This window comes from Rhinolophus ferrumequinum, chromosome 10 (assembly GCF_004115265.2).
Source record: "Rhinolophus ferrumequinum isolate MPI-CBG mRhiFer1 chromosome 10, mRhiFer1_v1.p, whole genome shotgun sequence".
NCBI classification, from domain to species: domain Eukaryota; kingdom Metazoa; phylum Chordata; class Mammalia; order Chiroptera; family Rhinolophidae; genus Rhinolophus; species Rhinolophus ferrumequinum.
In genome coordinates, this window is record NC_046293.1 from 17,716,652 (window position 1) to 17,788,740 (window position 72,089).

Consider the following 72,089-nt stretch of genomic DNA (forward strand, 5'->3'; position numbering starts at 1 on the left):
TGACAGTAAGAAAGAGGGTTGGAGCTGACTGGGGGCTTTTGGGAGAACTGTCAAGATGAATCCCTCAAGCTAGCATCGGGGATATGAGGGACTGTGGGGAGACAATGCTGATGCAATTTTATTAAACCATTGGCTGATTGATTTGTGTTGTAAACCCTCTTCACCATTTCTTCTTTGCAATCTTTGGTAAAATTTATGTTCTTTATTAATGTTTTATAAAAGCATTTTTTTTTTTTGTGGGAGAATAAGTGTAATTGCTGAATCCTACTTTGATCTTAGCACTAATTTAAATCGTCTTAGTCTGTTCGGGTTGCTGTAACAGGATACCATAAACTGGGTGGCTTATAAATAGAAATTTATTTCTTACAGTTCAGGAGGCTGGGAAGTCCACGATCAAGTGCCAGAACAGTGTCTGATGAGGGCCCACTTCCTGGTTCATAGATGGCCATCTTGTATCTTCACATGGTGTAAGGGGAAAGGGAACTCTGTGGGGTCTCCCTTTTTTTTATAAGGACATTAATCCCACTCATGAGAGACCCACCCTCATGACCTAACCACCTCCCAAAGACCCCCACCTTCAAATACAATCACAATAGGGATAAATTTCAACATCCGAATTTTGTGGGGAAAATGTTCATTCCGTAACAGAAACCCAGACTACGTGTGGAGATGGCCGATATAGAGTTTTGTCTCCATTTAGTCACTCTGGGTCTGCCATATTTTCAAAAAATTTTTATTTATTGGGATAACATTGATTAGATTAATAACATTCTGTAAATTTCAGGTGTACATCATAATTCATCTGTATCCTCAATGTGTGCTCACCTCCTGAAACCTATTTTCCTTCTGTTACCACATATTTGACCCCGTTTACCCTTTTTGTCCTCTCCCCATTCCCTTTTGTAACCACCATTCTGTTTTTTTGTATCTGTGAATTTGTTTTGCTTGTTCCTGTTGCTTTTTGTTTATATCCCACACATGTTCTTTCTTAAGAGTCCCTGGGGAAGGAAGGGCACCAGGAGGGCAGTGGAACAAAGGAGAATGGGAATGCTAAAAATTGGATAGCGCAGGCGCCAGGGAGCTGTGGGCCTGGATAAGAATGGCCTACGTAGTCTAGGAAGCTAAGCTCTCCTGCTTCATGGTAATCCAGATGGCACTTGCATGAACCTGCCAAGCAGGAAGAAACAAATTTCTTCCCAGAGCTCCTTATGGAACATGGAGAATCAACCATAGCTTTCAAGCCAGACTGTCTAACTCCTAGTTTCTCTCTGGATTTATTATTTCCTAGTTTATCATTTATCAAAAATCTTTTTTTTTTTTTTTTTTCCCTTTTTCTTTCTTCAACTTATTCCAGTTTGGTCTCAGATGGACCTAGTTCAAGGGCAGGAAATCATGTTCCAAGGTTGGGCCAGAAAGATAACAGGGCAAGAGCACCTCCCTGTGGTTGAGTGGCAGGAGAGCAAGAACAGGCTGGCTTCTGGATCTACTCTAGGGAAGAGAGAAATGCCAGGAAATAATTGGTGGGAGGTATAAGCTTTGTTTGGAGTTTTATCATTAAAGTAGGTGGCACTTTCCTTAGATTATTGTTTCTTTAGCACCACAAGGTGACAGACCATGAGGTCTGAAATGCAGAGAGAATATAGGTTCAGGATAGCCAAGATTTTTAAAGCCATTAAATGTATTTTAGCATGAAATGAACACTATCGTATGCAATCAGTTTCTGTTTGCATAACCAGTTAAATCAGATATATGTTAGTGATTTTTTTTTGTCTGGTATGACGGGAAAATAATGTTTAAATGAATATATAAATTAAATAATCTCTACTGGCATTGTTAATCTAGAAGGAAGTATTGTATAGACAATAGTAAGAACAAGGACATTTAGTCTGTACTTTCAAATGGGACTTGGTCATTTTAACATTGTTCACTGGCAAAATTTCTTACCACGTTAGTATAGATTATATGCTATTTAATAAAAGATGGCAACAATGAAGTTAATTGTTTTTCTGGTCAACATTTACTTTAAGAGAAAAATCCCAAAATGTGTAGGGATTTCTGATGCCACGAAACCATGAAATGTAAGGGGATATTTAGCAGTCAGGGTGACTTAGCTCATGGTAATTGGCATATGTATAATTGCAATTTGCATTCCAGTTACTTAAACTTAGATATCCTTGATCAGGCTGAACATACTGTGAGTAGAAGATCTCTTTTTCCAATAAATAAGATGGAGAGAGTCTTTGGAGAATGGCCTCACTGAATTGGTAAGTTAGTTTTCTCCGGATTTTGGTGATTTCCCCTGTTCTTCCATAATTTCTCAGTGCTCTGGCCATTTTCTGGTAAGTCATAGTCTTCCGGTTGCCTTTTCTTTTTCCCCAAAGTTGGGCAAGTTTTTCTTTGTTTTTTGATACAAACTGAAAGATGCCTTTGGTTTTATCTACCCACTGAATACAAGATGCCATCTCGGGATTGCACAAGGATTCATGAAGGTATTCAAACAGTCGGAGCTTCTTCCTGCCTAAAATAAAGGAAAACAATGTCATGTTCCACCATGACTGTACACAAAGAACATCCTTGGGAAGAGTTTGTTGAGTGACTATAGAGTTAAAAGCTGCATTGGGGCTACTCACCCCCGTAGGAATGCATTTATGGCCATCAGTTTTTGGGACTTGAAAGTTAAGGGTATATTTGACTTACTGAAGTTTCAGCTGAACGTTTTTTGCTTGGGGAAGTTGTCAAAAATTTTGTAACATCCTTCACTGGAAAAGAAAAGGATGGAGCCTCTCTATCTAAGTTTCCTATTTGTCATATGGTCTTTATAGTTAAATCTTGACAGTTTTATGTCATGTTAAACTTTCTACAGAACAACAACAAAAAAAACTGAGCAAACTGGACTGTAAAGTTTAGTGGTTTTAAAGAGAAACCTCAAAAGCCATTTCCAGAAAGCACGTCATTTGAAGGGCTTTATTCAAATAAGTTAAGTCAAATGAGATAAGGAATATGAAGTTATTTTATAAAATACAAAACAGTATGCAAATATAAGTGAAATTAACAACAAAGGTAAAAATGCAAAGTCTGGGTCTGCATAATGTCTTGAAAAGTTAAGAACAGAAAACTGGAGTAGAAAATGTCAAAATATCTTCATGACAGTTTGACATTGTTTATGAGCAGGGACAATAAAAAGGCACAGAGTAGCAGATTGGATCAAAAAATTAAACCCAACCATATGCTGCCTCCAAGAGACACATCTCAGCTACAGACTCAAAGTGAAAGGGTAGAAATTGACACTCCAAGCAAATGGTATCCAGAGAAAATCAGGTGTAGTCATACTGATATCAGATGAAACAGACTTCAGGATAAAAAAGGTAACAAGAGACAAAGATGGACATTTCATAATGATAAAGGGGACTATACAACAGGAAAATATAACAGTCATTAATATTTATGCCCCCAATCAGAGAGCACCGAAATATACCAAGAAACTACTAATAGAACTAAAGGGAGAAATTGACCAAAACACAATTATAGTAGGGGTCCTAAATACATCATTGACAGCTATGAATAGATCATCCAAACAGAAAATAAATAAGGAGATATCAGCCCTAAATGACACATTAGACAAAATGAACATAATTGACATTTATAGAGCACTTCATCCTAGAACATCAGACTACATTATTTTCTTGTGCACATGGAACATTCTCAAGGATAGACCGTATATTGGAACATAAAACTAACCTCATCAAATTTAAGAAGATTGAAACCATACCAAACATATTCTCTGATCACAAAGCTATGCGATTTTTTTATTGCTGTGAAATAAAATGGTACTGAGAGTTTTTAATCTCTTTAGGAACACAGCCCTTTATATTTCAGAAAAACTAGGCAGGATACTTTGGGAAGATTTATTGTGGTTTTTGTTTGATCAGTGGTTGAATTTCTTTGGTCTAATAGAGAATGAAGGTGACTGCCCATTTTTTTGACTTTGAATTGGCCTGTAAATGCCATGCCCCTCCAGATCTGTCAATAACAACAAAAAAAAAATCCATGGCCAAATTTCATTTTCCCCTTGAGAAAGTGGAATAGTGGATTCCCAAACTGCTTTAAGCAGTCTCTGGGGAGAAATACTCTTGCATCAGTCATCATTTAGCCAAAAACCTCAAAAGTTTTTACAAAGATTATCTTTTGCATTATATTATCTTGAGTTTATGAATTGAGAAATGCAAGGGACTTACCAAAAATCATATCACGAATTAAAGTCACAACCTTAAACAAACTCTGTGCCTCTTATTCCGTGGTCAAATCAATTACAATGGATCCTCATCTTTCAAAATTTGTTTTCAGTTAAAAAAAAGTTTAAATCTTTATTTTTTTAAAGTAAAAGTATTATATGCTCCTGGTAAACAATTAAAGCAGAAGCACAAAATGAAAGTACAAGTTCTAGTCTATCTAGAACTACATTATTTTTAGAAAGTGTTTTTCTTTTTTTTTTGTATACATAATCTGCATATCCTTTAAAAAGTACAAATAATATCATACTATTTTTAATTCCTTTTAGTGAATAATGTATTGTAAATCATAGAACAATACAAAGATTAGCTATAGATAGATGAAATGCCAAACTGTTGACAGTGGTTGCTTCTGGGACATAGCATGGGAAGAGAGAAAGAACACTTTCACTTTTTCTTTACATGCTTCTGAATCATTTGAATTTTTAAAAAGTGAGCATTATGACTTCTGAATTATGGAATTAAAAAGGATTAAAACAAAAAAATGAATGTACTTTGGAGTTCATTCTGTATCAATACCAGTATATAAGGTAGGCCTTCATTCCTTTTAACAGCTGTATTCATACTCTTATATGAATATGTTCTACTTGATGCATGTACTTTTCTCCCAATAATGAATGCCTAAATTGTTATTTCATTCTGTTTCAAATGTATCCCTATTTCAGGTTGAAGATGAAGCTCTAAAAACAGAAAATGGTGAATGATATGTCCCCTAATGGCAAAGCTCCACAACAGAAAACATCAATGAAAAGATACAGGCTTCACACCGTGGAGTGAGGGAGGCAGGGAGGGAGTTATGGGGGAAAAAAAGAAAATCGATGAGAAGCTAAATAGCTGGACAGAAGTAGAAGTGTTATTCTCCTTGGGTTAAATTACTGCCACAGTTCAGTGTTTAACACCAGTGTTCATGATACAAATTCATTTTTTTCAGTGCAATTTTATACATGATTTCTCACTGAATTAGAATATTACTGCATATTTAGAATTTTATAATTCTAGGATACAGTGTACTCTTTTCTAGGAACAAAACTACCTTTCCCAAAAAATACTCACTTAAAATAATTTTAAGTGTCAAGTATCATTTTACAAATTGCATTGTAAAATTGAGATGCATCTGATATATCTCTGTACCGTATATACCAACAAATATGGTAGGTGAGTTCCCATTTTTCTACTCTCACAAACAACATTGCAAGGAACGTCCTAATATATATGGTATTTTGAGAAATTATACACAGTGCCAGGATATGAGCATAATGCTTTACATGGTTTTTCTCATTTGACTTTTACAGCAATCTTACAATGTCCATTCAATTATTATTGTGTTTTTTGAATAAGGAAACTATGGTACAGAAGGTTAAGTGAATTGCCCAGGCTCACACAATTAACTCAGAGCTCACACTCAACCAGTGAGTTATATAGTCCTTATGAGTCAATTAAAATTTTGAAAGGTATCGCCAAATTGTCTTACAAAACTTTGTAACAATTTACCCTTCCCCCAATAGTGTGTGTGAATGTGTGTGGCTCACATCTTAGCCATCAGGGATTACTATCCTCCTTAACCCTTTTGCCCATCTGTGAAGGGAGATTATCTTCATCTTAATTTGTGAAATCAAGATTTCAAATTTATGAAATATCCAAATATCATGGAACTCTTTTTTGCAGAAAACTTAATAGAGAAGGTGATTCCTAGTCTGAGAGCTTCCCAATAGAGTAAGATAGCTAAAATAAATTGTGGAAAAGTTCTTGTTTCAATACCTAAAATATATATACATTATTTAAATACAGATATATCTGAGTTAAACGGACACTTTGCAGCTTTGTAACATCTCCATGAGGCAATAGGAAGGCTCATCCAAGATAATGGCTTGGAGTGGTTCGGTCTGTTTGAGTTAAATTACTCTCAATCGTGATTAGAGAATATTTTGCAAATTAATTCCAAAGTCAGCTATGAAACCTCCTTAAAACTGCTTTGAGGAAGACCTGGTTCTTTTACCTACACACGGAATGATGATCCACATACCTTTTCCTCCCTTTTGCTGGAGAACAGCAGGTTGTACCAGTTGGTTTTCAGGGATGTTCTGCAGAGATTGGTGAATATTCCCTTCAAAATAGAGGTCTGCAGCACTGTTCTAAATAAATAATGCAGCAGAATGTTAACTGGGACATTCCATTTGGTCCCCAGCTTGGTGGCTAAAGTCAAAAGCTGAGGTCAAAAAGAGCTAAACATCCCTCAACTTGTAAAAAGCATGACTGCAGCCGGAACTAGCATATATGGAGAGGCTCTTGGGATGAAGGGTAATCTTTGGCTTTGAGTGGAGTTCCATATTCTCCCCCCACCACCATGAGAAAGTGGAGGGAGTTACTTCCCTCTTTTCTCTAAAAATGCCCAGTGAGAAAGAAAGATCCAAAAGAATCATTAATAGAAATTGGGGTTGCAGCAAAAAGGCAAAAATGGGCTTCCATTCCTGCCCATCCAGGCAAGAGGAGATAAGAGAAGAAAGATGGCAGCCAAGGGAAGGCAGGACTGAGAGAGGGGGCAGGAGGGAAAAGCCTGAGCTACTACCATTACATGTGACAAGGACATGTGGGTCTCCATGGGTTAAGTACACATAGTGGAAGGGGCTAGATTTGAGCCACCTTATATCCCATAGAAGAGGGCTGCCAAGCAGGCGAGGAGTTCCCAACCACAAGCGGTGGTGGCGTAGATGGTAAGGAGTGGGAGTTGAAGTGGAATTAGGGTTGCCAGATTTAGCAAATAAAAATGCTGGGCATCCTATATTTTACCTGGCAACCCAAAGTGGAAGCAGAGGAGCTTAAGCTGGAACCCAAGCTTCCTCTTCAAAGAAATGTCTTGTGGAGAGGCCCTGACAGAACAATTTACAGGGTCAGCAAAGCATGGTTGTATGTAACGATTGGAAAAAAAGAAAAATCATTTCATATCTACATCCCACGACATTAAGACTACTTTAATAAAATGGGTATATTAAGAAAACAATGTAAAAGAACACGTGAATGGAGAGATAGCTGGTGGGGACATTTCCTTTTGCAGGAGGCTACTAAAATATAAATAAAATGATTCAATACATGCAGCTACATGTATTCAATACATGATTCAATACAAATAGCTCTGAGGTTGGGGGAGGAAAACAGAGCAGGTTAACACAAAATTGTAGGTAGAGCCAGTGCAGGGGAACTTTGGGCCTTTGCCCCGTGGCTTTTAGGGAACAATCATAACTTTTTTGCAATTTTCCGGATGGACTAAGGAGAAGCAGTGATGTGAGAACCCTAAAAACACCTCCTCTTTTATAGAAGTCATTCAAACCAGTCTGCAGTTAAGTGAAGAGAAATGACAAAGGGCAGTTCCCTTCTTGATAGCATTGCTAATTATCATCCACACCGACTGTCAAATTCACACCCCTGATGGCTGTAAGCATTTTTTCAGTCCGTGCTGTCTTTAAACTGGGGTGCAGCTAGTGTACATCAAGTGGAAGGCTGGTGTGAATAGCAAATTTGCCTGTAACCGAAGGACCGTATCCCAGTACGTGTACTCACTATTACTGTTCTCCAGTTGTACACAGGTTCCTCTGCAGGCAACACACCATAGCAGTTGGGATTTCCTCTGACATGAGAACAGTGGTTGATGAAAGTCAGGTAGTTTTTGTAATCTAATTTAAAAACAGAGAAAGAAACTGAGAAAAGTTAAAGTTTATGTGTGTATGTGTGTGTGTGTGCACGCGCGTGCGCTTATATGCTTATGTGGTTATATCTGCATTGCTCCTTTCCACGTTCTTTTATCACTTTGCATTCCCCTATGGTGTCCATTGCCTTTTGCCAGTATTACAGATATTCTTTGACATAGCCCATTTCTCTTAGTAGAGTACATGCTCCTTGAAGGTCAGGATCCCACGGTTTCTTGTATCGTGGAACCGCCTGAAATACCCTGTGTACACTCAGTAGGCAAAATAACTGCATCTCATCTAGACTATGTTTCTATTGTCTAAGGATAATGGGAATACTTATTCTTCCAGGTAGAATATATCTTTGATGGCTGAGAGGTCTTTAAGATAAATTAGAATAATTGAAAGCCCTTTCTGAACAATTACAATTATCTGTCTATTAAATAAACCAGATATGCTTAATAGCAAATAATTATGTCTTAGTATTACTGTGTGTAATTCTCTATCGTCTCTGCATTTTTGTATGTGAAACTTTAGATTTATTTAGACTAGCTAACCCTGGATGCATTTTTCCTTTTTTAGAATTAATCCTAGATGCATTGGGTAAAAATGGTCATCTCTGTTCTGGTCATTATTCTTACATGTGTATGTTACCAACAAGCCAATTGATGTACCAGCAGAAGAAGGGACTGACGTTTTACCTGGGGAGTACTGAAGATCTCCAGCTGAATGTTGCCTCAGTACCTCAAAAGCATCTTCAAATGCTTCACCCAGCTTGTCTTGTTCAACACAAGCCTGTTAGAGCAATGACAGAATTCTGAAGTTATGAAATTACCAATTGAACTGAAATTTTCTGATATAAAGGAGGGTTTCTCAACCACGTTACTATTGACATTTTAAGTTGGCTAAATGTCTGTTGTTGTTGGGATCTGTCCTGTACATTGTAACGTGTTTAGCAGCATCGTGGCCTCTACCCACTAGATGCCAGTAATACTTCAACAGTTGTGACAATCAAAAATGTCTCAGATAGTCAAATACACCCTGGGGGACAAAAACCAACCCCGGTTGAGATCCATTGCTCTATAATATACTATTTAAGCACCAGAAATTTATTCTATAGTATAGTATTTAATGTTCTTGCTAAATTTTAGCAAGGAGCTGTGTAGCAGGAGATTGATATGGAAAAATGGATCAAAGAAATACCTTTAATAAAACAGAATCTGAATCATTATTTAAAAATGAAATGCTCTTAATTTCAAAAGCATGTTCCCAAGACTTAAAATTAACCTGTTTTAATTTAAAAAAAAATTAACCTGTTTTGCAAACCGTTTCATACTTATTAATCTGATTCATATATTTTATTTTCAAAATGGAGGATGAGTAAAGAAGATTTTAAAATGACAACTTACCATGCTTCATTAATAAATTGACAATTCTGAAAAAGATTTAAAATCAAAATTAAATAGTGTCTCTATTTAATTTGCCTCTGAATTAAAAGATCTTACTCAATATATTTTCTGAAAATATCTTTGTAAACCAAAAGTACCATCTGAATTCTCTTTGATGAGTATAAATTTTCTTTCTACAAAATTTCCTACATTTTTTTGCTTTTCTATCATTACAAAACTTCTTAAATGTTAAAACAGCTAAATCGTTAATTACCTATACTGCTTAACTTGATAAGAGAATACGGAAATAACTAAAGAATACATTTAAGTATTTCAAAAAATTTTAAAGTATTTCAATAGTCTGAAAATCAAAATCCTTTTTACCTTAGCATAGCTCTCCATTTAAAAGTAATTTCTTTTTTTTTTTTTTAACCTTTCTGATGTCACATACGTAGCCTATGGAGAATCTGGTGAAAGACATGCTTTGTCCTCTCAAGAAATACGGATTTACATTACAAATAAAAAATACCCCATGATACCCATCTGTGGACTTTCTAAAACCCTAGATTAAGAATGTTTGTCTATAATTTTATGTTATCTACTTCTTATCCCTGTGAGTAACTTAGATTTTGTTTTAAATAATTATCACATGGACTCATATTAAACAGCTTTTTAACGCTATGTTCTATAGAACAACACAAAAAGCAAAGAAATCCACATAAGAAAGAGCATGTGGTGGATCCAACATGGCTTATCATTTCATTTAGCACACCAAACAACCGTTTAGACAAGTTCTTAACATTTGTCCTGCAAACACAATGAGCTTACTTTAATATTTAATACTGCATAATACAATGAGATGATACAATCTAATGCTGTTATTATACATATCCACAATACATTAACATGTCAAACATCTAAATTGTATTCAGCTCTTTGAAATCACTATATCCTGTCAGTCAAAAGGGAATAGGAAAAGAAAAGCCATATAAAATGTAACTAGGTAAGGTGATGGATGTGTTAACTAATCTTATTATGGTAATCATTTTGCAATATACTTATGTGAAATCGTCATGTTGTGTACCTTAGACTTACACATTATATGTCAATTAGATCGCAATAAAGCTGGGAAAATGTATTTTTAATCAATGACTTTCAATTAAATATGCCTCAACTCATAAACGCCAAAGCAAATACATGAGTGTTGTCCTTTGAATTAAAAACTTAAATGAATCTACTCTCTTGACTAAAATACCCCACACAAAATTATCACAACTCTTAAAATAACAAACTCAAAGGGAAGAAAAAAATGTTTGAAAGCATATCGATCACTTCAACTGCTTAATGTTTCTTGTATCGAAACAGGCAGTTAAGAGAAAACACTCATTAGGCCAAAGAAGAAAATTAGTAACAGTTTTTACAAGGTATTTTGAAAAACATAAGCTAAATACTTACCAGGAAGACACTTCAACCCTTTACAAAGATGTTTCATTAATACCAGAATCGGTAAGACAGAACTGTCAAGAACTCACTGGCAGAGTTGCATAAAATAGCTGTTTTTAAGGAAGTGCTACAAAAAGGGGATTTTTTTTAAAAGATACAGTGCCTTCGTAATTTCTATTTCATGATATGGCCAGTAGACACCAGGGGCTATTATTTTGAAGAGGCACAGAATACTTTGTATCCTATGGGCCAAAAGCATTAGAACAAACCCCAAGAAACCCCATCCAGCATAAGTTGCAGCTCTGCTGGTCCTCACAGCTCCACTGGAAACCTCTGACCCGTACAACGCTTGCCCAGCCTCTTTTACTCCAATTACTTCTCTCCTGATTTTGGACTCCATATTGCCTTTCTTGCCTGGACTATTAACAGCCTTCACTCTGGCCTCCCGAAATCAGTCTCTTAAAGTCATACATAGGCTCTTGCCCTGGCATTCACGGCTCTCCATTACAATCTTAGTCTTATTGACCATCATTCATTTAAGAGGAAGAAATGGAAGCATGCTATGGTCTTCATTCCACACTTGGATCTACCAGAGACTCCAAAACGTTAGAAGAGGCTTATGGGTGGTGAACCAGTTGTACACGTTTGAAGCTGCTGCATTTGCAGAGCAAGTCCCCTTCTCTTCTTTAGTTTGAAGGTTCATTTGAGACTATTTTTGGTGGCTCTGATAGAAACTATGGGGTGCTCCCTTCACCTAGAATGCTTCCTAGCCAGTCCAACCATCTGCCCATTTAACCATCCCATCTTACCCGTTCATCAGAGTCCGAACTAGCATCCACAAGTACCAGGTGGAAATAACCTTCCCCTCTGAAACGCGTGTCTGCATCACCCTTAACTAACTGTAACCGTTTGCCATTTTAATAGATATCACATTTAGCCAGGGGGAAAACCACCTAAGAGTTTTTTGTAAACCTTGTGGGTGTGGGAGAGATTTTCTGTTTTGCATTGTTGGAATCTGAGATCACCATTGATATGGGGCTATTGTTCTAGACCAACTACTTTATTGACCCTATTTGTTATGCAAATGTTAACACACATTCCCCTCTTCTGAAATGTAGATGTTATAGTAACAAGTGTATAATCACTAATGTTGATGAGTTTTTAATCTGTGCTGTCTCCAAATCTATGCCCTTTTCATGTCACTTTATTTGGTTAATTTATTCAACAAATATATATTACTGAGCTCTTTCCTCTGCTGGACACTGTCCTGTGTCCAGGCACTATAGCACTGAAAAAATTCTAATCAGGAGAAATGATTACAAAACAAACAAACAAATAAACTAGATAAATGTGAGACAATGATAAGTGCTGAGAAAACGATAGAGAAAGGTGATGTGGTCCTGGTGAATGGTCACACAAACTCTCTGAGGTGGGAACATGTGTGAACTGAAATCAAAGGACAAAAAAGAGTGAGCGAAAGAAAAGCAGAGATGCAAAGATCCAGGGAAGCACCTCCTGGCAGAGGAAATAACTGGTACAAAGAGCTTTAGATGGAAATGGTTTATTCAAGGCACAGAAAGAAAGCCAGGGCGGGCTGGAGCAAAATGAGCCCAGGGGCCAAGAGGCAAAGTCAGAGAGGAAGGAGGGAGTCCAGATCAACCTACATATCCAGCCAAAAAGAATCTAAAAATCACTTGTGATAGTAGTTACCAGCTTAGCCCCACTTCACAGAGGAGGAATCTAAACCAAGGCTCGAAGACGTTTCGTGATTTATCCTAAGGCCAATTGTTAGTGAGAGATAGGCTGGTCTGCATCCAGATTTGGACCCAACTGACTTCATGCTCTCAACTCCATGCTGGATGGAGCCCGGGATCTGAAGACTAAATTCCTTTAGGCCAGGGTTCTCAGTCTTGATGACAGTCTCTATAGCGCCCAGCTACAAGCTTGGTACATATTTGAAATTAATGGAAAAACAAGTACACTTTCTAAGCCAGCATTTTGCCAGCTGATGTCTCCAGAGTTTTGTTCTGTAAGATGTTAATAAATGGATCCTGAAAAACAGTTGAGTGAACACGTTTTGCTGCTTGAACTTCTTTAGTGAAGGCAGTGAGTATGTTGATGAGTATGACAGTCCTATATCACAGATGAGAAAATAGAAATGAAGTTTTGGGTTCCGTAGGGCTAAGGGTTGAAGTTGCTTTCAGCAACCCGGAAGTTGACGCATTGTCCTTTTAGCACTTTAGAAGTCAAGGTTTCTTCTATTACTTGACAATCTGATGAAAGTTATGAGTTCTCTCCCTGGGAAAATGCCATCAGCACACATTTTTCAGGCAAACCCTCCCAGTCAAGCCAAGGGACCACACTGTGGGAGCTCCTGTTATAGTGTATTTTCAAAGTCTTCTTAATTAAGGTCTTAAGGATTGACTCTTAAGACAGTTGTACCCAATACAGACACCCACACAAAGCATCTTTTTGGGAGTGGACACCAGTATTCACTTCAGGAGTAAACTGAGTAACAAGGGCTCTAAAGGAAGGATCCCTGATTGACAGGTTTCTTTTTACAAGAGTTCATTGTCCTCAGTGGCAATTGAGATTATTTTAGAAAATCTTAAGCAGCAGATGTCCTGGTGTCTAAATCCTAGGGTGCCAAGCTTCAGGAGGAAGATGGCATTTTCTGAGAATAGAGAAGTTCAGAACCCAGGAAAAAAGGAGACTAAATTCAAGCTCTTACCACTTTGCAATTTCTATTTAAATAATTAAATTGTTTAGGGGATTACAGAATCCCCTAATCTTAGTAAGATCTCTGAAAACCTAATAAGCAAATAATATTGCTAGACCATAAAGAAGGTGCTAAAAAATTTCTGTCTGAGTAGGAAAATTCCTAGAACCATAGATTATAAGGCAAATAGCTAACCTTCACCCTCATTTTAATAATTATTTGCACTGGATTACTCTTTAAAATTTATTGAGACTTATTTTGTGGCCCAACATAGGACCTCTCTTTATAAATGTTTCACTTGCAGTTGAAAGGTATGGTTTGCAGTAATTGCACGTAGTGCCGAATAAATAGATCTAGTTGGTTGATAATGTTGTTCAAATCTTTCATATCCTTATTGATTTTTTTGTTTGCATGTTCTGTCAATTACGAAGATTACAGAACATTACAAAGATTACAAAGAGTAATGTCCAACTGTAATTGTGGATTTGCCTATTTGTCCCTTTAGTTCTGTCAGTTTGTGCTTCAAGTATTTTGAAGCTTTATTATTAAACACATATACATTTAGAATTATACGCTCCTGATGAACGGAGCCTTTTATCCTTATAAAATTTCTGTCTTTCTTTCTGGCAATCCTTTTCTGGTAGTCCCTGAAGTCCACTTTGATATTAACCTCACCAGGATTCTTATTCTTTTTTTACTTTCAACATGTCTATATTGTGGCTTTATATTTAGAGTATGACTCTTTAAGCAGCATATAATTTGGTATTGCTTTTTAAAATCTAGTTTGACTATCTCTGTCTTTTTAGTGCTTCGTCTAATTTAGTATTTATTGATATGGTCATGTATAAGTCTACCATCTTGCTATTTGCTTTCTACTCTATTTTTTGTTGCTTTGTTCTTCATTTCCTGCTTCCTTTTGGATTAAATAATTATCGTATTATTTCATTTTATTTCCTCCATTAGCTTTTTATAAAGTGATATGTTATGATATACCATTTCATGTACAATGTAAGAACCTTATCATTATATTCAGTATAATTCCATTTACATCCCTTCTTATCCTTTGTGCTACTCGTCACATATTTACTTCTACGTACGAGTATGTTATTACACTAGATTATTTAACCCTCACAACTATGCTGTGAGGCAGTATTATTATCCCTGAGTTCCATTTGTGGCTCCATATCTTCTGTGTAAACTTGGATAAATTACTTAACCACTGTTTCCTAGCAGTAAAATGTGGATAATGATTTTACTTACCGCATCAAGCTATTGTGAATATCTGAGTGAATCCATGTATTGTATGTTGAATAGTCCTGGTATTTAATAAATGCTCAGCAAACGTTAGGTATTATTATCCATTTTATAGATGAAGAAACAGAAGTTCAGGAAGGTCAAGTGACTCCGTCAAGGTCACAGATAGTGAGTGGGAGAGGTGAAAGTTTTCAAACCAGTTCTACCTGACTCCAACCAAAGGCTTATAACCACTCAGCTGACTGTGCTTCTTATCTATAGGGTGAGCCTGGGAGTGAGAATGAGAATGAGAATAAGAATTCGATAATTGCTCTCGTCAAAGAACTCTTGAGAGGTTTTATTGAGATAGTGCAGGAGAAAGAGTTGAACATATGCACTGCGGTAAATGTTTATCACCAAAACAGCTCCTATTTTACCACATCTCGGAAGAGCAGCCTAGCTGGCAAGTGGCAGAGCCAGGACTCAAACCCAGGTCTTCCCTTGCCATGACTGGTGCCTCTTCCCAATAACCAGGTTAACAAGCGTTCTTCATAGGCTGTGTGTATTTACTGCAATTACTTTAATAGTTCCTTGAACCCGTGTTCATACCAATGGAGAAAACTCCTCTGACACAGGACTAGCAAAAAAAACACCTGTGCAGACACACATAAAGATAGAAAAATATCTACATATGTATACCTATATGCACCCTGACAAGAGAATGAATAAATACATGGTGTTATGTCCACATAACGGAATAATACAGAAGAGTGAAATGAATAAACCATAGCTAAATGCAATGACATAGAAGAATAATGTTCAGTGAAAAAAGTAAAACAAAGGAAACCATTTAAATATAACAGAATTTTTAAAGAGTTTGAAAACAAACAACCAAGTGTATTTTTAACCATCTTTTCTTTTTCTTCCTCCCTTCTTCCCTCCCTTCCTTCCTCTGCTCTCTCTCTTCTTCTTCTTCTCCTCCTCTTCCTCCTCCTCCCCCTTCTCATTCTTCTTCTCTATCTCTGTATCTATCTAATTTCTCTTTCTATGGTTGATGGATGTGTGTATGTGTGTGTGTATAAACCAAAGGAATAATAAGCAGAAAGTTTAGGGTGGTAGATGCTCCTGGGGGTGGAAAAGCAGGGAGATGGTCTAAGGCATAGCACATAATATATTAAAATTTTTTCAGTTTTTAGACCAGGAGATAGGTTCCTGGGTATTCATTTCATTAAAATGAAAGCATACGTATGCTTTTATGTGTTTCAAATAGCATAGTAAAATAATCAACAACAGATAAAGGGAACAGGAATATAAGAAGGTCATCTAATAAAGCAGGTAAAGTTCCAAAAAAGAAAACTCTAAGGAAACAATTTTTGCTTGAACAGTGGAAAAAAGTCATCAGTGTTGTAAAACTATATATTTTCATTCTATATAAAATTCCAGCATGATTTAAATACAATCCGTGTAAATGTATGACATTAATAGAGAAGTATGACAATAATAAATGTGACAGTAATAAAAAGTGCAAAAGTTTAGAAAACTTGTTTTGTCCCCCTCATCATAGCTTCCAAATCCATTCCAAGTATTATTTCTTGTTTGAAACCCTATACTCTTAACAGGAATAATTTTGCCATCGGATAACACTATACCACACATATGGACTTTCTAATTTGTGTTTCTTGGCATGTCACTTGGAAAAATATAAAAGCAGACCCAGCTGGTTTAAAATCTATTGGGTTAGGCATCGATACTCTCTTCTTTTGTTTAATGAGAAACCAAAGAGCTCAGTTATTTTTCTTTTGCATTCATGGTATGAATTCCCACGGTTTCTGTGGAAAAGAGGAAGTTAAAGAGTCAATTTTCAGATTTGAGGTATTAGATGCTAATGTGCTTGAATGTTCGCGTGTTTGAAAGGATGGCCATCAGCTAAAGTCCAGAGTGAGAGTCCTTTGGGAACCTGGAATGGGGAAAGATAATACCGTGTTTCCCTGAAAATAAGACCTAGTCAGACGATCAGCTCTTATGTGTCTTTTGGAGCAAAAAATAATATAAGACACATATTATGTTATGTTATGTAATTTTATGTTATATGTTATGTTATATTAAAGACCTGACCTTATAGTAAAATAAGACCGGGTCTTATATTAATTTTTGCTCCAAAAGACGTATTAGAGCTGATGGTCCAACTAGTTCTTATTTTGGGGGAAACAGGGTATTATTCCCATTAGATTAAACAGCAAGGAGAACAAAACCAAGCTCAGAGTCTCCTGAAAAAGATGGGCAAAAAGGAATATTCAAAAAGACAATGAGTCTTTCAGAAGGGAGAGCTGCTACTCAAGGAATCCCAGAAAGAAGCCTATTCTAGAACTATCCAAGAAGTATCCAGAAGGAGAGCTAATCTGCTTCTGGGCAAAATCATTGTTATTGTGGAGATGGATGCAGGGTGTGGTAGCCATGAATTTTAGAAAACTTCAGGCATCTCTGGAAAGACCATCCTCCTTATAAGATGCTGAACTAGAGGGTGGGTCAGGCAGGCAGGTTCCAGAAACTACAATATTTAAATCTAAAATATCACCACAAATATACAGAGGCAGGGGAAATATAGTATTTACCCAAGTTACTTTCAACGACAGGGCTATAAGTAGTTGGAACAACAACAACAACAAAAAGATTGCTAAGGTGTGGGGCAGCAGTGGGAAGTGAGACCTCTGAGAGATTCCCTGTTAGACCTACGAGGTCTCTGAATGGCCTCCATTTATTCATTTACCAAACATCTGCTGAAGACCAAATAGAATCTTAGATCTAGGTGCAAGAATGTCAGTAGCCAAAGCAGACAAAAATCCCTCTCTTTGTAGCATTTCTGCAAGGGGAGACAGATGGTAAGCATGGGCTTGATGAATAAGTAAATAGCATAGCATAATGGAAGATAAGTGGCTTAGGAAACAAATAGAAAGTTGAGCAGGTGAGGAGAAGCAGGAATGGGCGAGATTCCTTTTTTAAAGAGGGTCACCAGGTCATGGCATATTACGATGGTAGCACTTATGTGAAGACTTAAAGGAGGCAAGGAAATGAACCACGCGGACATCTGCGGGAAGACAATCCAGGCAGAGGCAAGAAGAGGTGAAAGGCAGCATTTGAGCCAAGGCCTTCTTAAGAGGGAGAATCCCTATTAATTACAGGATTATATTGGTTCCTTGGGGGCCTTGAGGAAAGTGGTCTTTACCCCACCTTTCCTGAAGTCAGAACTCACTTCTAAATGCTTTAAATGTCAAATTGATATTTTAAGGATATCAATTTGAGTGTGCACCACTTTAGCAGTCTACTCAGGATGCCTATTTGTTTCCATCTCTTCTGATGCCATTAAACATTCTGTGTGGTTTGCTTGGGATAGGGGAGGTGTCTAAGTCCCCCCTTTAGCTTTGGGTCGACAGCTTCCAGTCCTTTACAGTAAGATTAAGGCAAAACTGTAAGTAGACCTGCCCCTGTAGGAATTTTAGCCCAGGTTTTTTAATCTATCATTTCAATCTCTGAAATTGGATTAAGGTAATCCCTGTTTGCTAATGCTCTTAGGCACTTTTAGGTAGAAGATAACATCCAGTTATTTCTATAATGTTTCAAATATAATACCCACGAGACAGTAAAGAATCATCAGACATGGAGATTAGGCAATTTGAAGGAGAACCAGTAGTAACAAAAGACAATAGAAATAGCCTCAGAGCTTCTGACATTGGGGTTGTCAGCCACAGACTTTGAAGTGTTTGAGGAGATAAAAAAAAAAAAAAAAAAAAAAAGAGTGAAAATCTCAGCAGGGAACTGGAAATTATTATTTCACTTTAATGGACAACCAAATAAAAATGTTAGAACTGAAAAATGAGGTGCCAAGAATAAGAACCCAATATATCCATTCATGCCTTTTCTATTTTTATAATACAAAACAATTTGTTGATCTTCTAAAAAAAAATTTGGCTTAGTTTGTTTCTTTTGTTTGCTTTTTTTTTCCTGTTCATTTTCACCTTTGTTATCTCCTTTTTATTCTCTTTGTATTCTTTTCTTAATCTCTCATTTGGGATACACGGCATTAATTTTGGTTTGTGTTTGTTTTGTTTTGTTTTTTAACTAATATGAGCAGATAAGGCTAAAAGCATCACTTCTGCTCTATCCCACAAGTTTTGATATAGAGCGCTTTCACTATTATTCCGTACTAATTATTTATTAACTTTTCATTACGATTTTTTTCTTTCGCCCAGCAGTTATTTATATGTTTATAAGTTCTAAATACAGTATCTCAGGGGTTTTTAATGTTTTTTTTGTGACACTATTAAGTTAAAAATTAAACACAAAAACAGAACTCAGCAAACTTTTTTTTGTAAAGGACCAAGTAGCAAATATTTTAGGTTTTGCGAACAATATATGGTTTCTGTTGCATATTCTTCAGTGAAATACTATGTAGCCATTACAATGAGGCATTATTTTTATATCAATATGGAACTCTAAGACATATTATAAAATAAAAATACAAGATGCTAGCCTATATAGGATAATTTGACTGATATTTAAAGGGATATATTAAATAGTATATGTGCTTATATATGCATGAAATAGTTTGGAAGGATACATAAGAAACTGATAAAAATGAGTGTCCCTGGGGAAAAACTAAGGATTGAGTACCAGAGATGGGAGACTCACTTTTCACTGGTATGTTTTACTTCTTGAATTTTCCTTTTAATCATATGCATTACCTAGTTAAAAATACATACAAGTTTTTTAAAATTGTAGGCTGGCATTTTAGTATATAACATAGGTTTAAATATACTTTCTTCCTTTGTCCTGAAGAAGTTTTCACAATTAGGAATAAAAGGTACCGTGAAACCAGGTAAGAATATTCCATTAACACATAGTCTTGACAGAATAAAGAAACCCTGACAGATGTTAACAAAATAAACAACAGACAAAAAAACCAAAAACCTTCAGTCTGCATTTAAAATCTGGCTGGGTGTAGCCTTTGAAAGTTACATTTTTAATAGAATCACCTCTTGTTCAGATTCCAGAAGAGTTTTACCTCTTTTTAAAAGGCAAGTTACCTTTTTAAAAGGCAAGTTAAGCTGACACAAGTTAAAATTTAGCAGAAAAAGTCTGAGGCTCATAGAACTGAAAATGAGTTAGAAAACTTAAACTTTAAAAGCGTGAGGGAAGCTGAAGAGTGCAAGTCAAGAGCATAAACTTTGGAAATCCCTCGTCTACTTTGTAATATGGGAATTTGGGTAGTGGTTTACCCATTGGTTAATTTTCTCATTTGTGCTGTATTTAATATTATATTGGAGGTCATAAACAGTATAATAAGACAAAAAAAAGAATAAAAAGCATATGGGCTGGAAAGGAAGAAGTAAAATTGTGTTTATTTGAAGATGATGTGATAAGCTATGTATATAATTCCTAGAAATCCACAAAAATGCTGCTATTACTAACAAGTGAACTTAGCAAGGTTGCAGAATATAAGGTTAATATACAAAAAAATTACATTTCTATATACTGGCAACAAAAAATTGGACATTGAAATTTAAAACATTATCATTTATATTATCATTTAAAGACATAGTATACTTAGAGATAAAATATATGTGAAACCTGAACATTAAAAACATTGTTGAGGGGTGGCTGGTTAGCTCAGCTGGTTAGAGCATGGTGCTAATAACACCAAAGTTGCCGGTTTGATCCCCACATGGGCCAGAGTGAGCTGCGCCCTCCTTAAAAGAAATAATAATAATAAAAAATAAAACTATTGTTGAGAGAAATTAAGAAGACCTAAATAAGTGGAGAGTTACACAATGTCCATGCATTAGAGACTAAATATTGTTAAGATGTCAAGTCCTTTCAAATTTAGTTATAGATTCTAGATAATGTCAACCAAAATGTCAGCACATGACTTGTAGAAATTGACAAGCTGATTATAAAATTCATATGAAAATCCAAAGAATCTAAAATAGCCAGACAATTTTTCAAAAGAAGAACAGTGTTGAAAACATATCATAAAGCTACAGTAATCAATATCATAGTATGATATTGGCATAAGGATAGACAAATAGATTAATGGAACTGAATAGAGTCCAAAACTAGACTTATACATGTATGGTTGATTGACTTTTTTAATAAAATGAAGCTGGAATAATTTGATATCCAGATGGAAAAAATGATCCACCTCATAACACATATAAAAATTAACTCTAAATAATTCAAAGATTTAAAGTAAAGGGTTAAAACTGTAACACTTTAATATGAAAGCGTAAAAGAAAATGTTTATGCCCTTGTGTTAGGCAAAGATTTGAAAATAGGACACAAAACCTAAAAGAATAAGAACTGATAAATTGAACTTCATGAAAATATAAACCTTGGCTCTTCAAAAGATCCTGTGAAGAAAATTAAAAGCCAAGCTATATTTATTTATGCAAACCTTATTTCTGTTTAAAAGACTTATATCCACAACATAAAAAAAAGTCTGAAACTCAATAAAAAGACTAAAGCTCAAGTTTATGTTTTTATTGTTTGTTCATCAATTATTTATTTATTTTAACTTTTAAGTTTTTTAAATTATAGTTGACATTCAATATTATATTAGTTTCAGGTGTAAGCATAGTGGTTAGACATTTATATAACTTATGCAGTGATCCCTCTGGTAAATCTATTACCCACCTGGCACCAAATATAGTTATTAAAATATTACTGACTATGTTCTCTATGCTATACTTTACACCCCCATGACTATTTTGTAACTGCCAATTTGTATTTTTTAATTTCTTCACCATTTTCATCCAGCTCCCCAATCCCTATCCATATAGTAATCGTCAGTTTGTCCTCTGTATCCATGAGTTTGTTTCTATAAAACTCAACTTTAAAAAGGGGACAAATATTTGAACAGACCCTGTATTAAAAAAAATATATATATACATAGTAAACACATGAAAAGATGCTCAGCATCATTTGTCATTGGGGAAATGCAAATTAAACACCACAATGAGCTACATCCACACACATACTAGAATGGCTATAATTTAAAAGATCAGGAATTACCAAGTATTAGCAAGGATATGAAGCAGTTAGAACTCTCATATATTGCTCTTGGGAATGTAAAATGGTATATAGCCATTTGGAAAATAGTTTGAACATGTACCTACGATATGACTCATCCATTTTGCTCTGAGATGTTTGCCCAAGAGAAATGAAAACACGTCCACACAAAGGCTTGTATGAAAATGATCATAGCAGCTTTATTCACAATAGCCCCAAATTGGAAATAACCCAAATTTCCATCAACTTATGAATGTATAAACAAATTTTGATGTAGCCATACAATGGAATTTTACTCAGGAGAAAAAGGAACAAACTATTGACACACCCCCATTCAACCTGGATGAATCTCAAAAACTTTATGCTAAGTGAAAAAATCCAAATACAAAAGACTACATACTGTATGATTCAATTTATATGAAATTCTAGTATATGTGCTGCCGAAGCGAGCATATATATGAAATTCTAGAACAGGCAAAACTGTAGTGTCAGAGGTCAGAACTATAGTTGTCTAGCGTTAGAGACCAGAAGGGACTGGCTGCAAAAAGCGACAAGGAAACATTTTTGGGGTGATGGAATGTTCTATATCATGGTTGTGGTGATGATTACATAACTATACATTTGTTAAAATCATCGTGTACTTAAAATTGTCAAATTTTACTCTATGTAAATTATACATCAATAAAGAGGATTTTAAAAACCAATAATATAGAATATAATTAACAACTTTATGTCCATAATTAAAAATGTAGATATAATGGACAAATTCTTTGAAAAACACAGTTACTGAGGTGACAGTAATAGGAAGGCTTTTCTAAACTACGTACACTTGTGAAAAAGAAGCTGATACTGGCAAACAAACCAGTGTTCTACCTGCCAGAAGAGTGTAGATAGTGTAATTAGGACGGGGTTTTCATTGCTGTTTTGTTTGTTTTGTTTTTGTTTTTAACTAATGTGTTGAAACCATTTTTATCCCTCCATTTTTTTTCAGAAACTGTGTTAGTAAATATTATACTTTGTTGCTCTCAGTAAAAGATTCAACTATATTTGTTTACTTGGAGACACATATTGTTCAAATTAGTTCTAAAAGCCACAAAAGGAAAACAAATGATTAATTTTATTAAAGACATATATAACTCAGTGTGAAAATAAGTATATACCTAGGATATTAATATTAGAATAGAAAAAAGTCTCAAAGACATTTTTATTCTTCTGTCCTGTCTTGCAATTCCTAATTTGGTTTTGGTAGAAAGTCAAATCTTACTCAATATATCTTTATGAACATTTGCTAGTGGGTAGGAGATGAAGGCAAGTCTCTGGATTGAATTTTTGCTTCCCTTAAACATAAAACTATTTAAAAAATTATACCTCCTCCTATTTTTCCTTACATTTAATAAAGGTGAAGATTTTCAGAAAATGAGTGTAATAAAATCTAGAGCTAAAATTGAATCTTTAAATTATTGACCTTGCATTTGTGTATCTGTACTCATTTTGAAGTAAACTCATTTACATGTTATATTTCCACCTGTATTTCCTCTCGATATCTTTGTTCTTTTTTCCCCTCAATTTAAGAAATCAAGAAAAATGTTTAAGATCTCAGACTGTTAAGGCTGGAGACAGACTCTTTGGGTTGAAATCTGAGCTCTACCGTTTTCCAAATTCAATTTTTCCTATGCCTAATATTAATAAAAACACAATGACATTGCTGACATTATTATATGGCACAGAAGGGTTAAGTAACTTGCCCAAGGTCACATTGCACTATCTACCTGAGGAAAAGCCTCACCTTTATGGAAATGCTATACAAAGGCAAATTAATCCTGACCCTCCCATTCAAGACCAAGAAAGCAAAATTCGGTTCAACCCACAAGCATTGATTGAGAGCACGTGCAAAATCAGGGCAAGACTCTGCCCTTTCCGCCCTGATAACCTACCTGTAGGTGAGGTGAATGAAGAAACATCCCGAGTAGTTGTATGAGTAGTCATACATGACAATAAACATGGGAAAAGAGTTTGGGGAGCTTAGTTATGCATAGATGCATGGTGAGGGCCAGAATGAATCAGGAAAAGCCACAAAGAGGAGGGACACTGGAAAGGCAGCTTTGAAACATGACGTTCAGCATTGTCTCAAACCAACGACTCTGCTAACATAGAACACAATGTTTGTCATAGTCTTTCCAAAGTGAACTGGTAAAGCTAGTCTGATGTACGCAGAGTGACCAAAGGGGTTCACTGGATGTGGAAATTTCAGTTGTAAAACTAAAAATTTAAACCAGTCCTGGGCAAACCAGAGAAATTGGTCACCACAGAGGTAAGTAACATAGCTATTAACAGTGGTAACTAGCATTTGTTGATTACAGTAGTCTCCCCCTTATCCATTGGAGAGATGTTCCAAAACCCCCAGTGGATGCTTGAAACCACGGAAAATACTGAACCCTATACTGTCATGCTCTGCTTAATCACAGAGGATACGTTCTGAGAAATGCATCATTAGGTAATTTTGTGTACTATGTCACTAGGCAATAGGAATTTTCTAGCTCCATTATAATCTTATGGGACCACCGTATATATGGGGTTTATCATTGACCGAAACGTCGTATTGTACTGCACTCAACTTTTCACTTAAAGGAAGCACTTCACGGTTTTTCATGGGCATATCCAAACTACTCTTGTGCTTCGGGGCCATTAAGTAAAATAAGGGTCACCTGAACACAAATACTGTGGTACCACTACGGTCAATCTGATAACTGAGACAGCTATTAAGTGACTGACAGGTGGGGAGCATATCCGTGGATACATTGGACAAAATATTGACTCACATCTCGTGAGGGACTAAGTGGGACACCTCAAGATTTCACCACACAACTCAGAATATCACGCAACTTAAAACTTGTGAATTGTTTATTTCTGGAATTTTCTATTTACTATGTTTGGACCACGGTTGCCCGAGGGTAACCGAAACTTCGGAAAGTGAAACCACAGATAAGGGGGGACTACTGTAACTACAACATACTGGATGGATGCTGTTCTAAATGATTTCCATTTCTTAGCTCATTAATTCCACCCAGCAACCCCACCCCAGTTTAATACTATCATTAGTTCTATTATGCAATGAAAGAAGTCAAGACACCGAGATTCTCAAGGTCATGCATCCAGGAAGTGGTGGGACCAAACCCAGATGTTGTCCTTCTGGAACTGGCGTTTTTCACCATTATTCTATCATGGGCAAACATCAAAATAACCAGCTATTTTGTTTGGTATCTGAGGATCTTGGACCCCTATAAACATTGGAACGGTAAGACTTGAGAAGCAAAACATTCCACATGTTTTTAGTTAGGTTTATTTGAGTCCAGAACTGCCAGATGCCCAAGTCCGTGCCTCTCCAAGACAAAATTTCTCCTGCTTTCGAGAAGTTACAGGTTCCTAGGACACTTTGCAATGAGTCCTTACTTGTTCCCAGACAACTATGATTTAAGTGGGAGTCAATCTCAACTCTGCTCATCTAATATTTTTTTTATCTCTTTAAAAAATAACCTATTATTAATACAATACTATGTGCCTGGTATTGTTCTGAGCACCTTGCTCATATTAAATCATTTATTCTATATTTTTTGTATTAATCATAAGCATGCCTATAGAAGAGAAATTTGAAAGTTAGCTTTTAACATTCTTTCGAAAACGGCGATGGCTGGTTGGATAAAACAAATCCATGGGGAGTGGAAAATACCGAGGGTGCCAAAAAAATGTATGCACATTTTAAGAAAGGAAAAAACCGTATTAAAATTACGCTGATGGTAACCACTTTGAGCACCTCTTGTAATTGCAGAAGTCAAATGTAACTTGTATTCATCTTTTGTTATCGGTATATTGAGTATTATAAATTTAATGCAGTTTTTTCCTTTCTTAAAATATATATACATTTTTTGGCACCCTCTGTATGTTTATGTTTCAATTAGTATTTCTCTTGGAGTGTAAGTGATTTTGTTTTCTCATAGCTAATCTCCACTCTTGCAATAGTCTGATTTATAATCTATTGTGTCTTTTTTAAACACAATTTCTCTTTTTCAATCTAAGGTCTTCTATGGAACTGCTCTTGGTGATTCAGAAACTCTTGTGACCTTGTCGAAAGGAGCTTTGGAAACATCGATGTTTGTTTGCTTGTTTTTATAGATTTTTATCAGGCAGTTTACCTGCCCTCACGCCTTAGGGAAGGAGAATGGGATGCCACCAGCATCTGTGGTCATTGTTGAGTGATCATCTTAGTGTGCTAATGATTTGAGGAAGAATGAATTTGAAAGGGAGGAGCAGTGTTTCCAATTCCCAATCACTGTCAGAATGCCTTTGCTTTCCAAGTGGATTTCCATTTCATCTCAATTTTTTTAATACCGTTGGACTAATTAATGGCCGTAAAACATTTGTAGTCCCGTTCTAATCAACTCTGTTAGAAATATTTTTTTCCCCTCCTTCAAAACCTTCAAAGAAGGAGAAACCATAATTTTCCTTTGAAAACTAAGCCTAGCAAATCATAAACCTTTAGGGGTAAAGAAAGGCAATCGTGGCTTGGATTCTTCCAGTCAGTCTCATTAACAGTGAATTATCTTTATATCATTCTGGACTCATTTTCCCCCAAAACTTATTTTCTTCTGTCCAGAGCACTTCCTAGCACCAATTAAGTCACCAATAAATGCTACTTTTTAGAATTTTCTATTTTGAAATAATTTCAAAATTTAAAGAGTTGCTAGAAGAGTACAGATTCAGCAATTGCTATAGATTCGCTACATTTGCTTGTCTCTCTCTTGTTCAAATTTATGAACGAAACCTTAACTTAGACAGGAATTGGGAGGCCTTGTGGGAGGAGCTCTCTCATCCCATGTCATCGCAAGAGCCCTACAGGTTACAACAGAGCTCTATGGTTGTAACAGCCCCTGCCCTTAACTTTCTTTTCCCCTCTATACATACTTCCTCAATCAATGTGCCAGCAGAACTTGCACATGGCTCGCCATGAGTAAATGTTCCAGGTTGCAATCTTCTCTTTTTCCCAAATAAATCCTTTTTGGTGACAGAATACCTAGTCAACATTTGTTTTGCAGTCGACATTCTCTATTTTTTATTGATACATACCATTTTTAATGAACCACTCGAAAGCAAGTTTCAGACATCTTGCCTTTTTATGTCTAAATAGCTCAGCATGTATATCCTAAAAATAAGGACATTCTCTTATGCAACTGAGAGATAACAGAAAATATACATTTGTTTCTGCCCCCAGTTCCTGACATAGAGCTCCTGAAACCCTTATAGATTCCTAAGTGATAAGAGCAGTAAGAGGATCTTTTGTTCTATTGAGGTGACTCTGGGCGGGCTCCTCATGGCTCCTGAATGGGGGCTGGTCACCAAAATAACCAAGCCATGAATTCAGGCTTTGAATTTTCAGCCCCTCCCCACTTTCTCCAGAGAAGGGAGAGAGATTAGAAATAGAATTAGTATTTGACCATGCCTACATGAGGAAGCCTCCATAAAATCCTAATACTATGGGGTTTTGAGAGCTTCCAGGTTGGTGGACACATCCACTTTAGTAGGGTGATGTAGCCCAACTCCATGAGGTCTGAATCGCCTATGCTTGGGACCTTCCCGACCTCATCCTATGTATCTCTTTATCTGGCTGTTTATCTATATCCTTTACCACATCTTTTAATAAACTAGTAAACATGTTTCCCTCCAAAGTGAATTGCACCCAAGGAAGGGGTGATTAGAACCTCTGATCTCCAGCTGGTTGGTCAGAAGCACAGATGATGACTTGAGCTTACAAATGAAGTCTGAGGTGTGTGCATGGCGGGGGGGGGGGGGCAGTCCTGTGGAACTGAGCCCTGAACCTGTGGGATGTGATGCTATCTCCAGATAGAAAGTGTCAGAATTTAGTCAAATGGCTGGACACTCAGCTGGTGTGATGGAGAATTGCTTGGGGTGGGGAAAATAAATCACAATTTTGGTGACCAGAAGTGAAATGTTTTGTGGAAAGTAGTTAAATTGAGGTTATTTATAATCCCACAGATAGACTTTATCACTCTTTATTATCCTCTATTTGTATTATTAAAAACCAATCTGGAGTCCTTCAAAATTTTATTCTGATGGTATTAAGTCAGAGTGCCAAAGAAAATAGGCTTTAAGGCCTGACAGTAGTTCGTATCCCTGATCTCACTTAGCAGTTGTGACTTTGAGCAATTAACTCATCCCTTAATTTTCTCATTTGGAAACTGAACATAATGAGAGTCTCTGCAGTTCATTTGTCTATAATGAAGATTAAATGGAGCAGTGAATAAAATAAAGCACTTAGCTCTTGGCCTGGTGCAAAGTAAGTGTTCAATAAAACTGAGTGGTTGCTATTGTTGTAATTAACCCATTCAATGGCAAGCAAAGGCAGCTAGTTCTCCCTAAAACTTTCTCAGCCTCTTTCGCTGTTGGGATGGGGCCACAGGATTAATTCTAAGTCAAAGGACTAGAGGTGGACATATCATGTGCCAGTTCCATGGCACTTAAAAGCCAATGTGCTACCTCCATCTTACTGTCCCCCTGCCATAGCGACTTTGGAGGCTACATGTTCCAGATGGAGTAGTGACAAGGTGGAGATAGATTGCCCATCACATATATAATTTAAATGAATAAAAAATAAACCGTTTTATCTTAAGCCACTGAGATTTCAAAGTTTATATTTTATTATAGTAGAATCCAACATTTACTTGATGAATTCAAATGGCATGTCCACATAATGTATGCATGATGAATTGACAATTATTCAAAAGGCTAAATAGACTGTTGATTCTATGTTTGCTTACAGTTGACCCTATGTTTACTGATACTCATTCAACAACTATTTCCTGAACACTAAGAACATGCCTGACTATTCTGGCAAGTGGCAAGCAAAACCAGACAGAGTAGCTTCAATCATAAAGGTGATGATCTAGTGGGGGAGGCAGGTGTTAATCAAATAATGACATAAGCAGATGCAGAAGCACAACTGGTGTTGTGTTAGGAAGAAGGGAGAAGACCCTGGGGCTATGAGAGGCTGTGACTGAGAAATGAGGTTTACCAGTAGCTGGGTGATCTTGGGTAACTTGGCTTCTTAGCATTAGTTTCTTGTAAAATGAGTCCATCCCATCCTAGCTGATCTTCCATTCCAGCCCTACTCGTCTATATGTCTTTGTGAATTCTTCTTTTTCCCTTGTTTGTGTGAGCGCTTTTTAAATCAAAAAACTGTTTTAGCAGAAACTTTGGCTACCAGATGAGGCAATGTGACTTTTTCTCATACAGCTAATTTAAATCCAATAGTGTTAGTCAGCCTCCCTCAATGTTTTTGCTGAAACACCAGAATAATGCTTACTAATCATCTCCAGGGGAACTTTGTGAGCTATGAATAAGCAAATTTTATTGAGTAAGAAAGGCAGGAGGTGTACAACCATTTAGCAGAGATGAACCTCTCTGGGGTGGAATTTGAAAAGCACCTGAAGAAGGCTGGGGATGGGGGAAATCTTTCCCCTTCTAGCTATCTGAAATCCCGTATGATTCATAACTCTTCAGAAAACCTTTAAATGACAAAAGTGTTTACTTGGGAACAACACCATTCTTTTTTTCTAATACTGGGGTGTGACTGTCGTATGGTAGCTGGAAGTCACTGAGGGATAAGCGAGGGAAAGAGCTCAGAAAGACCTGGAGCTTGAGGGGCTTGGCCAGAGAATGTAGAGTTGGGTCGGGGTGTAGAGGTAAGCACTCTCTAGGGAGGCCCTGGCTGCCAAGTGGAAGAGACCACCCAAAATGAAGGATCAAGGAACAATAACTTTACTTCACAATGTTGACAAGGGCCAACAATGAGTATCTGGCATATTTACTACCAACGAAGTTCACTACCTCATACCAAGCACCATACCAACATGGGGTGGTCTTACATAATCAAACAAAAAAAAAAAAGAAAGAAGTTAAGTAAAAGAAAGAAAGAAAGAAACGAGAGAGAGAGAGAGAGAGAGAGAGAGAGAGAGAGAGAGAGAGAGAGAGAGAGAGAAAGAAAGAAAGAAAGAAAGAAAGAAAGAAAGAAAGAAAGAAAGAAAGAAAGAAAGAAAGGAAGGAAGAGAGAAAGAAAGAGAGAAAGAGAGAAAGAAAGTCAAAGTTCTTTAAGCAAAAGTGGAAAAGGGTATGATTTCCCACCCCGGCCAATGACTGGAGGTCTTTGCTATGAGTTTCATAACATCTGTATACCCTAAATAGGTGTCAAAGAGGAAAAGGACAGAAAAAAATTAGCACAAACTTCAATTCATGTGACTTTGATTCCCACGTTGATGCCAGCGGAAAAAACAATACATAACTGCAAAATAACTTTTAAAAAAATTACATGACTAAGCAAAACTGACATTAACAACCAGTTCTTCTTTTTTGTAAAGGACTCGAAACTTGCTAACATAATAGCAGCACTTTTCTCATGCCCATAGTACCATTTTCACATCCCACATTTTGCCAGTTTGGTATTTTCTTCCTTATTGCTTAAAAGATTATCAGATATTTTGAAAGGAGAAAAGTCCATTAAAATGCATGTAGACTATGCTTTTAAAATTCTGATAGTTTTCCATAATAATATACATGCCTAGTATTACAGAAGGGACTTTGGGGACCCAGTGATTTTCAAATCTTTTTCTTTTTTAATCAGTGAATCTAGTTTCTATAATCAACTCTCACATGGCATGTCAACCTATAAAACACATGACAGCCACCCTGGTGGGAGAGGGGACTGAGGATCCCAATACAATCTCGATCTAATATTCATTTCAAAGAAACTTTTTTGCTTCACTACTTTATCATCAGAGTCTAGCAGAAGACCTGACACATAATAGGGACTTGATAAATATTTGTTGAAAGACTATATTTAGGCTGCCTCAGTCAGTATCAAATAGAGATCATCCCTTATAATACATATTAAAAATTATAAAAATAAATAAATTATGTAATAATAGTAACTCTTATATAGTACATTATTTTTAATAATAGTAATTGGCCAGGTAATAGTTGGTCTTAAAATATGTTTGAGTACTTGGCAAAGCAATGTGAATTCGTTTTCATTTGAGAAGTATATTTTGAGTTCAACCGTGTGCCATGCCAAAATGAACTGAAAAGATCAAGTGGCTGCTGTCCACTTTGCCTGGACATTCTTCTCTGGTCTTCATGTAACTGGCTCCTTCTCATCTTTCATTCCTCAGGCTTCAGCTAAAATGTCAGCTTCTTCGAGGCCTTTCCTGACCCTTCTATCTAAAATAGCCCCTTCTCCCCTGTTGGTTACATTTCATCATATGACCCTTCCTCCTTTCTCCACATACTCTATTGCAATCTACAGGTGTCTTGTTTATTGATTTGTTTGCATGTTGAATGTGACATATTCTTCCTCCTTTGGGGCAAGACCCCAAGGCCCAGCACAGTACAGTGGCTGGCCTATAACAGGATTCAATGGATGTTTGTTCAATGAATGGATGAATAAATAAATGTGCGTAGTGCCCAAGACCACACAGCTGCCCATGATGAGCTTACAATTTAATAGGAACTTAAATATAGGTTGTGCTTGAAATGGCTGTGGATGGACTTGTTCTCCAGCCAGGGGAGGCAGTCAGTAGGAACACAAGACTTTAATATCAGTTACTATCAGTTACTCCCCTGCTTGAAGTACCCCCACCCACTTCTTTCCCTCTATGGTACTTATCCTTACTTTCTCGTCAGCTGTAAATGACAACACTAACATTAATTTTATACCCATTAATAAAAGTCAATTTTGATGTCCATCAGTAAAACTCCTTTATCTCCATGAGAAGGGCTCACATGAGGCAAAGGGACGCTATAGTATGAAGTGACTCATAGTGTGTGTTTGGGGAATGGGAGATTAAGGGGTGAGATGACTCATCTTGAGCCAATGAATGTAGCTTTATTAAATGGATTGAAACCCAGCTGGGAATATTTGGACTTTAGTTGGAGAGGGTCCAGCAGATGTCTGTCTGAATGAAAGACCCAGGAGCTGGCATATAATAGGGACTTATTTCAAAGGAATGACTTAGTTACTGGAGAAAGCCGGTTTTGAGTGTTGCATGTTATTTATCACTCAGATTTGAAGAGCTTGTGCATCATGCCACAATCAAGAACTGAACAAGTTAATTGCTCTGTTAGAAAAGTTTTAGAGGGACCTGGTGGGAAAGGGATGCCCTGCTGTCCTATATAATACGGGGATAGCACGATGGGAAGTTCCCTGTGAGATGGCACTGGAGGGTCCACTCACATCTTTCCACATTACTTGGAGGCTGAGAGGATATAGCTGTGGGATTTTCAGGGGGGCTAAGATTCTTCCAGTCTCGTGTAAAAGATAGAATCTAAAAACACTGTCTGCTACTGTTAATGCCACTTTTTCATTTTACTTTCATTTTACCCCATGCCTCAGTCATAGAATATTTTGCCACGTTAAAAAGAATGAGGTAAGCCTGCACGCATTGATATAGAATATTTCCCGAGATATATTAAGTGTAAAAAGATACAGAATACTGTAAATATTATGCTACCATCTATATTAAAGGAAATACTATACATATATGTACGTACATATGCATAGAATATGTTTAGAAAGATACACAAGACCATTTATAGTGAATAATTCTGAGAAGGTCACTCAGAGTTGAAGTCAATGTGGGTGAGAGGCTTTTCATTCTTTGATCTTTTGTACGGTTTGAATTTCTTTTCTGGATGTATATACACATATATATACATAAGCATATACGTATTTACATGCATGTATGTATATATGCATTTATAGTTATAAACATTTAGAGTACATTATTATAAATATATTCTTTACAATATATTTATTATACATAACTTTTTAAAAACTATACATTGCAAGAAATAAAATTTAAACTCAAAATGACTAGTAAGTTAGTCCGAACTTTCTCATATTGGCTATTACTATCTATCCCAAATAAAAGGAAAAGAAGAACACATCATTTAGAATATGATATGTAAATATTTGCGGTTTTCATATATAGTATATATTTTTTTTTTCATAAGAAATTTTCTTATTGGATAGACCAGTTTCTTTCTCAGAAACAGAACATGACATTAGTGCTTAAGAGGTCTGGTTCTGATGTCAACAGCTTGGATCCAATCTTAGCTTTGTCACTTAGTAGTTACGTACCTTGGTAAATTACTTAACCTATCTAAGCTTCAATTTCATTGTCTTTAAAATGTGGGAGAATAATAGCATCATGAAAATTGAATGAAGTAAAGCAGTTGAAGCCATTAGCGCACTGACTCAAACTAAGTGCTTGATAAATGTTATTAGAAAGCGCATATGGTGACAAGAACACGCAACAGTGAAGACTCATGGAATAAAGTCAACATTTGTTTTCCTTTTTGAAAAATGTGAACACCCAGTGACAGATAATAAAAAAACATTTAGGGCCGGCCCGGTGGCTCAGGCGGTTAGAGCTCCATGCTCCTAACTCCAAAGGCTGCCTGTTCGATTCCCACATGGGCCAGTGGGCTCTCAACCACAAGGTTGCCAGTTCAACTCCTCGGAGTCCCGCAAGGGATGGTGGGCTCCACCCCCTGCAACTAAGATTGAACACGACACCTTGAGCTGAGCTGCCGCTGAGCTCCCATTGGTTAGAGCGTGTCCTCTTAATCACAAGGTTGCTGGTTTGATTCCCGCAGGGGATGGTGGGTTGCGCCCCCTGCAACTAGAAAACGGCAACTGGACCTGGAGCTGAGCTGCGCCCTCCACAACTAAGACTGAAAGGACAACAACTTGACTTGGAAAAAAGGCCTGGAAGTACACACTGTTCCCCTATAAAGTCCTGTTCCCCTTCCCCAATAAAATCTTAAAAAAAAAAACAAAAACATTTAGAGGAGCTCCATTGTGTAATTAGCAATCTAGTAACATCTGGTTGAAGTTTAAATCTCCCAAGGATGGCAGATCATTGAGAGTTGAGTGGGGTGTGAATAAAATGGCAGGGCTTCCTGGCCAGTCTAGGAAAGGCTGTGTTACCTCCTTCTGGATTACTTTTCCTGGGTGTCACTTAACAAGGATGAAAGACCCATGTAGTGAAGAGAAAGAGAACAAAGAGTTCAAGCTTGACTCTAATGAGCTGGGGGACCTTAGGGCCACAGTATCCTCACTAGTAAAATAATGACTCTGGCCTAGATGATCTCCGAGATTCCTCTGGATCTAATGATTCTGCAAAAATGCCAGGCCTGCTTAGCCCTTCTGGTCTCTACCAATTCTGTATCTTGCATTGTTTCATTCTGATGAACTCAGATTAGAAGGTGACAGAGAGCTTTACAAAGTCTGAACTAAAAATAACCTCTTCCCATAAATATTTTATCAGAAGCTAGAGAACTACTGTGTTTCCCTGAAATTAAGACCGGGTTTTATATTAATGTTTGCTGCAAAAGATACATTAGGGATTATTTTCAGTGGATGTCTTATTTTTTCATGTACAACAATCTACATTTATTTAAATGGAGTCATGTCACCTTCTGGAACATCGTCATAACGTACTAAATGCATCCGTCTGGCTGACGATCTTAACTGGGGCTTATTTTTGGGGTAGGTCTTATTTTCGGGCAAACACGGTAAGTAAAATAAAATAAAGATACTTAAAAATCAGCACTGACATCTGTTTTCTGAGAATTTTCATTTTATTATTTATTTTCTGAAGAGAGGTTTCCATCTGAGGTGGGTAAACTCAATTAAGAATGGAAATCTTTAGAGTTTATATAAAACAAACTGATTTTAATTACTAAAATATACTAAGAATAAGAATCATTGTGCTTTATATCATATTGAAGTGATACAGTACTTTTACTAGGTGTACTTATGTAGCTCATGTTTTCCAGCATTTTGTAGAAATATTATACCTTATGCATAATAATGATAAAAATGCTTTACATTTGTGGAGCTGGCACTTCACTGTTTATCTAGAGATTTTACAGTTTAATAACTTAAAACCAAAATTTATATCTGGTTAAGAATTCGATAATATACAATATAGCTCTTTTCTCTTGTCAAAAGTGATAAATAGATATTTAGGTTAAAGTTTACTTTATAAAACAAATATTGCAAGTTGGTAAAAAAAAAAAGTTAAATAGAAATGAGAAAGAGGGTGGCATGTTCTGAAATGCTTCTAACTTTTCTCATAATAGTGAGTTAGGCAATATTCAAAGAACTTCCTTATTTTAACTTTAAAATTTAAAACAACTTCTCTATATCAATAATAAAGATTCTTTGTTTTTCACCAAGCAAGGAGTTCACTTCATTATTTGATATGCAACATGGTATTTGACATAAAGCAAGTTGTTTAATCAGGCTACTGAAATCATGATATAATACCAAGTCATATTCTATAGAACTAATCTTTTATTATGTATAATGTCAGGTTCTCATGCATAACATAATATGTCTATTTGGTTTAGGAAAGTGGAACAGAAAACAGCAGTAACAAATTTCATTGCTTCCAAAACTGAAGAGACAAATTTGAATTTTAACACAAACTCATTTTAGATATTTTAATATCATTATTTTTTTATTAGATCAAATTGTTGTTTAAATTGAACTGTCTCATTTGAGTAGACTGGGAAAATTCCATTTTGGTTCTTTTCCTCCATTCCGGAAAATGACAATATAGAACAGTAAAGCATTTGATTTTTTTCTGGAGTAGAAAGCTGAAATGAATCATTCATTCATTCATTCATTCATTCATTTATTCAACAACAATTTGTTGAGTACTTACTACATGTGAGACATTGTGCTAAGCTTCATAGGAAAGAAAAAAAAGTATATAATTGAATACTTGCATACACACAATGATAACCAGTAATTGTTTGTAAACAATGGACCGGTCAAACTCCAAGCACAAAACAATGGATTCTTTAATAGAATTTTTAAAAAGATTGAGGAGTAGGGGCATTAGAGTTCTCAGGAAAGACTTTGCCCAGGAGAAAGAGCCTGACAAGATGGGTTGGATACATATAGGGGCAAATAAATGGAGAAAGCAGCCCAGAGAGGAGAAGCAATATATAAACATGAAAATGTCAGTCATGCATATGCCCAGTAGATGATAAATACATCATAGAGCATAGAACTTTGCAATTACTCAAAGGGTGGTCTGTGGACCAGTAACACTAGTATTCTATGGGAGCTTGTAGAAATGCAGAATCAGAATCTGATTCTACGTGTTCAAGGTCTTTGGGTGCTTTGTATATACAATGAAGTCTGAGAAGCTTTAACTAAGTCAATCCTTCATTTTTCAAGAGGAATCTGAACCAGACAGAGAGTGGTTGGATGGCTTCCCTGATGATAATGCAAACCTCACTATCTAGAACTAAATAAAATCTAGGTAGTCCTGGAAATAGTGAGTTTCCCGCCCCCCAATTCCACAATGTTTCCCTGAACAGGAGAGAAGTCGTAAGTTGGATCTGATTGTGGAAGCATTTGAATGTCAAGTTGAGAAGCTCAGGCCTCACTCATTCGTGAATTCAACAAACATTTGTTGAACCCCAATGTGGTAGCATTAGGGATACAGAGAAGAATAAAAAAGGTCCTACCCTTAAGGAGCTCACAGTCTTCTGGGAAAGTAAATAACCAACAATTATGAATATCTTTGTGCAGTGAGTTTTAAAAGTTTATAATAGAGAAATTAACATGATATATTCAGTTAAAATTTATTGAGCACCTACTACATGCAAAATGGTGGTGTTCATGGGTATTGGGGATTGGGGAGAAACAGAGAGATGGATCAAGTAAGTCCGAGAGTAGGCAGTCAAGTAGGAATGAATAGGCTTTGGTCACTCTGAGGTCGATGGAGGGTCAGAGAAAGAAACAACTCTGCATTAACACAAAGGTGGTAAGGAAAGGTAGAAATTGTATCACTGAGCAGAGAAATGCGGATGTTGGGAGAGTGAACCAGATTTTGGGGGTTTTGTTTGTTTTACTTTTTAGGTAAGGGGAGAGACATCTTTGGTTTTAGACGTTTAGATCTTGAGTGAATATCTATAAAGAATTCTCTATTAAGGAGTTGGAGATTCAGAACTGGAGCTTAAGAGAAAAGCAAGGCTGGAGAAATCATTGATAAGATGTTTTGTCTTCCTAACAACCCATTTTAATCACTGGGAAGTGAATAGGATTGATTGTGCAGCTCCAAGTCGCCTGTTAGTGCTTAGTTACATTTTGTTTGTCTTTAAATAAAGCTCCAAAGCCTTTGGTTTCTCAGCTGTAAGCAACACAAGCTGGTTTAGTGATCTCAATCGCAACCACATGTTCACTAATGTCACTTTATTTCCTTTTCCCGTTAGGGCAAAAAATGCCAATAACCAAATTGTGTTTTTTCAAACTGCAGTTTCAAAGTCTTACCCTAGTACATTTTGTCTGTGGTGTACACTTTTTAAAAGTGTTGGCTAACTTCAGAAATCACAGCGATCCTATATCCTAAAAAAATTTGATCAACTGTAAAAGTGTTTACTCTATTCAATGCATAGCTGGGTGGTTTAAATTTCTCTAAAGTTAATTGTGTGATTTAATTTTAACATGCAGGTTTAGGAGCTGCTATATATTATTATGCTCTTGCTCTTTTTCTTTTCCTCCTCAATATTGACTATTCAATCTGCCAGCTTCTGTAAGTTTCTCTCTCTGGTACTTATACCTGTGGCGTCAACCTATAATCTAGTAGGGACTGAATGAATCTTGCTGGGGCAGACCTGGTGGATGGACTCAGCAGTAGATCTCTCCTACCTATCTGCCATGTTGGCTCAGTTCATATAACAAACTTTCCATGTTGGTCTCCAAAGGGACCCTTGTGATGCAGGCAAATACATTCAGTTTATAGGGGAGACAACAGAGAATGTACAGGAGAAAATTTAGAGTTATTAGAGTTATGGTTGATGGTATGGGCTTTGGAATTAGATAGAATAGGACTAAAATCCAAGCTCTGTCACTTGTTAACCAAATAATCTTCGGCAACAACTTCTAAAAAAAAAAAAACCCAACTAATTTACTTTTATTTAAAGTAATCTATGCACATGGTATAAAATTCAAACAGTTCAAAAGTTACAATAAAATGTAAGTCTCCCTACACTTCAGATCTGCAGACTATGGCAGAGCAACCTCTCTTTTAAGAGTTTCTTGTATAAACTTTCAGAATTTCCTTGTATAAGCAAGCATGGTGTAATACAAATGTAGCTGTGTAAAAGTATCACATCTATATCAATTCCTAGAAGTGGAATTTTTGTCAGGGGTATGTGGATTTAACATTTTGTATGTAAATACTGCTTCATGGCAAGTAAAAAGATAGCACAGTGGATGAGAGTGACAATTTCCCCACCCGCCACTTCTTAAAAATTTTACCAATTGGGTAGATGAAAATGACATCGTAATGTGACTTATTTAAATGTTTTTGAAATATAGCACAAAAACATAAATATGTAGTTCAATGAATTATCAAAGAAGCAAACAAGAAATAAAATATCAGAACATTGCAAGAGCTTTCCTCATGCTTCCTCTTAATCACTACCCCCTTCCTTCTTTCTAAAAATTAAAATCGTGTTCAGTTTTGCCTACTTTTGAACTTATATACATGGATTCATACATAGTATGCATTCTTTGGTGTCTGGCTTCTTTTGTTCAATAATATGTTTGTGAGATTTCTCCAGGTTGTTGTGTACAACTAGTTCTTTCATTTGCATTGTCATATAGATTTCCATTATGTAGATACATTGCAATTTATGTGTCCATTCTACTATTGACAGACATTTGGGTTTTTTATAGTTTGTTATTTTTATGAATAATGTTACATAAATATTCTTGTACACGCCTCTTAGTGTATATAGGCATGCATTTCTTTTAGGTCGATACCCAGGAGTACGGCACTGCCATAGCCATGTCAAATCAGTGTAGCCTCTTTGAGGATGAAAAACCACGTGGAAAGAGAGGCCAGCCAACTTAGTCAACGTGCTAGCTGAATATAGCTGTAAGAGTAACCCCAAGCAAGATCAGAAAAAGAATTGCCCAGCCAATCCAAATGATTGTGATAAACAATAATTATTGTGGGCTTTAGTCCCTACACTTTGAAGCAGTTTCTTACACAGCAATCAATAACTGACATAGAAATTGGTATCAGATGTGGGGTACATAGAAACTTAAACTGATGTGCCATTGACTTTGAGACCAGTTAGTGAGTAGAGGCTGGAAAAATGAAGAGCCTGTAAGTGAGAGCTGGAGGAATGGAAGAAAAAAAAAGTTAGGGAAGGCTAGAAAGGCAGTGAGGAAATATTGGAGGCTAGAAGAAGAATGAACTGTGGTAAATAGTGGAACAGTGGGCAAAAATGTTGCTTGTGGTAACTTGAAATATAGATAACCTATCTAATGAACTTGCAGAGCTGACTGAGATATTTCCAGACAGAATATTGAAAGGGGTGTTTGGCTTCTTAAAGCTGAGTATGATAAAATATAGAAAGAGAGAAAGGCACTAAAGAGAGAACTATTCAGTTTTTAAGAAGAATTTGGAGGAAATATAGAGAGCCCAGCCTTTCTGGGTTAGAAAATAAAACTGTTTCTTATCTCGAGCTTCTCTAGCTGGCAAGAATCTCAAACTAAGAAATGGCTTCAGTGTAAAGGTAAAATCAATGGTATGGCTGTAAGACCCTTTGTTAAAATCTCAGAAAAACTTAAAGTAGCGGCTATTAGACTCTCTCAGGTAGCTAAAACCGGTTCTAAGACTCTTTCCCCCTCCTTTCCATCTCCCCCCCCACACTCTGGTTCAGGCCATTGTTTCTCAGTCTAGTTGTGTAGGACACAGCTCCCTGGCCCATGCTGGTATTATGAGCCTTGCACTCTCCCCCACCCCAGCCAGTCGTCAGTCCAGCTCACAGCAGCTCGTCATGGCAGCCCAGCTCCAGGGAGAGCTGTGTTCACAATCTTAGCTGTAGCGGGCACAGCTCACTGGCCCACGTGGCAATCGAACCAGCAACCTCATCGTTAGGAGCGCGGCACACCAACCATCTGAGCCACTGGGTCCACCTGGTTCTAAAGAATCTTAAAGGAATTGTTTCACATCAGTCTGACATTTCCAGAGAGGTCTGTTCCTAAAAGAATTATGAATGTGGCTTTTGAGGCATGGAATAAACCTCAGTAAGATTCTTTGGAAACTGACAAAGTTTTTAAGAGATTTATATTGGTGAAGGCACTGCCAGTTTAGACCAAAAGAGACAGAGACAATGAATTACAAATGAAAAGAGACTTGTGAGTTCCCAACATATTAGAGGCAGAAAGCAGGTGAAAATCCACTGATTTGCAAACAGAGCCATTTCTTTTGGAAAAGGAAGAAGAGTTTAAGGGATGGCTAAAAGCCACAGAAAACAATGGAGAGAGAACAACCACTCCCAGGGAGCAGAACTGGTCATAATCAAGGAGCATCTCCTATTCCCAGAGTAGGGAACCTTGGTAACATGTGCCTAGCAGAATTTCACAACTTCTATACCTTAGTCCCTGCTGGATCCTTCCATTCTTCCTTTAATTGAGTGGGAGTATCTACTGTAGTTTTTCTATTCCTGTTGCACCATTGTAGATTGAATATATGAAAACCATCATATTGTACCCAGACTTGATGCAAATTGCAAGAAATACTGATTTCAAAATTAATGCCATGGTTAGATGAAACTTTTGGGATGGAGGGAGTCTATTTTATATGTTGGAGATATGTGAATTATTGAGACCAGAGGATAGACTGAGTAACACAGTTGTTACAAATGATAGCTCCCTGTCAATCAATCATTCTTCCAAGTATTCATGGTCTGTGTACTCTCCTCCTACATTGACTCTGGGCTTGACTTGTAATTTCTTTTGGCCATGGGGACACCAGCAAACATGAGGGAAACAAAGGCTTATTAACCTTGCACATTGAGGTTTGCCCCCTTGGAACACTGCCATAACCAGGTGACAAAGGTCATCTTGGTAATGAAAGCCCTCATGGAGAGGGCCAGCTACACCAACCAACCCACCAACTGAATGTAGTTGCGTAAGTAAGCTTAGGCAAGATGAGCAAAGGAAAAGCCCAACAACCCACATAGCCATAAAAATAATAAATTGTTTCAAGTCCCTGAGTTTGAAGTAGTTTGTTACACAGCAGTAAAAATAATTGAACCAGGCTGGCCCCGTGGCTCAAGTGGTTGGAGCGCCTAACAGAGGTCACTGGTTCGATTCCCACATGGGCTAGTGAGCTGCGCCCTCTACAGCTAAGGTTGTGAACAACAGCTCTCCCTGCAGCTGGGTTGCCGTGAGCAGCCCGAGGTTGGAGTAAACTGCTGTGAGTGGGCTGCTGTGAGCTGCCGCTAGCTACTGAGTGCTGCCATGGGCTACTGTGTGCCAGCATCAGCGGCTGTCAGCTGGGGAGAGCGGCCCTGAGCTGCTGTGAGCGGCGAACTTACGACTGGTGACCGACTGCCTCAACCGGGGAAGCACAAGGCTCCTAACACCAGCATGGGCCAGGGAGCTATGTCCTACACAACTAGACTGAGAAACAATGGCTTGAACTGGAATTGGGGGTGGGGAGGTGGAAGAAGGGGTGAAAAAAAACAATTAAACCCTCCAATTACTGTAATGAGATTTAGAAGGAAATAAAGTAATGAGAGAGCAGCTCTCACTTTGGCTATAGTAACTGTGATAAAGAGACAGCCAGTCTTGCCCTTGGCAAAAGGAGGAAGGTAGGGGGAAGAGGTTGGGTTGGTAAACAGGATAGACTCTGCAAAAGATCTGAAACCACAGACCTTGGGCTACTGTGGCTTATGTCCTCCCTATTGAATGAGGACCTGAGATATAGTCCTGCTCTCAGGAACAATGGGGGCCATAATAGCAACCATAGTTTAGGAGGAGCCATTAATACTGTAGTTAATGCCAGCCACATCCACTCCAAGGGGACAAATACTAGTATTAGAAAACATCATTAGCTCGCTTCGGCAGCACATATACTAGAAAATATCTATAGTGAGTACCTATTGTGTCCTCAGCCCAGCTTTTATAAACTTCCCCCTTCCTGCACTCTTCTCCATGTATATGGTACCTGCAAAAGCAAAAATGATCCTCTAGTGGGTACTGTTCCCATAGTCACAATAAACTGGTCCAAATGTGAGCATATGATTCCAAAGAATTTAGTGTATGGGTGTGGGGAGAGTGGGTGCAAATGAAAGGGACAATTCTGAAACAAGAGTGGCTATGAACTATGGTCATAAGCTGAGGATGATTATGGATGGGTGTTAGGTACACGGGAGTTCACTGAAACTAGTCTCTCAATAGAGTATTTTGAAATTGTGCATTAAAATCACTGTATTTTGAATTTTTTCACAATGAAATTTTTTTTTTAAAAAGTTAAATTACTAATTTTTATTTCATGCATATGTACATTTATTTTTCAAGATTAATTTTTTAAAATAAATATTCTCATCCCTAGGTGGCAGGACCATCCTCAGAGGTAATAAAACCCTTTCATAAAAATTTAATACCCTAGGGGTGGCCGATTAGCTCAGTTGGTTAGAGCGTGGCGCTAATAACACCAAGGTTGCTGGTTCAATCCCCACATGGGCCACTGTGAGCTGCGCTCTCCTTAAAAAAAAAAAAAAAAAAAAAAAAATTAGCACCCTAAAACATGCTCAATCTTTAACATAAAGGGAAAGAAAAAAAAACCCTACATGTATAATCTGGAATAAAAGGATTTAGCATAGTGTAAAAAAGTAATTCTTAAACTTTCTGGGTTATAGGCAGATCCTTTGAGAATTTGATGGAAGTTCTGCACTGTCTCTCTGGGGGGAAAACGCATGTGCACACAGACACAAGATTCTGGAAACAATTTCTGTAAGTTTGTAGGCTCACAGAAGTCTACCTATGGATTTGTATGATGCCAGGTTAAGAACCCGTAGTCTCAAAACAACCTAAAATATTCAGGAATAACTTTAACCAAAGAAGTACAAGACCTTTGCACTGAAAACTAGAAAACTTTGTTGAAAAAATTAAATATGACTTTAATAAATGGGAAGACATCCCCTGTTCACAGACTGGAAGATTTAATATTGTTAAGATGGCAATATTCTCAAATTAATCTACAGATTCAATGCAATCCCTATCGAAATTCCAAGAGTATGGTTTTGGGATTTTTTTTTTTTTTTTTTTTTTTTGCTTTTGCAGAAATGAATGAGCTGATCCTAAAATTCATATGGAAATGCACAGGACCCCAGAATAGCCAAGACAATCTTGAAAAAGAAGAACTAAGCTGGAGAACTCACCCTTCCTGATTTCAAAACCTACTACAAAGCCACATGACAGTGTGGTACTGCCATAAGGATAGGCATATACATCGTGGATTAGAAATGAGAGTCCAGAAATAAATCTGTACATCTATGGTCAACTGATTTTTCCCCCTATTTATATTTCTTCAGTTCTTTTCTTTTTTTTTTTCAATTTGTTGGGGTGACAATTGTTAGTAAAATTACATAGATTTCAGGTGTACAATTCTGTATTACATCATCTATAAATCCCATTGTGTGTTCACCACCCGGTCAACTGATTTTTGACAAGGGTGACAAGACCGTTTAGTGGAGAAAGAACAATTTCAACAAATGGTGCTGGAACAACTGGATATCCACATGCAAAAGAATGACTTTGGAGTCCTGTCTCATACCATATACAAAAACCAACTACCATGTTTCCCCGAAAATAAGACCTAACTGGAAAATAAGCCCTAGTTGGAGCAAAAGTTAATATAAGATCTGGTCTTATTTTCGGGGAAACACAGTAAAAATGCATCAAATACCTAAATGTAAAAGCTAAATCTACAAGACTTGTGGAAGAAAATATAGGTGTGCATCTTCATGAGCTTGGATTGGGCAATAGTTCCTTAGATATGACATCACAAGCCCAAGCTACAAAAGAAAATATAAATTGGACATCATCAAAATTAAAAACTTTTGTGCATCAAAAGACATAAAGTGAAAAGACAGCTCACAGAATTGAAGAGAGTATTTGTAAATCATGCATCTGATACGGGTCTAATATCCAGAATATATAAAAAACTTAAATAACTCAATAATAAAAAGATAAATAACTCAATTAAAAATGGGCAAGGATTTGAATAGACATTTCATCAAAGGAGATATACATATAGCTAATAAGCACATGAAAAAATGCTCGACATCATTAGGCACCAGGAACATCCAAGTTGAAACCACAATGAGATAGCACTCCATACCAAGATGGCTATAATTTAAACAGTGAAAAATAGTGTTGGCAAGGATGTGGGAACATAACAACCCTCAAACATTGCTTGTGCAAATATAAAGTGGTGGAAAACAGTTCCACCAAACAATGCAGCCACTGTGAAAAAGTTTGATAGTCCCTCAAAAAGTTAAAGACAGTTACCATAAGACCCAGCAATTCCACTCCTAGTATATATACCCAAGAGAATTGAAAACACGTGTTCCCACAAAAACTTATACACAAATGTCCATAGCATCATCATTCAAATAGCCAAAAAGTGGAACAACCCAAATGTCCATCAACTGATGAATGGATAAACAAACATTGTATATACACACAATAGAATATTATTCAGCTTTAAAAAAAGAATGAAACTCTGACACATGCTGTGTGGATAAACCTTAAAAACATTAAGCTAGTAAAATAAGCCAGACACAGACTGATAAATATGGTACTATTACCCTTATATGAAATGTTTAGAATAGGCAAATTTATAGTGACAGAAAGATTAGAGGTTACCAGAGGCTAGGGAAGTGAGGAGTGGGGAATTATTGCGTAATGGGTATGGAGTTTCTGTTTGGGGTGCTGAAAATGTTCTGGAATTAGGCAGTGGTAATAGTTGCAAACCTTGCAAATATACTAAAAACCACTGAAACATACACTTAAAAATTGTGGATTTTATTGTATGTGAATTACATTTCAATTAAGAAAGAAACCCCTAAGTCCTAAAGAGAAATTCTGCTCTGTTACCAAAGTACACGTTATTGAAAGAAAACATTTGAAATGAAATGCATATCTTGATTTGTGAAAATCACATACCTAGTTATGTTTTTCAAATGCTCCTTAGGTTAAAATACAATTATAAATATACAGTAAGATAAGCCCTTTCTGAAGCTTATATTTATTACACATGTATTTATACTTATATTTTATAGGTTTCTGCTTCATGGAATAAAATGTGAGCAAGAGAATGCAGTGTCCACTAGGCAATGAATCACACACATCTGTTAGGTTTCAAATTTGGAAACTGCAGCAAATTCTTGAGGCATGGACAAGTGTTTGAAAATCAGTTTGCCAAATGTATAGATGATTTGGTAAATGGCTCAATTACAGAAGGCATCATAATCTAGTTACGCCAGGTGTGGAAGCCAAACGATAAGGGCTCTGTCCTGGTTCTGTTGCTTAGCTTGTTTCTACGTCTTCATCTGTAATGGAGATGGTTGACATTGAGATTCCTTCTAGTTTCAAAATTCTGAATTTACTTGATCTTATTGTGACTTTATAGTTAAAGGTGTTTTGAAATTGTTTTCCTTGCTTGGACTGCATTAAAACATTCACATTAAAAAGTTTAGTAAATTGTTATTGAACCATATAATTTGAAAAGGATTAAATTGTCCACTCAACTTTTAATAAATTGTACCAATTGATCTCGGTCTACTGAGAATTTGTTTGAAGCAATACCACCACCTGGTGGCTTCTTTTCAACGATGTCGACTTTCTTGTATGTGATAGTTTGGCCTCTCCTTTCTAATAAAGGCCAGTAGTTCAGAAATGCCTATTTTAGGAAACAAGTTAAAAAATATTGCATGCTATATGTTAAAGTTAACCAATGTTTATGGCATTGGCTGTAGAAACTTATTTTACAATTCAACAAATTATCTCATTAAATATTTGTTTAATGACCAAGTACAAGAATAAAATAGTGAACAAAATAAACAAAAACTACTTGCATTCATAAATGTTACATTCTAGTGAGAAGTAGATAATAAATAAATAATAAGCGTAATAAGTAAATAAATTATAACATGTTTAGTGGGAAGTTGTATTAAAAAATCAGGATAAGAGGAATGTTGGGTAGTTTACAATTTTTCCCCCCTTTCTTCCGCCTCCCCACACTCCCACTCGGTTCATGCCGTTGTTTCTCAGTCTAGTTGTGTAAGACACAGCTCTCTGGCCCATACTGGTATTATGAGCCTTGTAGTCCCCCTTGTCGGTAGGCAAAGAGGCTCACCAGGCTCAGCTCCAGGGAGAGCTGTTGTTCACAATCTTGGCTGTAGAGGGCACAGCTCACTGACCCATGTGGGAATCGAACCAGCGACCTCCATGTTAGGAGAACGGCACTTCAACCACCTGAGCCACCAGGCTGGCCCCCCAAATTTTTAAATAGGATGATATTTGAGTAAAGACCAGAGAGAGATGAGGTCAATTCTTCAGATATGCTTGTCTGAAGAATAAAATTCCTTAGACTTACAATCTAAATGTTTAGCTTTAATTCCAGCATGCTGCTATAATTCTGCTTCTTCAATTATTTCTTTTTTAGGAAACAAGAACTGTAATACCACGTCAATATTAATAGGAATGACTACATTTTGAAAAATAATGTTGCCCAAAAGATAAGGTACTTCTCCTGCAGAGTAATGGATATCTTTAGTTAGTATCAGAAAAAAAAAATGAAATGGTAGTTTTGTTAACTTATTTTTCACTACCTTAATGTGACATTTACACATTGAAAATTGTGTTCCCATGAAAGAACTACTCAAGTCTTAGGAATTGAGAATTGAGAGAAGGGAGGAGAAGGTGAAGGTGGGATGTACTCACTAACAAAAGATTAGCTAAATTTTTCTAGGCTGTTTATGGCTTTATTTATAAATTTGTCTCAACACTTTTTGAAGCCATATTCATTTTCTGTCTTAAACACCCTTGGGTTAATAAGTGCCTCTAAATGGTAGCAACTTCAATTTGTATATAGCACTTCAGTTTACACAGCATCCTCACGTATATATTATTTGCTTATTTGGTTCAGAACATACAGTATGAATATAAAGTTTAAAACATGTCTTTCCTTTTAGTTCTCATTTAAGGGGACTCTTTTTTCAGGGAACTATGTGCATTATACTGGAAACATAAATCCGACATGGACATAAGTGTTTTTTAATTAAATTGATTGGGGTGACAATGGTTAGTAAAATTACATAGGTTTCAAGTGTACATTTCTATAATGTATCATCTATATATCACATGTGTGCTCATCACCCAGAATCAGTTCTCCTTCCATCACCATATATTTGACCTACCCTTTCCCCTTATATTATCCTCCTACCCTCTTGACATGGACATAAATTTGAAGAAGCAATGGCCAAGATTTGCCAAGTGGTAGCAGCTAATCTTGGCTAAGAGAGGGATTGAAGGAAGATGAATAGGTGAGAAAAGTCAGTGGAATCACAGCACACTGAGGCCCAAGAGTTGAAAAACGCAATGCTTATGAAGCACAGCCTTAAAAAAGTCCCGGTGTTTAGGTGAAGAGTTGCTCAACTCTCCCCTTCTCAAACAACAAAACAAATGACAACACCACCACTCCCCCCCCCAACTTTTCCTTGCAAGAAAAATTTCTGTTAACTTATGATTTGGGAGCGGGAAGGGGAGATGAGAACAAAAGGCAAATCTAGTTCATGCTTATGCAACTGGAGAGGTCTGAAAATGAAGTAAAAAACAAAACAGATAGTCCATAAACTTCTGTTGAATGAACATCTCTATTATAAATAAAAATATAATATGCAAAGACTATATTTGGAAGGTGACCCAAGAAAGCATTCACAATGGTTACTTCTAGGGAGAACTGCGGGATTAGGGGCTAGGGATAGGTTTACTTTTCTGAGTATTTAAGAATTTTCAAGACACGCATGCTCAACTTTAAAGAAAAAAAAGAAAAAGAAATTCTAGGAGAATCCCTTCTCCCCATCCTTCAAGTATCGCTTCCTGCCCGCGACGTCACTGTCAAGACCTATATTACTTCCGATCGACGACCCTTGAGGAAACAGGCAGTGTGGGATCAGCCCGCCCACACTGCCAATCACAGAAAGGTGGTCAGGTGCACCGTCATGTGAAAGAAAGGTGTGTGTGTGGGGGGGGGGGGAGGCGCTCTAACGCTGACCCTGCAGGCCACTGCGATGCCAAAAATCTCTCTTTAGCGGCCTTAGGTGTCAGGATGATCTGCATTGGTGGCGGGAGAGTTGGGGGTGTCTTCTTCTTCTTATTGCGTAGTGCTATTGCCTTCTCGGAAAACGCACCCAGGCAAAGCTGGGTCGCCCCGTAGGGCGCTTCAGAACCCGCAACTCTTGCGACGCCGCCGCCTGCGCCCACGTCCTGTCAGGCTGCCGCACCGAAGCCTGACTAACATTCTTGGTTAGCGGATTCGCCGCTTTTTGGTGTCAGAATTTAAAAATGAAAATTCAAATTTCCCTGTTTCGGAAGCCCTCCTGTCAGAGAAAACAGAAGCAGGATAGATTTGGGGCCCTTGACCTTTTTTTCTCTTCCGGCTTCCACAGTATTTACACCCAGAGCGCGGCGGACCTGCGTCGAAAGCGACAACGCGGACGCACAGGCCGCCGTTCAGGCGCGCAGTCGTGACGGCTGCTCCGTCCCGCCCCCGCCGGGTGTCCGACGTGGAAGTTGCTGGCGGACCAGGCTTCCAAGGAAACCGCCTCCCAGCCGGAGCGGGAGGCCGAGGCGAGTGGAGGCGGCGGCATTCGGGCTCGAAAAAGAGTCGCTGCGGAGGCCGCGACCTGTCTCTGACGATCGACGAGGGCGGACAGGCGGCTCATCATGGGTGAGGGATCTGAGAAGGGCGCTTGGGCCGCGCTTGAGGGGGCAGCGGCCCAGGGCTGGGGTCCGGAGGAGGAGAGGGGCGGGCCTGGGAACCCCGGACTAGCCAGCTTCTCACCGGAGAAGTCGCTGAGGACTTAATTCACGGTGGCGCTTCCCCTGTGGGGATGGATCCTTCCTGGAGCGGTCGTCCCAGTCCTCGCTACTTTCTCCTTCATCCCAGCGGGGTCGACTGGGGTCACCGCGGGGCCGCACAGCCCTGAGACCTGGGAGCCCGGCTCCGAGTCCTTTCCCCTGACCATGAACTTTTCCCTCACCAGCTCAGACTCAGTTCGACTTGCTGGGCGGAGTTGGTCTTGCGAAGCTTGGCAACATGTCAGTCACTGGTTCGCTGAGGTTTCTTGGGCAAAAAATGAGATCTGACCCCATTGTGGAAACTCGATTCTCTTTCTCTCTGTCCCCTCCCCCCCAGTCGGTGGGACTGCATCCGTTTGAGAAATCCAAAGGGAGGTGTTGCTCATAATTTTGTTTGATAGCCATCTTGGCATTTGTCTGCTTATCTGTAGCTTGTGTAGAGAACAGAGTAAGATGGAGGAGGGAATGGGGAAGGGATTACTGGTCAGTGAATGAAATTTTAACCTCAATTTTTGGAGTGCTAATTGCGGGAACTACATGGCCATCACCAACATCAGGTAAAGCCGTCGTCTTCCCCGCTAGAGCCCAAAATGAAGGTGCAAGTCCTTTAACTTGTTCACAGCCCTCCGGATGAAGATGGAAATTCTTTGGCTTATTTAAATACCTCCACGGTTTTCTGGGGGGTTTGCTTCCTGCTCTGGAACACCACAAGCACTTTCCTGTTTTTATCCATAACCACCTTCAGTTTTGCTCTTTCGCCTTTTTTTTTTCAAACCTGTACTTTGTCAACATTCTACCCCGACTGTTACACTTCCCAAGGGTTCTCTAGCTGAGGGTGTGTTCATTTTTCCAGACTTGCAGCTCTTGATTGTGCCATTTCTTTGTCAAATAATCATGTATTGGTGAGTGGCATCACTTCTGTTGTCAGTTGTTTTTTATATTATTAAATGTAACTTTCAATCTAATGCTTTTGGTGGGAAAGAGTCAAGCCAAGGTGCTTTTTCTTTGTAATCGTAAAAGAAAGAAAAATTAGTTTCTTCTGTTGTAAAAAGAATAATAAAGACTAAATTTCCACCTTCCTTTCTATGAGGAGTTATTTTACGTAAGCACAATCATTTCTAGGAGGCCTGCTGAGACAAAGGATAATTTTTTAATTTTTAATTTTTTTTCCAGTTTTACTGAGGTTACGATTGACAAATAATTGAATGTATTTCAGGTATACAACATGATATTTTGATATATGTATACCTTGTGCAATAACTATACAATCAAGTTAATACATTCATCAGTTCACGTAGTGTATGGTAAGAACCTCTGGAGATCATTCTTAGCAAATTTCAAGTGTACACTACATTATTATTAACTATAATCACCGTGCTGCACATTGGTCTCCAGAACTTACTCATCTCTTAACAAAAGTTTGTGCATCTCTCCCATTTCCCTGATTCTCCCACATCTGGTAACCACAGTTATACTCTGTTCGCAAGGTGTTTTATATTACAGAGTACCTCGCATATAGGAAGCTTCCTGGAGATATTTCATGATGCATTGAATGTAGCGTTATTTTTTAAAATGAGTGTTCTATGAAGAATAGTTTTTATTCTGGGCCGCTATGTCTCAATTTCTTGTGCTAGTTATATTGCTTAACAAAAATCTCAATGATTAAAGGTGTAGTTCTGATGGTACTGATGCTATATAATAATAAATATTTAACATAATGTTTATTATAATGTAAATATATTATGTATAAACTATAATAATTATAATAATTGCTTTTCATGTGCGAGGACTTCATTGTCCCACTGTCATTCTGATTCGCCCTTTGGTTTTTAGGGGTAGTGGGGTGATCATGCCAAGCTATCCATATTCTTTTGATTAGAAAGTGAGCTCCATAAAGGCAGTGGTCATATTTCTCTTATTCTTTAGTGTATCTTCTGTGCTTTCCTGATACAATATCTAGGACATGGTAACCTTTCCTGATACAGTATCTAGGACATGGTAACAATCAGTAATTACTTGTTTGATGTTGAATAATGTATTTTAGTTGGGGCAAAAGTATGCATCTATGAATGGAGGAAAATATAATATTTAATTTGGTATAGCTTTGAAAAGGCAAGATTAAATGTTTTGTGGACCTAGTTCCGAAAATGATATTTAATACATTTTTGCTTTTATTATTTTTTTAGGTGGCTTTTTCTCAAGTATATTTTCTAGTCTGTTTGGAACCCGGGAAATGAGGATTTTAATTTTGGGATTAGACGGAGCAGGAAAAACTACGATTTTGTACAGATTACAGGTTGGAGAAGTCGTTACTACTATTCCTAGTAAGTGTTGGAATGATAAACTAATTGTAGGGGTTTCTGTTTTCCACCCAACATAACTTTATTTCTGAATGAATAATTCATATAATAAAGTAACTGATAAGGTTTGTAAACTTGTAGCATGAGCATATTATTGATAACACCTTTTTTTTTTCATAAACTGAGAGGCAGTTTGTTGTAATTTATGGACCCTGGTGCATGGCTAGGTTTTGCTGTTTAGAGCTATTTTAAACATTGGCTTGAGGTAAGACACTTAATCTCTTTGAGAGCCAGTATCTTTTTTGATAAAATGAAGACAATAAATATCCACTGGCTTTGAGGGAGACATAAGTGAAATGTATAAAATACTTTGTAAAGCTTTTTAAAGAATTATATAGATGTTGAGTGATACTGCGTGTGAAGTGGTTTTTTCTGTATTTGTTACCAGGTATTTTAACTTAAGCTTAGTTTCTCGTAAGTAATTCTGTTGATTACTTGTAAAGAGCTGAGTTGAAGAGACTGAATGCTGAATTAATCTGGTACCTAAAACTATCAAGAGAAGAAATACCTCAACTTTAAATCAGTTGTTGGTATCTTAGAAAAATATTCTCAATAGTCCTGTTTGACTACATAAGAATACTGTTCTACCTACACTTTTTACCGTTTGATGACCTGAATTTACTTAGAGGAGATTAACACATTTAAACTAAGTTTAAGGGTTCAGAGTGTGCTTGAGTATTTAAATTATGCCTCTAAATTACTTTGTCATGCAAGATATTTCTATATTTAATAGTGTTTAAATTTCCAGATTAAAAAAAAAATAGTTTTTTTATGAGAGAAGAACTTTTAAAACTCTGTGACATCTTTTCTCTCTTCTTGCCACCTTCAGTAAATTTCGGTTCCCTTTATTTTGGCATTTCAAAATTGCCCATCTCTGCTGTGTCTGAGTCTTGGGGGTCCCTGCAGAGCACGCAGCCCAGTGGCTTGCATTTCAGTGAATGCCAATCTACACCACACTCCTGTCCTTTGCATATAAACAGTGTTCTTATTCCTGGCAGAGATGGTGATTACATTCTTACCTCATACTTGTCATATACATGTGAATCATTTACCAATATAAACTTAAATCTAAAACAAAAATTCGTAGCTGTAAGTCAGTTTTTATTTTATTTTTTTAAACTTGTAAAATCGTAGTAATTTTTGTATGTATAACTCCTAAGTTTTTCCAGCATCCTCTGCACCTTCCCTTAGATTCCTTTCAGTGATAATAGTGATATCCTGCCTCAGCTGTGTGGTGCCAGAGCTCCACCTAAGAAGGATGGCAAGTAAAAGGGATGAGACACCTTCCCTTTGTCAATTCAGCTGTGACCTTTTTACAGATGAGCTCCTGAGGAAGTCTGCAGAGGGTCTGTGCGAGTGCCAGCCTTAGAGAACCCAGCTTCCATAAAGCATTATCCAGCCATTGCTGTCCTTAGCCACTGAAGTTTAGAATCTAGGCTTTCTTGGTTTTGTTCCGTTTATTTGCTACCTACCAAAATTCAATTTTTTATATAATACATCTGCAACTGTCCTTTCTAAGTACAACTTTCTGGACACTTTTGTATGCCAGTACTGTATTATGATAATTTAACATAATACGATTTCCGTTGAGCTAAGAATTAGGTATTTGACAGCTCCATCCCTGGCCCATGCTGGTGTTACTTGCGCTCCCCTGGCTGAGGCAGTCGGTCGTCAGTCGTTGGTCGGCCGCTCACGGCAGCCGGCCGCTCACGGCAGCCGGCCACTCACGTTGGCCACCGGCCGCTCCTGGCAGCACACAGCAGCCTGCGGCTGCTCACTATGGCTGCTGGCCCCTCACGTTGGCTGCCAGCTCAGCCCATGGCAGCCCAGCTGCAGGGAGAGCCGTTGTTCACAGTCTTAGCTGTAGAGGGCGCAGCTCACTGGCCCATGTGGGAATCGAACCAGCGACCTCCCCGTTAGGTGCATGGCGCTCCAACCACTTGAGCCATGGGGCTGATCCCCTGGAGATTCTTATATAACCTGAAGGTGGTGCTGAACTTGCTAATTGATGGTGTGTGTGTGTTTGTGTGTGTGTCTGTAGCACAGCATACTGTCTTGTCTTAAATGGAATAATATCTTAACCAATAATGTGATTCAGTAATTCCCATTCGTTGGGAAAACTCAATTAGATTGGATACTTAGAAGGTAGAATGCATTAGTCTACATAAACTACTTATTTATCTTTCAGCCATTGGATTTAATGTTGAGACGGTAACATACAAGAACCTTAAATTCCAAGTCTGGGATTTAGGAGGACAGACAAGTATCAGGTATGGCACGAAGACTGGATTATTTTGTGGTATTTAACGTTTATTGGCTCTTGTAGGGTTAACAGCAGTAAACCAAAATATATCCTCTTTTGTAACTTAAGTGGAAGCCACCTAGTTTAAAATATGAGGTAAAACTGCCTGTTCTCTCAAATTAAAATCTAAGGAAACCGGTTTTTCAGATATCAATGAAGTGTTTTCATAAAAATCTCAAGACCTAATTACTTTAGTTTTTTTTTTTTACTAAAGAGGGTCCTTCATTTAGTTCTTGTCAGCCCCTTCAAATGTGAGACAGACTATTCTGGATTTCATAAAAATACCTTTCAGGCCCACCATTTAGGGGTAAGGTGAACATAGATGCCCTCTGGAACTCAGGTCTCCTGCCTAGCATTCTGTGGTTGCTTACTGTGGTACCATCTTAACAGATTAGTAGTGCATTCCCCAGCATCCTGCTGCCTTTTAACTTGTTTTATTTCTTGAACCATTTTGGAGTCTGTTTCTAATTTTAGCCATTTCTACTTTCTAGTGTCTTTAGTGATCAATTTAATGCCTAGTATATAAAATCATAGTAAAATTTTTTAAGAATCCATTCCTCTTAAGGAGTTCCTAGTTAAAGATTTATAAGATGTAATGATCAGTTCTGTGTACAACTTTTTTATCAGTACATTTAGTGATTTTTTATAGGTTATAAATATATTCTCTCAGCCTAAAGTCTGAACTCATTCTGAAACTCTTTGGTCCTGTGATTTAGTATTTACCTCAACATTCTTTTTCTCCCTTCACATTTGAGGGATATGGTATATATCCATCAGAAACAATGCATCATTATGGCATTGATTCTAACATGGCTGGGCAGGTTTGGCATGTAACCCCCATCACTGCCAAGTCCTAGCATATAAATTAATGTACCCATTTCTCTTTCTTTCAAATAATAATATATTCTCCCTTTCTGAATTTTTTTTAGGCCGTACTGGAGATGTTACTATTCAAACACAGATGCAGTCATTTATGTAGTAGACAGTTGTGACCGAGACCGAATTGGCATTTCCAAATCAGAGTTAGTTGCCATGTTGGAGGTAAGAAAACTATTAAAATGTGGGAAAATCATATTTGCTTGCTGTTTCCATTGTTTATTATTACATGTAGGAATAATGAAAAGGAAAGCAGGGATTCTTTTTTTTCCTCCATGCCTTTAGTATTATTTTCTTTTATGCACATTACTTCCTATTTCAGAAATACTGTTGGGGAGAGGGTTGGAGACAAACAGAAAAGAAAAATCCAGCATTCTAATAGTCTTTAGACTAGATTCCTCGATTTCCAGGAAGTTCAGAATTGAACTCTTTCTAAACTGAAGTATTTTGTCACTCTATGAAGTAATTTTTTTAAAAAAGTCTTTATTTCTAGTCATATACATTAGCTTACGGAAGCAGATATGGGTATAAATAATAAGAAAGCATAATTTCAGCATTAGAGTTCAGAGAAATGTATGTTTCTGGCACAATTATGGCCCCTGCTTACCTCTCCCAGCTTTATCATTCTTTACTCTTGTGTTTACAGTGCCTTAAGCTTGCACACCTGATGGCTGGCGTAGGGCTCTTTGCACTTGCTCTTCCTCTGGTTGGAGTGCTTTTCCCCAGATCTTTGCATGGCTACCTGCTTCAGGTGTTTCATCTTGTAGGTTTCTTCCCAGAGAGTCTTATTTTCTAACCCCTTATTTGCTACTTTATTCTTCGTACCATTTATCATTTCTCTCCATTATTTTAAAATATATTTGTTTACTTAGGTATATCTCCCACCCTAAAGTGTAAGTTTTTCGAATTTACCCCAATATCCCTGGTGTGTGGGACAGTGTATAACACTTAATTAAGACAGCAATACATTGTGTTTGCTGCGTTGCATAAGATAATTTATTGGCTGGCTGACTGAATTCAGAAGACGTTTTAAATAGTTAATTAAGTTTTTAAAAACCTCCATTTGTTAAATAAGCTTTGTATTATCAATTAATGATGAAATTGCCTTTGCTTAGGAAAATTAGGTTTCTTTTTCTCAACAAAACTGAATTATTCAGTCATTGAATGTTTAAATATAAGTTCTAGGCCATTTGATTATATCTAGGTAGAAGCATTCTCAGACTACTTTGGACTTCTGATTTCTTTACTACTGATTTCTTAGTGACTTGCAAGTTACAAATTGTAGGCCTAATAGTTTTAAACACTGGCTTACAACATAGCATCATACTTATCATAAGAGCTTCTCAGACCAAATTCCCTTAAAGAATTTTAAGGGAATGTTTAATTGCTTTGGGTATAATGGATTTATAAAAATAAAAACTTTATTTAGATGTAGTTCACACAGTATAATGGATTTTTATCATATAAAGTTTTGCATAAAAGGAATGGATTATTAACTAGTTTACAATTCTCAAGTTGTGCTGGATTGTTAGGTTATTTGTGGTATTAGCATTTGACTTTTATAAACTTATGGAGAAATAACTAAAATGTATTAAATTATTTTAAAGATTTTTATTGGGGAAGGGGAATAGGACTTTATTGGGGGAACAGTGTGTATTTCCAGGACCCATCAGCTCCAAGTCAAGTTGTTGTCTTTTCAGTCTTAGTTGTGGAGGGCGCGGCTCTGCTTCAAGTATAATTGCCGTTGTTCAATCTTAGTTGCAGGGGGCGCAGCCCACCATCTCTTGCGGGAGTGAAACTGGCAACCTTGTGGTTGAGCGCATGTGCTTCAACTGAGCCATCCAGCCACCTGGGAGTTCAGTGGCAGCTCATTGTCTTCATTCTAGTTGCGGAGGGCGTAGCTTCACTGGCCCCTGTGGGAATTGAACTGGCAACCCTGTTGCCCAGAGCTTGCGCTCTAACCAACTGAGCCACCCGTCTGCCCTGAGAAATTATTCATTTTTTAAGAAGTAACTTTTAATTGATTCAGTCAATGAATATTTATTATCTGATAAAAAGTACAAGTAAAGTACAGGTCGGGACTATTACATCAGAACTTACAGACACAAAATTTATTTGTTTTACCTTTTTTGTATGCAAAAATAAATTCTAAATGAAGAATTAAATGTAGAAAATAGATATTATTAACTATAAGAATATATAAGTGAGTATGTTTAAAATTTCTGGATAAGGAAGGAAGGTCTTTGTAAGTCAGAGAATTGGAAGGAATTACAAAAGAAAAGAGATTTAATTATATTAATACAAACAAAAAAACCTCCAAAACTTTAGAGGCCAGATAATGTAACTTAGGGTAAAACAGGGAACCAGGACACAGTTTTAGAACTAGTGACTAAGGATTAGTGTTTTTAATCACATCAAGACCTGCCATTCAATAGGTAATGAGCAGAAGGCATGAACCTACAATTCACAGGAGAAAAAAATATTACTAATATTGACATTTTTAATTCCCTAATAAGCATATAATGAGATGCTATGTTTGGAAAAATATATAATTTCCAGTTCTACCAAGGCTGCATTAAAGACAGGCACTGTCATACACTTTGGTGGAGTTGAAAATATTACAACTTTTCTGGAAAGCAGTTCACTAATGTAACAAGAGCCTGAAAAAAGTTCATACTTTGATTTAATTTTTAAAGGATTGTGTTAAGGAAATAAAGATTCATACAAAGGTTTTTGTATAATGACTCAGTCACTTGGGTTTCTCTAATAGCCAAATGAAAAGAATATAATTAGAATTTTAATACTATTAAACAGTTATATAGTTTATGGTACATGTATTTGAAATATAGAGTACATTTAACCATTAATATTTTTCTTTGAAAATAATGTTGGTTTGGAAAATCATACATAATTTAATTTTTAGTTTATGTTTTAAAGCAGGGTATGGAACTAAATATAAGTGTGATTTTAAATGTATAAATTTATTAACTATAAATATCTGAATTACAAAGCAGTAGAAAATACCCAAAATGTTAAACAGTAGTCATGTTTGAGAGGTAGGATTATGGGTGAAACTTCTTTTCTTTGTACTTATCTATAATTTCAAATAATTTATAATGAACATTACATATTAATAATTAGGAAATAAACTTTTAAAATAATGTATTTTTGGCATTTCTTCCTAAACTCAAGGGAGTGAATTAAAGGGAATTTAATATCTTTTATTTAGGAAGAAGAGCTGAGAAAAGCCATTTTGGTGGTGTTTGCAAATAAGCAGGACATGGAACAGGCCATGACTCCCTCGGAGATGGCAAATTCACTTGGGTTACCTGCCTTGAAAGACCGAAAATGGCAAATATTCAAAACTTCAGCAACCAAAGGCACTGGCCTTGATGAGGCAATGGAATGGTGAGTATGTTTCCAGAAGCCATCTGTGCATTTGTGCGTTGAGTGTAGCTGTGTACACACATGAAATTCCCTGTCATCTTAAGGATGAAATTCAAATTACTTAGCAGCTCATAATATTAATTTCCTCCAGCCGTTTCTCCCACTTGTCTTCACGTGCAGGTCACTTTTATTTCAACAGCACCTACCTGATTATAGTTATGGCTCTCTGCCATTTTTCTTTTTCCCTGCCTCACTTCACCTCAGTTCCTTATCCTTCAGGACTTAGGTTAAGGCTTTCTTTTCGAGAGTCTTCCCTGACATACTCGTATCTCCATGCCCACTGCCTTACCACACACATGGTTAGATGTCACAGGTTAGTGATACAGTACTTATTACACTGTCTTGTAATTGATTTGTGCATCTGCTTACTAGATTATCAGCTCCTTGGGGACTGAAACTAGTTTTCACCTCTGAATTATCCACATCTGGATAATTGGCTGTGGTAGTAGCAGCTTGGAAAGTAGGTATTTGGTCTTTTCTGATTAGTCATTCAAAGCGTAGGCCAAGTGAAAGCTAAAAGATCCTCATCAAAATTAAGTCTATAACCTCATTTTTCTGTAACTATCTTAGCCTTCATCGTTTAAAGTGCTTTGGAATCCACCTCCAGTATAAAATCGATAAACGATCATACTTTGTACCTGAAAGTATGAAGTTAATTTTATGAAACCATTTTCTCTTCACAGGTTAGTTGAAACGTTAAAGAGCAGACAGTAATTCAATCACTTCTACTCCTCTGAAATGAAGACCACATCATATATCCTTTTGGAAACAGTTAAGTGTGCTTCACACTACTAAATGTTAGAACTGTTTGTGATTGTTGGCATATACTGAACTGACCGCGACATTTGTAATAAATATAAAAAATAAGTATTTGGTTGGAAGGGTAACTCATTGTGATGGAACCAACTGAATGGTCTGTATAATGTAAAGTATTCCTTTCTTGCTTTCTTGTGTTAAGGTATATATTCTATTTGTGTGGAATTCTTATTCAAATACCATCCTATTAAAGTATGTACTCTTATTAAGGAAAATAACCCTCCTATTTTTGAATTAGTGGTTGTAGCTCGTTTGTATAAACACTAATAAATATCTTAAGATTTTTTCCCCCCTAAAATGAATTAAGTTTTTCCAAAAATTAGACTAATAGAGTAGGTTAGGTCTTCATTTGCTTAATGACCAGTTTGTTTAACTGTTTTGTTTAAGAGCTTTTGGTTATAGGCATGAAGTTGAAGTAATTATTTTGGTGGTTAATTTCACTGACTTATCTGTAATTGTCATTTTATAGTACTTTATAGTTTTCAGAAAATTTTTACATATATTGACCTAGTTGATTTGTATAAGAACCCTGTGATGTAAGTAGGACAGATTGTAATGTCTTCATTTTATGGACGTGTGGAATCTTGGGTTCTGATAAGTTAGCTTATCTAGCTGCTAGTGAGGTGGGAGCTGGGCTCCGAAAGGTATTTCAGGGTTAGGAGCTTGTCCCATAAACTACACTATATAAGTTTCTGAAAATGCCAACTTGGGCAACACAGACAGCCTAACTCCTTAAAAAAAATTATGCTAATTGAAGTAGTGTACATTCAAAATAATGTCTATAAATTTATTTGTCCATACTAGTAGAGGTAGTAAAAACAATCCTAAATTGTTGTATTTGATGAATTCACAACACTTTAGAGAAATAATTCACAATGAAGGAAATAAAAAAGGATCTATTTTAAGAAGCACTGTAAAAGATGTCCTTGCTGTCTTTTATTCCTTTAACCTACTTGTAACTGGACCTGTAAATTTGGTGAAAAGCCAAAATCTTTTTGGTTCTACAGGGAGAAATTAAGCATTTTTGGTTTTAAAAATTAGGCTTACTGCTAGGCTATCGAAAAGAATTACGTTCAAAGGAACTTTTCCAACTGCCCAGTCTACCCCAGGATTGGCTACAGTGTGACAGAAGTAAATATAGTCCTTAGTAATTACTAAAATTAGGGAGAATTTTTTTCATTTTTTAAGTTGGACAACCAGCATTTAAAAAATTAGATGCCGGTGAAGTGAACTTAATACCATTGTGACAGTGACCCTCAGGTCTCAGGAACAGCAGGGGTTCATTTCCTGTCCCTGCCATTGTCTTCCAGATGTAGGCCTCTGGCCTCTCTCCCCCCTCACACTTGGTCATTCTCTCAGCTCACATGAATGTGGCTTTCTCTTTTCGTTGGTGGGATTTTTACTCTTCTTACTTATTCCCCAGCAGTCATTCCTAATTTGGTCTTTTTGTGTCAAGTGGCAAAGTCGTCTCTGGCAGTTGAGGATCACTGAGAACAGAAGACGGGGGAGTGGGGTCCTGGCAGGCAGGTAGCCCTGTGTGTAGCCCCTGCTAAACCCTGAGGGGGTCACTTGGATAACACTGATCTGTCTGGTTTGTCACCAGTAGGATGGGCTAAATAGAGCGGACACTTATTTTAATATGGAACAAAAGGTTCTTGTCTAGCAGGAAACAACTATGCAGGTGTGTTGCAGGAGTTTGAATGTTGATGTTTATAAAAATCTACTGAGTATTGTCTTGTGAGAAGCCTGAAAATGGAAAAAGCACCAAACTTGAAATCAGAACACATGAGTTCTAGGCACGAATGGCTACTCCTTCAGTTTTTTCTTGTTTTTTTTGGTTTTTCCTCTTTCTCTAAAACAAGAGACTTGGACAAATTATATCAAAGGTTTGTTTTAGCTCTAACACTATTTTATAACTTTATAGTTGTGCTATGTTACACGATCACAATGAAAAATTGAGAGTGGTGGAATTCTGTTATTAGAATACCTGAGATGCACTTTAAATTGTGGAAATGTAAGCTCCTTGAGGGCAGGGACCAACTTTATTTACTGTTAGTATCCCTTGCATCTAGTGTGGTGCACCTGGGACATAGTAGGCACTCAATAAATATTTACTGATTAAAACAAAGCTATGCTCAGTATCCCTGAGATATCTGTTATAATTTTTGCCTTAATATTAACTTCTATTTTTTTTATTTTTTAATTTTTTATGAAAGCAATACATGTACTTTAAATCACTTAGAATTGAAATTGGCCTTTCAAGATGCCCCATATTTATCTGTTTGGCACATTACAAACTCCTGGTAGTATGAGAACTCCTGTTTGAGACAAACTACATCAAGACACAGATGCTGAAGTTATGAAATGTTTGAACATTTGATTCCTATGCTATGTGCTGTAATTACATAACTACATATTTACAAATTCTAAGAGCCTAATTACATAATTACAAATTCTAAGAGCAAGGGCTTTCAATCCTGGGTTTGAATCCTGATTATGCTACGTACAATCTATGTTACCCTTAAGTAAATTATTTAATCTGAGTCTCAGTTTCCTTATCTGTAAAATAACGCATTTTAGGGCATCTCTCAGGGATACTTTGAGGATTAAACAAAAGTACCTGGCACAAAGGATGGCTCTTCCACTCCTTTCCCAGTATGTGGGGCACTAAAGAATATTGCTTCCGCAGCAAGTGTAGAGGGAGGCAAGACACCATATGGTTGAACAAGTTAATGCCAAATTGTTTGCCCATGTGGTTTACAAGAGTTCCCTTTGCTCTACCCATGCTCACCAACATTGGTGATGTCAGCTTTGTCAGTCTGAAGGGTTCAAAATGGAATTCCATTCTGTTGTTAATTCGCATTTTCCTAATTATTAATGACGTTGACTACAGGGGTGATTCAAAATATCTTAACTAGATAGACTTAGCTGATGCAGGAGGACCCCTAACAGTCCAGGTATTAAGCCTTTAATTTCTGGTGTGGAGACATACAGAGTCTAGGGATTCACGCAGCCATGGTGGCACTTGGGAGGGGTCTCAAGGTAGGGACTACTTACCAACCAGTACATAAGTACTTTCATATTTGAGAATACATGTCATCTAAATGTTAATGCTTAAGGGCCATTTATATTTCTGTGCAATGCCTATTTTGCTCTTGCCACTCTTTCTACTGGATTATCTTTGTTGATTCATAGGGATTCAATATATAGCCTAGATACCACTAATCCTTTATCAGTCTATGGTACATACCATAACAGTTCCGTCTTTTCCTAAGGAGAAGTTCTTAATTTTAATGAAGAAGAATTGATCAAATGTTCCTTCTATAGATAGGAAAACCCCTCACTGCTCTTTTTAAGGAGCATCATGGCTACTTTCAGCTTCTGTACAAATTTTAGATTTGGCTTACTAGGATAATATGAAGAACTCTTTTTGGGATTTTGCTCAGATACGCATTTAACCAGTGGGATCTAACTTGGGAAAAACTAGCATCTTATGATACTCAATCGTCCTATCCATGAACATGGTTATACCTCTCCATTTGTGCAGTCTTTTTTTTTTGTGTGTGTGTGTGTGCAAATTTTTCTTAATGTTTTTTGATAGTTTGTAACTGCCTCCATTGCTTCCAGAAGGGTATTGTAAATCATTTGTTTGATTTACTCCTTTTTGTGTTGCTATTTTAAAATGTATTTTTAGAAACAATAATTTTTAACTATTGCTAATGTCACATGCTTTTTAGACAGTGAAAATACAATGGTATTATGAAGTGTTTTAATTAAAAAATATATGAGCACGATTACATTAAAGGTATAATAATATACAATCTCTGCCAAAGTTTACCTTAAATAAGACCTGCTGTGACGTCAGACCAGCAGAAAACTGGACAGGTGATGCTTTGGGGAAGCGGGGAAACTGTCAGCACAGGGACACTTTACTCCACCATTGCCAAGTCTTTCAGGCTGCGGCTCTTTTGTCTCTTGGCCTTATAGCCTGGGCGCAGGAACTCTATCTTTCTCTTTTTTGCTTCACTTTTATTTTTGTGTTTCTTCAGCTTTTTCTTGGCAGCAATATCAGGATTAGTTACAAACTTGAGAAAAGAACAGAAATTTTATATTCCTTTAAAGTAAATGTTAAGCCAATAAAAACCAAATGCACAACGGACCATTTTGTTCACTTTAAAACATCACGAATGCAATATATGCCCATTAAAAACAAAGTGGAGGCCCAGCCAGTTCCTCTTTCCTCCCTGGGTACTACCATACACACGCAGGCACACACTCCTCAAACAGTTACTAAACCTAAAGAACACACAGTATTTTCAAACAGCAAACTTACCTCCAAAGCCTTCCTCTTTTTCCGGAGTGCCCTTTTCACATTAGCCTGTTTCTGTACAGAGGCAAACGCTAATGAGAAGCTCTCCAGCCCAACCAGCTTTTTGAGTAATTCTATGATTTCCTGGGATAGATTCTTCAGCGAAGGATCTAATAACACACAGAGCAATAATCAGAGGCAATTACATTAGAAAGGAGATGTTTGAATATCCACAAAATCAACAATACGCAAAATTTAAACTCCTGAGGCATTATCAACTTTATTACTTCCACATTAAACACTAATCTGAAACTAGCCTCTACTTTTCTGAGACGAGAGAACAAGCCTCAGTGTTGGATACATCTCCCAGGATACAACAAGGGGTCAGAGACCATGAAACCCACTTCCAAGCGGAATCCTGGCTCAGAAGACATTAATAATTTGAGAATTGGATGGAAACATTTTGGGTTATTTTTATTAACCTGCTTCGCCCTGCAGATGGGGGGAGGGGGAAAGGTAAGTGTGTTTCTCTAGGTCCTCGCTAATTCACAGGTCACAGAGGCTTAGCTCTGACCATCACCTTTTTTGTTTTTTGGTGGATCAGACTCCTTTGAGAAGCTTACACAAAGCTGTGCTCTCCCACCCTTCCTTGCCTCCTCTTTCCCAAATGCAAATAACCCACAGATTTTTGCATCAAGTTCAGGAGAGTTCAGGACACCTGTTCTAGATTGCAAGTTTCTTGACAGTAGAGACTAGGCCTTTTCCACTGTTGAACCCCCACTGCCTGGCAAATATTAGGTGCTCATAAATGTCGGCTGATGAGAACCAAAGCAGACCTGACCTTCACCATTGCTTTTCCCTCTATGAGAGGAAGGAAACGCAAGGCTGTGGGACTAAAACAGCTCCTGCTTTGACATTTACTTTATTTGTTTTATTTTAAAACTCTTAACATCCACTTTACCTTTTCTCTTTCTAACCCAACTCCCAATTCCCTCTTCTCCTATTATCAAGAGACATTCTAGGATCAGTGAGGGAAATGTACCAAATGAACTGGCAAGAAAAAAGAAAAACAGGAAAAATTGAAGTGATAGATATTTAAACTATTTCATACTTTTGCCTTATAATTCCTGAGAATGTAATGACATTCCATTGTTCATTATTCATAGCACTATGAGGTTTAGGACCACCCCAAATTACAGTTTTCTTTGAATATTTAATCTGTACTTAGGAGTGAAACGTTGTATTTTAGGAACATTCATTCTTAGACAAGAGAAAGCATGTAGGAGAAAGTAGTCAAATATAACACAAACATGCCTAATTTGTTTGCTGTTGTCTTGATACCTAGCAAGTTTTCTTTCCTAAAATAAACTCTGCCGCGGAGGGAGGACAGGAAGGAAGAAGGAAGCATTCAGGAGAGAGGCGCAGGTATTGAGAAGAGAGGCTGCAGTTACCCTGTTCCGCATAGGTGCTGTTCAGTTCTCGGAACAAAGGATCTATGATCACCGGGAGGTATGGCTTCACCTTGTCTGCGCCAAGGTCCATTGCCACAGCTCCGAGAAACTTAAAGATGCAAGTTCTCTGGAAATACAGATCGTTTTTCATCAGAAGTATTTCTTTTATACTTGGTGCCACACAATTCATTTAGAAAACAAGGGGCAGATACAGCTGCAGTTTTGGATTCAAAAGTTCTTAGGGACTTGGGAGGATCACTGACACCACTAAATTATTTTCTAAAATAAATGACTGCACATTATTCACACCTTTAAAGGGTTTCTAGGTGAGTAAGCGGCTTCCAGTTTTGCAATCCGGGACAACTTCTGGATCAAGTACAGCAGCGTGGCTGGCCTGCTGTGCTCTTCCTTCTCGTGTGCACAGGCCTCATGTTCGGTATCTTCTCTGGCTACGCCATCTCCTAAAGCTTCTTGCTCCTCCATGTCCTCCTTGATGTCATCTTGCTTATCCCCAGAATCGGGTTCCAGTAAATATAAGACTTTGGCTACGAACAACAAATTTTTAACAACCTTAAAAAAAAAAAAAAAAAAAAATGTTGGCCATAAAAAAGAATGAAATCTTACCATTTGCAACAACATGGATGGACCTAGAGGGTATTATGCTAAGTGCAATAAGTCAGACGGAAAGAGAAATACCATATGATTTGACTTACATGTGGAATCTAAAGAAGAAAGAAACAAACAAGAAATAGATTCACAGATACAGAGAACAAACTGATGGTTGCCAGAGGGGAGGGGGGTTGGAAAGCTGGGTGAAAAGGGTGCAGGGATTAAGAAATGCAAATTAGTAATTACAAAATAGTTACAGCATAGGGAATATAGTCAATGATGTAACAACTATGTATAGTGCCAGGTAGGTGACTCATCGGGGGGATTACTTCATAAATTATATAAATGTCTGACCACTATGCTGCACACCTGAAACTAATATTAAATGTCAACTGTAACCAAGAACAAAAAAAAATTAAAAAATAAAACTGACCAATAAAAAAAAGGGGGGAGGAATTGGACTTTGATTTTGAAATAAATATGGCTTGGGAAAACAAGTTTTATAGGTATTTGACGATTAGGAAATAAAAACAAGGCAGCCAGTTGGCTCAGTTGGTTAGAGCGCAGTGCTCATAACAGCAAGGTCGCCGGTTCAATTCCCACGTGGGCCAGTGAGCTGTGCCCTCCACAACTAGACTGAAAACGACTTGACTTGGAGCTGATGGGTCCTGGAAAAACACACTGTTCCTCAATATTCCCCAATAAAAAAAATTAAAAAAAAACACACCCAAAAACAAACAACTGGGTATTGCACTATTAAACTGATGATCGTTCCTTTTTTGGGTAATTCTTCAGTTTGTGTGTGCCTAAACCCGTTTCCATGTAACTTGCATCCAGTTGGCCTTGTTCTATCCTTTAGGGTCACACAAAGTAAATACATTTATTCTGGACCATCCATTTACATTTTCAAAGAGAGCTTACATCCTCATTCCATTAAATTCCTATTCTTCACAGAAATAATTTCCAGTTACTGAGCACTAATGAGTAGCTTTGTGTACAGCATTCCAATTCAACTTAAAATGGCCCTATTAGGTACTATTATCAGGAGAGAAGACTGGGGTTGAGTTACTAATTGACTCACCCAAAGATAAAGTGAGTGGTCAGCTGGAATGAGAAGGTCTTGAGAATTCAAACCCAACTTCAAAACACTGGCTCCTCCCTCCTCAAATCCCATCTGATCCAGGGAACCAGCCCAGGGACAATTTCAGTCTTATAATAAGGGCGCCCTTTATTGAGTCCCTGTGACATCCATGAAATTGCTGATGTAGGTATTTCACACCCCTCATGGGAGAGGGAAAACACCCTGGCTGCTCCACTAGAGGTGCTGTGTCCCAAAAGTTCCCCAAATGTCCTCAGAACCCCACACACTTTCCTAGTCTAGCTTGTCCATCAAGAGCTGGTGCCAAGATTGTAATTTCCTTCTTTTGGAAGCCTGGCCTCCTTGAAGGCAGTCCCCGATTTGGAAGCCCTTTCTCCCTGTGGCAGCCACTTCACATTGTTAACTCGCTAAAATTATAATGAACTAAAATCCATACTTTCATCCTGGGTCAGTTCTAGTAAATCTCTTCCCTGCCCCGAGTTTGTATGGTCTGTCTGTCCACCTCTGTCAAAACTGATACTGTGTGAGACCCCTGGCAGGATTTCTTTGGCCTCACTGCTATCCACTGAATAGCTATCCATTCCTTCCCCAACCCTGCCATATAATGAAGTATGTTATATAATAGCTTTATTTTAAAAAGTGATAGAAGTCTAAGGGTTTATGGCATGCCACCTGAGACCACTCTTTAGATGTAGTATTCACCTAATTCCTAGTGCCCCATGCCTCGGTCTACATTGCTCCACCTTGTGCATGACTCACAAGAGACAAGGTCAAGTGCCTCACTCATCTCCACATACCACATCTGTGTCACCTCAGCATCTACTAGCACAACTGCTGTATCAAAAGAGGAAAAAAGGGGGGGGGCGGCACAGCAGACCAACTATTCAAAAGCAGTTCACATTTACTATGTATTTATAAATGCCTTCTCTATAGTTAACATTTTACATATAAATTTTATATGAAAACAGATAAAGCTTCTTAGTGATGGAATTATTTCTCTTCTGTGAAGGACAGACAACTGTCAGACTACTCTGTAGCATGAACATTAGTGCTTTCTCTTCAAATTCGAGGTGTAAGACATTCAATATTACAGTTTAATATAAAAACAATACCTTTCAAAGCGTCAGTCACAATGCGGAGTAGATATGTTATAACTGAAGACGAAAAGATTAATAAACAGCCTTCCACTGCATCATCTTTACTGGGAATTTTAAATGGAACCAAGAGAAATCCCAAATGGACCCCAGAGTCAATTAGATGTATGTGCGTAACTGAACATGTATTTAAATATATGTTTATATTTCATTTAATTTCCCAAGCATTAAACTAGGAAAAACAAAAACAAAAGCCAAATACCAAATATAAGCCTATTCCTAGACTGTTGGGACAATAGGTCCCTTGTATTTAAGTGGATAGGATTACGATACTTACCTGCTCTCCTAGAGATTGATCCAAGAATTTGGAATGTAATTGATGGCAAGAGGCCAGGGCGATACTTTTCATCTGTGAAGAGAAAATGGACATTAGGAGACACAATGCAGGATATTTCTGAGTAACCATAATAATACAACTGAGGTACTAGACTTTGCTCTGAATGACCACCTGTGCAGGTCTGGAGTGGGAAGGTTCATGACCAGAAATGGTATAACTGTTCCCTTCTACCTTCCACAAGCATTTAAGCCCAGGGAAATGAGATACTTTCAAGCTCCAGGGATATAATATTAATAGATCATAATCCCTTAGATTATTGGTAGAGAACGCTGCAACATTCCAATACTTTTTTCTTCCCCTTTTCTTCCCTTTTACCCTCCACTCATTCAATATTTACAGAGTTCCCACTATGAGCCAGGTGTTGTGCTGGGCTGCCCTAGGAAATCAGAGATGGAGAAAACATGGTCCCTACGTAACATTTTTTATGAATGTGATCCCATTTAGTTATCAATAAAGTTATGAAGGAGGCCGGGCAGACAATAATAATCTTATTTTCCAACGTTGCTAAAGAACTTAAACATATAATGGAAGATGAACATGCTAAATAAGAAAGCAAAAGTCTGGTTAGACTGATAGTCTAAAACTTATCTTTGAAAAACCTTGGCCTTGAGGGTGACCCCTCTCCAGTTCCTAATATTCCTATAGATTCACATATGCAATAAGTTGTTGGCTGGAAGAATTTCTCACAAGGGCCAATCCCAAGGTAGTTACATGAACCAGGATGAACATCCCACACAGATCATGAGGGAAGAAAAGTTTTAGAGAAACCTTACCTTTTGGTCAAGGTCACTGGTTAGGAACCTGAATGCTACAGGTTCTGAGAGTTTCCTTTTAGTTTTTTTGGCTTTCCATTTTCTAATGAGCTCCTCTGGTTGGCAAGAGGCAAAGAGCAATCCAAAAATCTGAGCTGCGGTGAGCCACACCCAGCTGTGCGGATGTCTCAGGTGGGAGTGCACATGACCTAAGGGAACCAAGGGAACCAAAATGCATTCACAGAGGTCTCGCAGCTTTCCGGACTCTGGTGGTGAATATGACTGACAGGCATTTATTGAGTACCTATTATGTGAGTAGTTATTTAGTGAGTACCTATTCTGTGCTTGGATTTGAGAACTCAACATGAACGAAACAGCCCCTGCTTCCCAGAAGCTCTTGAGCTAGGGAGAAGTGAGGTAGAGAGATACTGGAAGCAACTAGAAAACCAACTGCGAACATGGTAAGTGACACGAGAGAGGTACGAGTAAGCCTAAAAACAGACCAGCTCCATTAAGAACTAGTATCTGATTCAAGAGAGAGAAGGTGGCATTAACATTCACAATTTCTAAATTAAAATTAATGTAAATGTATATGTAGGTACATACTGGTTTCTCCTAAGTATTGAAACTGGCGGCTCCAAGCAGCTGACTGGAAAGGTATCATTTCTTGAGGCTTCCTACATGTCAGGCACGGGGCTAAGTGTGTTACACAAATCTCATTTAGATTCACAACAGTTCTGTGAGGCTGGAATTGTCATTTCCATTTTATATTACAGTTAAGGAAATGGATGTTCCAGAGGGGCTAGGTGACCTGCCAAGCTGTAACAGGCAGAACCAAGCCTGGGCCCCAGCTCCATCTGGCCCCAAAGCTCATACTATTAAATACGATCCCTTAAATGTCATACTCTAATGCTACATGGCCACTCTCCATATGCCACTTGGAAAGTACAGTGGAAAAACCTTGTGGTGTCAGGGAACAGGATTAAAATTCTGGATGAACCATGTCATATCTGAGTTTTAGTCTATGTTGCTGTATTTCATGAACATGGTTTTACTTTTGTTCTACATGCCCCTTTGTAATTATCTGGCCATGTCTCAGTGGAGGGATACCAGAGTAGGTCATACAGTAACTTAGTAACTGTATTATTTCTCATAGGATCCTGAGTTCTCTTAAAACAGGTGGGTACTGAAAGCATTCATTCCATTGTCTATTTCCTACAGACTAATCAAAATCGAATGTTACCTTTAAAAATCTATAATCTTATTTTTCATTTAGAGAGTGACATGTATCTTAAATGTCTCACAGAAGTGAAATGGTTTAGTCAATTATGGCACATTTACATGATGGACTATTTATAGCTATTTAAAAGGGTATCTACTAAGCATATTATAGTAATATACTTACTTAGGTACAAACAAACAGGATATAAAAGTTTACATGGAATTATGCACCAACAAAAAACAACAAAGAGACTGGATGGAACTAGATACCAAATTATCATCGAGTAGCAAGGAGGAACTTTGGGGAATTTTTTTCCTTTCTTATACTCCCCCACAACTAATATTCTTTCTTTAATAAATGAAATATATTACTTACAAAGTCATAAATATGTATTTTTTTCAGAAAGAAACATTTTTACTGTAATTAATATGAAAGCCCTTTAATTTCTTTCTCATAGGCTTTTTCTTTGACATTACAGACTTTCTGAAGTATTCATATTCTAATCTCCCAAATCTATTTTCAATAGTTTTATCACAACTAATGTGTTTACTTTTAGATTGAAATAAAAAGGCGATACTTACTCCAGATTTTACTCAAAGTCTCATAGGGCTTGGTAAACTGAATGATACTGCATTCCTTGATGAGTTTAGTTACCAGTGTCAGAAAACTAAACAGAAGACGATCTGCAGCTTTTTCTTCAGTTTCTTCCACAATCTAAACACAGATTGGATGCAAATCAACTAAGACAACAACTTCAAAGTATCTGATGGACATTTTTACTCTAGCATGTAAATCTACACCAGTGTTTCTCAACTGCAAGACAACTGACATTTTGAGGGGGATAATCCTTTGCTGTGGGAGGCTGTCCTGTGCACTAGAAGATATTTAGCAGCCTTTACTCACTGGATGCCAGTAGTACCCTCCCACCCTCCAGTTGTAACAACCAAAAATGTCTCCAGACATTGCTCAATCTCCCCTGAGGGGCAGAATCACCCTGCTTGAGAGAACCTTCGATCGTCATATACTATGGAAGATAACTTACTTTAACCCTCATTTTAAAAAGAAGGTTTACATTGAATTCTTGCTTTTATTAATAAAAAGAAAACAAAAACATTTTGAACACATCATTTAATCTATTAGCTAGACTACCTCAAGTAAAACTATAAAAGTTAGCAAAAGTTTTATTCCCTAGCACATAACTTACATCTTGAAAGTTTTCAGGATCAATTTCCTTTTCAATCACAGGTAGAACAGTTCCAAGTCTTCTCTCGAAAGTGAGGCCTTCACTTTCCACAAACAAGCCACAGATCAGGGCAGCGAGTTGTCTACTTAAGCTCTACCAAAAAAAGCCAAAAAACAAACAAACAAAAACTCACCACAAGGCAATATTAATACAACTTGGTAGACTGTTTCCAAACTTGTAAAATAAAAAGCATGCATGATTCTGTCCTCAATAGTTCTTCATGACACCAGAAATCAACGGAAAATCGATCTTTGGTGGCCAACAAGAAAAATACAGAGAAATCTTCATACCCAAGAATAACATTTAAAAAAAGTGGTATTCATCATTATCCACTAATACATTTTCTTCTCATTTTAAATTTAAAAAAAAAGGGAAAAAGTTTCATACCATCTCTTCAGCCCTCCATTCTGACTTTAACATTTATACCAGTAGTAAGATGTGACAGGTGCTGTTTATATTCCACAAAGATGAGCCAGTGATGCTGGTGGTAAAGTCATCAAGTAGATGCAATCATTGACAAAAATTACATTTCATAAAATGAATAAGCAAAATTGGAAACAAAGGTACTCATAAATGGGGGCTGGTTAAGTAAATTACGAAACAGTCATACAGTGGAGTAACTGGCTGACATTCACCATGTAGTGGGAATAGAGGTGATTTTTACGTTACCCTCTGTAACTTCTTACATTTTCTGAAATTTTACTATAAGAATATATTATTAACATAATCAAATAAAAATAATAAAGCTAGTTGAGAAAAATTAATCCAACAATATTCTTACTTAAAGTATGAACACCAAAAAGCTAAGACTTTTCATTGAAATATGACTAAAAGTAACCCTAACCTTCTTTGCTCCAAACCAGGTGGTAACCATATCAAAGAGCCAATCTTTTTTCTCAAGGTTGATTTTATTGAGTAAGGATTTGATCGTTATAGATGCCATCTTTTTACACATGGCAGAGTCATCATTCACCATCATTAGACAAAGAGGAATAAAGAACATTCCGCAGTTCTCATGGAGCAGTCCCTGAAAGAAAACAGGCACTTATGAGCACACTCAGACTAGAATTCTCAGAGGCCCTAACAAGGGTGGACCATGGGCTCCCAAAGGCTCAAGGGAAACACGGCTAACCGTTTGTTTTTGTGACTCACGGTACCTGAGGGAATGTGTCAAAGAGATAAGCGATCATTTCCAAGACAGACTCTCTCCCAGTCTCATGTTCATAACTAGGGCAAGAACATTGGAAGGACTTGTTAG

General features: G+C 37.3%; 3 protein-coding genes across 3 annotated transcripts in view; 1 reads left to right on the forward strand and 2 right to left on the reverse strand.

Annotated features, from left to right (window-relative positions):
• Nucleotides 1–396: 396 nt before the first annotated feature.
• SPIC (Spi-C transcription factor) lies at nucleotides 397–10,908 on the reverse strand. The gene is made up of 6 exons (XM_033116213.1): nucleotides 10,813–10,908; nucleotides 9,379–9,404; nucleotides 8,671–8,764; nucleotides 7,845–7,957; nucleotides 6,313–6,421; nucleotides 397–2,518 (listed from the first exon to the last, which is right to left on the reverse strand). The coding sequence occupies exons 2-6, from the start codon at nucleotides 9,379–9,381 to the stop codon at nucleotides 2,091–2,093; spliced, it is 747 nt and encodes a 248-aa protein (XP_032972104.1). The 5' UTR covers nucleotides 9,382–9,404; nucleotides 10,813–10,908; the 3' UTR covers nucleotides 397–2,090.
• A 37,571-nt stretch (nucleotides 10,909–48,479) lies between these two features.
• On the forward strand, nucleotides 48,480–61,198 carry ARL1 (ADP ribosylation factor like GTPase 1). Its single transcript, XM_033116781.1, has 6 exons — nucleotides 48,480–48,723; nucleotides 51,041–51,178; nucleotides 53,403–53,484; nucleotides 54,446–54,557; nucleotides 57,622–57,800; nucleotides 58,523–61,198. Exons 1-6 carry the CDS (start codon nucleotides 48,720–48,722, stop codon nucleotides 58,551–58,553), a joined length of 546 nt encoding a protein of 181 aa, XP_032972672.1. The 5' UTR covers nucleotides 48,480–48,719; the 3' UTR covers nucleotides 58,554–61,198.
• The window catches only part of UTP20 (UTP20 small subunit processome component), a 93,678-nt gene continuing 80,802 nt past the window's right edge, over nucleotides 59,214–72,089 (reverse strand). The window contains exons 53-62 of the mRNA XM_033116782.1: nucleotides 71,989–72,058; nucleotides 71,676–71,858; nucleotides 70,793–70,924; nucleotides 70,170–70,302; nucleotides 68,388–68,575; nucleotides 67,555–67,626; nucleotides 64,725–64,985; nucleotides 64,416–64,542; nucleotides 62,989–63,134; nucleotides 59,214–62,740 (exon numbers count right to left, since the gene is read on the reverse strand). Coding sequence (XP_032972673.1) covers nucleotides 62,585–62,740; nucleotides 62,989–63,134; nucleotides 64,416–64,542; nucleotides 64,725–64,985; nucleotides 67,555–67,626; nucleotides 68,388–68,575; nucleotides 70,170–70,302; nucleotides 70,793–70,924; nucleotides 71,676–71,858; nucleotides 71,989–72,058 — 1,468 coding nt within the window. The 3' untranslated portion in view covers nucleotides 59,214–62,584. The remainder of the gene's footprint in view (nucleotides 62,741–62,988; nucleotides 63,135–64,415; nucleotides 64,543–64,724; nucleotides 64,986–67,554; nucleotides 67,627–68,387; nucleotides 68,576–70,169; nucleotides 70,303–70,792; nucleotides 70,925–71,675; nucleotides 71,859–71,988; nucleotides 72,059–72,089) is intronic.

What these genes read in the sequence shown, in the direction of transcription:
- SPIC (XM_033116213.1), bottom strand. An exon ending in AGATCTTCAGTACTCCCCAG is followed by an intron (nt 7,958 to 8,670) that starts GTAAAACGTCAG and finishes TTTTTAAATTAG; the next exon opens with ATTACAAAAACTACCTGACT. An exon ending in CCAGCAAAAGGGAGGAAAAG is followed by an intron (nt 2,519 to 6,312) that starts GTATGTGGATCA and finishes CCTTTATTTTAG; the next exon opens with GCAGGAAGAAGCTCCGACTG.
- ARL1 (XM_033116781.1), top strand. An exon ending in AGTTAGTTGCCATGTTGGAG is followed by an intron (nt 54,558 to 57,621) that starts GTAAGAAAACTA and finishes TCTTTTATTTAG; the next exon opens with GAAGAAGAGCTGAGAAAAGC. An exon ending in CTTGATGAGGCAATGGAATG is followed by an intron (nt 57,801 to 58,522) that starts GTGAGTATGTTT and finishes TTCTCTTCACAG; the next exon opens with GTTAGTTGAAACGTTAAAGA.